The sequence below is a fragment of the Haliotis cracherodii genome, unplaced genomic scaffold (genome assembly GCF_022045235.1).
Source record: "Haliotis cracherodii isolate W230 unplaced genomic scaffold, xgHalCrac1.p SCAF_2, whole genome shotgun sequence".
Lineage (NCBI taxonomy): Eukaryota > Metazoa > Mollusca > Gastropoda > Lepetellida > Haliotidae > Haliotis > Haliotis cracherodii.
In genome coordinates, this window is record NW_027266275.1 from 43,747,672 (window position 1) to 43,817,571 (window position 69,900).

The window sequence follows — 69,900 nt, forward strand, 5'->3', positions numbered from 1 at the left end:
GATAATGAAAGACCGTCGCACATATCCACCCGGCCCTATCTACCATCATACAGTGGCGTAGTGGCATTCTGCCTGTTGCCTCAGTCTGCTTGATGCCTCACAAACCCCAGGAAATAGACAGTTGTATATATATATCAAACACCAACTTTACTCTTATCAAGAGCACAATTTCCGACACAGTTATCTATCTATGTAGCCGTTACCACTCTCACAAATTTCCCACGTCAATGAATACTTCTTCTATTTGGTGGCAACCTGCGAAAACAAAGAAATGATGGGAATAATTACGCCATGTTATAAGAGTTTGTTGCCATGGTAACAACGTGCCTCTCAGCTACTTAGTTAAGCAAAAACGTGTACCTGCTAGAATGTCTGGTGGTGGAAAGAGGTGTTTCATAGTTTCCCAATAGGTCTTAACGCTCAGTAAGCACAAACGTGAAATGAGGAAATAGCTATGTTACTCCGCCCCCTTGGTTAGAAGCGGCAAGACGAGGTAAAGTTTGAGGCGACTGAAAACGTCGCAGTGTTAGCTATCAAGGGGAAAGTGCGGTGAAGGAGCATACCTCAGACGAAGTCGGACCAGTCCCCAGGCCGGTGAGTCGTATTTCTGGTTCTCTGTGTATCATTCTTGTAAAAGACATCGTTGTACTTTATATGCCTTCTGGCACTTGCGCTGGGAATTTAGTCTATTTACTTTAACTTCTACGATTGAATTTAAACATGTCCCGACATCTGTATAACAGTAGGTCTGTTCTCCGCCATATCTGCTGTTCTGTGTACTGTTCATTGTAAACCTGTGTATTAACATCTTGAATGGTAGATACTATCAAGTATAAAGTACGTTAGTCTAGTTTGGTACCGACATTGTCCAATTGTGTTGCTCGGAAATGCTTATGTGCAGATGGTGGAACAATATCTAATGCTATATCGGGTAACACTTGATTTGAAGAATCCCAAGATATTCACGAATTTGTGTCATGAGCTTTATATTTGTCCATCGTCTTGGTGGGAGTTAAGTGATTGTCAGTATATATAATGATGACATTTATATGATGACATTTTTACCCGCCATTCCAGTCTTCACTATTGCTAAAAGAACAAAAACTAACTGAAATAGACTCGTTGAAAAAAGGAACAGTGCACAAACCGTCCACCAAAAGTTAAAGTTGGTCGGTGGAGAGTGTGTCGTTCTGAATTAATCGGATTCTGTTTTTTCACATTACGTTTGTATCCCTGGGCGAATGACTTTATATTAAAATTTCTTACCTTTATAAATATATTTTCGTATTGCTGGTCGCTTGTGGGAAATAAGTAATCAATATAAATTCTACCATAAATGGACACTTATCTGTGCAATTGTCATGACAAAAAAACGTCTCCTGACACTGATACTACCAAATACCCAAAAGATCACCCCAGAGTTTCTCGTCATCACATATCTATGTGTCCAAACATAGCTCCTGTAATCGCAGGGGGGGGGGGGGGGGGGGGGGGGTCTCTTTAACAACGACACACAATCGTGAGAGGACACACACAAGAATAAATGACTTCTCAGTAATTCTCAAGAATATCAAGATATTTAATGTTGGTATGGTTGTGTCAGATGTGGGTGTTATTATTATCATGGTCGTTAAATGAACAAAATTTGGTGATATGTAAAAACATGCACTTTGCAGTTTTAATCATTCCCGATAGTCATTAACTAGTAAACTTGAGCTATTGATTTGTGACGTAATAATGCAAAGAAAGCCCAATTGCTAGAAAGAAAATGAAGAAAGATATCAACATATACGTACGTATTCTAAAGCCTATTAAGGATATTTATATTGTGACGGATTATTTTCCAATGTTGTATTTTGGGGAAGAAGTGTCGACACAGTGCTGCCAATACAGAGAAGATCGACATTCACCTAACTAAATCTGGCTGAGTAGTCGCGGATACAGTATTGCAATCTGGTTATGTCGGTCAGGTTTGTCTGGCATTGTTTGAATCCGGGCGTGGAAATTTCCACCACCGTCTGCCGGGGAGCGGTCCATGTGCTTCACATTGAAGTTCCACTGCGGATCTGGCAAACTGCAAGTTATACTTTACACACACACATACACACACACACACACACACACACACACACACACACACACACACACACACACACACACACACACACACACACACACACACATGTATATATATACATACATAATTTTATTCATAGCAACTGGTGATGTCTGACCAGAATGGGTTTAATTTATGAGTCACCCGTGAGTCAAGTTGTTGATGTAATCCTGAAAGGAAAATGAAGTGCATTAAGCAAGTTAGAGTTCTAACAATACGTTTCCCAAAACTGGAACTGACATCTTCAGATCAGAAGTTGGAATAACTTTCTAAGCTAGATAGATATGGTTTTGTGTTAAGGATAAAACACAACGCCGAGGTTTTGGTTGAAAATGTGAAATCGCGCGCGAGGTTTTCCATTTTCAACCAAAACCAAGTAGGAGTATTTTATCCGACTTATGAACCGAAAGAATAAGAAAACATCTGGATACCTCATAGTGAAAGCATACAATGTGTCGCCGTAAAAAAAGGAATTCGATGCAGCATGTACACAACTTAAGACATGACATGTGATTTTGAACAACCACTCCCTGCCCCTATGGATTCGTGGGAAAAAGTGGGTTACAAAATCTTCACAATTCTAGCACAATTCAGCAGACATGGGAGAGAGAGAGAAACTATGAATACGTCGAAACGTATTAGAGTACTAAATAAAACGTGTCATGTTTAAAAACTAACTCCTTTTGAAACTACCACATGACAAAACAATAATGAAGATAGACCTTTTATTTCACATTCACGCGGCATAGTAAATCATACAAAATAAGTGTCAATTGGGCCTAGCGGAAAGGGTGGTATCAGAACATATGAAATCCTGGATGATTTGTCATTGTTTTCTTTTTTTTTATTTAATGCAGTGCACGGCAATATTCCACGTATATGACGGCGGTCTGTAAATAATCGAGTCTGAACCAGACAGTCTAGTGATTAATTTCATGAGCATTGATTAACGCAATTGGGATGCAATCAACCAAGTCACCGAACCTGACCACCCGATCCATTTTGTCGCCTCTTACGATAAACATTGGTTGCTGGAGACCTTCATTTTTACCCGGAATCCACAGTCTGAATAAAGAAAAAACATATCTCCCAGCAGGCACAACAATGTTTTATCAATATCGTGCTTCAACGTTGATATTTCAGTGATGTTTTGTTTGATCTAAAAGTTATGATGATGTGGAAATGTCGACATCAACATCAGATGTCAATGTTGAAACAACATCGTGTTTCAACGTTAAAATGGCATTCTACTATGACTACGTGAAATACTCGAATTTGATTGGACAATCAATAAAATTAGACATCATCAATTCGGATCGAAAAATGCGTCTGATTTTATGACCGTTTCACTGCGCAATTACACAAATAATTTGTCGTCGAATCAGATGATGTTGGGATAGAGTTTATCACAATAACCCAATCCACCAAAAGCCATCCAGGGGGTTGGCAACATTGGAGTCGGGCAAAACGCCTCCCTTGTGCCCCGTTGCATCATTCAAAATACACATGTCAAAACTGAACCACCAGAATTTTACCATCTTCCCTGCGAAACTGTCACTGCTGGTGATCCATGTTGGTACACTTTAAAACCGCTTGGCCACAATCCTCTGTCCCAAATGATGAAAACAATCCAAAATCCAAGGAATCCAAAGTTAGTTGCATTTACACAAATCATTGCGTTAGGGCCACCAATGTCACTCGCATGCCAGGATAGAGGCACGTGCAATCATCCAACTCACTGGTCATACAAATGAAGAGTCCTTATTGAGTTACAACACTGACTCGTCGGCCGATCAGAAAAAGAACTATTCTTCGATTCTGCAGGGTTCAGATTCGACAGTCAGTCAAGTATCATCCACTGTCATTTCAATCTTGCACAAAATGTAAAAACTGGCGCGTCCGCCTCTGTCTAAATTTCAGACTGGGTAACTGTCAACAACAACTTCCCAGAAAATAAGTAGGTCAGGCCAGTGTTGGGTACAGTAAGCTGGTTTCTATCGTGTTTGGGGGGTTTAGATAACCAAGCTGTTACTTATTTACAACGTACAAAATTGTTGCATTGAACAAACAGTTGTTTGTTTTCCTTTGACGAATATCTTTTTAGGTTACATTGTTAAAAAAACACAACGAAAGACGCTTACCTAAGTCAATTCCCCTCTCGTTCCATGCCAGATTACGCACTGTCTTCCGCGGAACGAAAAAGTTCGATTTTAAATCGGTCATGGTAGAATGGAGATAAATGTACTGTGTTTGAAAATAAGATTAATATTAGACCGAATTGATAATCTCTAAATTTCATTTGAAACCGAACGCTTAAAAATAACTCTCCACCAACATTCCAATCAAATTGAAACCGCTCGAGTAGCGGATTTTCTAATCGACTGTCCTTTCAGAACAATAAGCGTTAAGTGCGATTACAACACCTTGGGTGACTTTCAAATGAAGAACGGAAAAATAGACGAAAATGGTACTATTTGGAATCATCATGGTGTTCTGGTTCGGGACATAGCGGATTACCTTGTATGGGAGACATTGTTACTGATATCCCGAAAATGGACTTATCACCCTTGGAGTGTGGGAGATGGTCTGTAAGCTGTTGGGGGTTGCCACAGATACTTATGTTGTGGATGGAACAACCTGGTTGGAGGTTTCTGAACCAATTCGCTTACCCCGAAGAACCTGAAATCCCGAAGAAGGCTATGAGGACGAATATGCCTGTGATAGATAGTTGGTGACCTCACAAAGCAGATCTATTGTGACTGGGTTTCTGCTGCCTGACGGGCAAGCAGATTTGAAAAAATCCTGCTGACAGCTTATCATCTACAAAATGTACAGTCGCAGTTGGACATTTTTGTTTACTAATTGCTTGCCCCAAAGCTGGATGGCCAGTGCGACGGGAAACAGCTCCGGGAGGGTCACATTACGTGTTGTTCCATCCTCAACCTACTGGTCCAGGCATCTGCCACTGAAAGCATTTGCCCTGCAGGTAGGCCCAAAAGCCAGCCCCTCCGACAGCATCTGTACAATGCTGCCTTTGTGAGTGACGTCACCTTTAGTCCTCAGTGTCTAGTTGTAGAGGTGGCCGTGGTGGTTCTTACAGGCTCTTGAGGTAAGCATATGAATCTGACCTGTGCTCTATTAGTGATACGTGGTCGACCGGATCTGGGAAGGTCACGTGTTGCCCCGTGTGTCTGATAACGGTTCCACAGTCTTGTAATGATGCCTGATGCTACGCGGAAAAACCTGGCTACCGCCTAAGATGATTCTCCTGTTTGCAGACGGCCGATGGAGTTGCTGCGTTGGGCTTTCGTCAGTCGTGGCATGTTTTCGCTGTTCACTTGCTGTAAGATTGTGATGGCATGCAAATGAAAACCCAACTGTTTTATAGCCCAACAAGTGATGATGTTGCACGTGCATGCCATCTTTTCACCAAATTTCTGCAGTGCCTCATTCTTTCCACACAAATCAATCCCACTCCATGTAAAAATGGCCAATTCATTTTTGGTATTAATTTAATGTATGGGTTCGGCAACACCCTGTCAAATATTTACTACTTTTGCGTGTCTTTTTTATGCAGAGTATATTATTAAAACTACATGATCGGGCTCATCATTTATGTTCCATGAGTTGGGGATATTTTGAATACTGATCTTCATTTTACCTCTGCACTTTTATTTTCACAGAATAAGTTGCACCAAATTACCATGCTTTAGATAGGTTTAGATAGCTTAATGTTAATGTCACCACTTCCTATCTTATGACATGAAACTGTTTACTGTCCGTATTATTCACAAGAAGTTTCGATTTTCTTTTTAAACAGTTTCATGTCATAAGATAGGAAGTGGTGACATTAACATTAAGCTATCTAAACCTATCTAAAGCATGGTAATACTTCCCACACTAATGATTTTACCATCAAGCTTAGTGTATCACTTGACTAGGATGCTGCCGTGGTATAACAATCTTGGTCCGGATTACTCAAACTTTACAGTTCAGGTTATAAAAACGTAGTTTATGTATCATCGCCAGTTGATATTCTGTTGCATGTGTCTACAGTGTTTACAGAGAGAAGAATTTGTACAAAAGTTTCATAAAACTCGTTTCATGACACTTGCATGGAATTTGATTAGTTGATGCTTGGCCCTTCCGGAACTACTTTGATTGACTAATTCGTTTAGGGTTTTATCGAAAAACATACTTTGTCCCCGAAAATTATGCTTCAGTCTGGTGAAAAAAAAAGAATTTGCCTGCCACAAAAATTATATGTTTGCACGTGTGTGTTTCTTTAAAAGATTCGAGCTTATATATTTAAATAAAAAAAAACATTTCGTTTTGTAGCTGTAGCTGAAAGAAATGTCTAATCTCCTTTTTTGATGTAATGGGATGTATGCGGTGAGTGATGTTTATATTTTACATATTTTGTACTAAAGAGTGCTCACGTAATTCCAAATTCGATTTTAAACATGGTAACCGAATGGTAACTAAATAATGTCCATTTCTCAGCCATTCCTGCATGTATCATCATTACATTTGGTATTGGTATGTGGTTTCCAGTTAAACATGTTTTGTACACATTTTGTTACTTTTCGATATCTCGTCTGAAACTCAATGACCATGAACGTGAATGGCCTTTTTTTCTTGTGTTTCTAAGACCTGCTTACAAGATTTTGATCCGATGTTAAACATGGCTACCACAGCAGCAATTTTAAGAAACCCAGTATATTTTTTCTCAAAATGTATTGAAATTTGGTATAGGTGTAGTTGGATGTGGGGGACATATTTGTTCCATTTTTGGCGATATTACAGAATAATAGTTTGTGTCATCAAAGAGGAAATGTTGTCATCAAAGTAGGTGCAAAAGACCATGTTAGACCCTTCTGAACAGCTTCCTGCCACCGTGTTTTATCACAATATCTGCCTACTAATGGGAGCACTGGCATAGAAACGGTTTTCCCATATAGTTGTCATAGAAACCCAGCTTGACTTTGAAAAGAAATGGTTCGAGTAACATTAGTAAAGGCTATCGGTAGGATGATCAAGGAATCGTTTTACAATGGTGAAATGATAGTGAAACAAATTCAAGTTGACCCAAACTGAACACGGGCGGAGGGCAAGTGCATTTGCCGCTTTAACTATAGTGCTATCCTCCATTTGGCTAGTCAAAACCGGAACAGTGGAGGCAAGGGCCGGGGACCTGCAGCATGTCAAAGAGGGTTTTCTTTCTTGTGACAGATTACTTAAAGGTACATGTCCCTGTGACACCGAGTAGTAAAGACACTTACACTTACCATGCTCCTTGGCATCTACGTGTCGTCTTAGGAAAACATCTTACCTTCTTCAAATCAATTAGATTTTATCGCAAAGTCTTTTGTTAAAAGTATTTTTAAAAATCAAATGTTCAAAACCACAGAGCACGTGGCATGTGCACATGGTGATGACTGTGAGAAGCATCACCATTGGCACTTGACATCGAAGTCGGAAACCCTTGCATTTTCTGCACCAATTCTTGTTCAAATAACGAGAGATCTTTGTAGCAAATTAACGTTGAAGTGCCATAAAGAGTAAAGTTCCTTATACTTTTTCTCAGAATCAGTTGGTTGAACTATTCCTATACCTTATGTGGATGTTTGTCATAAGTGTATGGCTTAGTTTCATGAAGGGTGTTAAATTTGAACACGATATTGTATTTATAGAGATAGTATTACACGTACACGTACACGTTTTACCAGACATTTACAGGGGTATAAAATGATTGGGAAAAGAGTATCACATGGCCTAACCCATACTGTTCACGCACTTCCTCAGCGATGGCTCCCTCATGTTCAATCAACAGAAAGAAAAACTAATGTAATGTTTTATGATTTTGAGAGCAAAACAAAAGGATTGGTCATATTGCAAAGCAATTGGAATTAGTCAACGGTTCAGAGATATAAAGAAAGCAATAATCTAAGAGATTGTACGCGAATTTCAACACGGATAAAATGTTGGGGAACTGGCATAGTTTTTGTTCAATTGATAGTGATGTTACATTGCTTTTTCCCAATAAGACACATATTACTGCTTAATATAATTACTACAGTAATAGGTCTATTAACATAACGTTTAACACCACGCCTAACTACGCTCAAAGCTCTTTGAAATCTTCGTAGAAAGAGCATGCTCGATTGTTTCTCAAAAGTTGCGAAATGTAAACACCAAAGGCTTGAGCTGCTGGAATATTGCTCCACATGAAGTGAAAGTTGACTATTGGAAAGTTGAAGTTATCCCTCTTGTCATGCAGTCTTGTGGAGAGGGTTTTGTCACTCTCTATGGATAGACTTAAATATGAAACAGATGAGGCGGTCTGACTGATGTCCTTTATTTCTAATTCATGTGGGTAAATCAGTGGAAGGGAATTGGCTATTTGATTGTTATTGAACGATATCAGATCATCGATATACCTGAAGCTTAAGTTAAACTTCTTGGCCAAATTATCTTGTTTTGACTTTGCCAATCCGAACAGAAATGTACACACCAAAGGCTGGCGCTGCAGCAATATTGCTCGACATAAAGGGAAAGGCAACTATTGGAAAGTTGAAGGTCTGATGCTGCATCACAAAGAGACAAGTATTGTGGTTGATGACTCACTGTTTTACTGTTATAGGTACAATGAGACGCTTATTGTTGGTCGCCCTGCTTGCTGTTATATTCTCTGCTGTCTTTGCAAAGGTGAGAAGAACAGTCATTTAGTAACACATGGTGATCATTTCACACGTACGTATTCAATGATTACAAGATTCAGTGATTCATTTCGAGTATATTTACATAGAGCAAAAGAAAAAAGACTGTTTGTGCCTATGGATATACTGACTTGAAGTTTGTTTGCTATGTGTTTACTATGTGTTTATAATGTATATAACTATGATTTACAGGGAGGCAGGCGACAACAGAGACAGGATGTACAAAGCGATATAGCTGATGATGTGAGTTCAACTCTACAACCTATATGGTTGTACTGATAACTAGAATGAAAACTACAGGATCCTGGGCCGTAGAAGATACTTTAAATGTAGCTGACATGTGGGCTGTGGTATGTAGATGTCAGGCTGTTGGCTGTGGTATGTAAATGGGAGATTGTTGGCTGTAGGTCGTGGGCTGTGGTATGTAGATGGGAGACTGTTGGCTGTAGGTCGTGGGCTGTGGTATGTAGATGGAAGGCTGTTGGCTGTGGTATGTAGATTGAAGGCTTTTGGCAGTGGTATGTAGATGGCAGGCTGTGAGCTCTGGTATGTAAATGGGAGGCTGTGGGCTGTAGGTCGTGGGCTGTGGTGTGTAAATGGGAGGCTGTGGGCTGTAGGTCGTGGGCTGTGGTATGTAGATGGCAGGCTGTTGGTTTTTGTATGTAGATGACAGGCTGTGGGATGGGGTATATACATGACAGGCTGTAGGCTGTGGTATGTAAATGGCAGGCTGTGGGCTGTGGTATGTAGATGGGAGGCCTTTAGCTGGGGTATGTACATGGGAGGTTGTGGGCTGTAGGTCGTGGGCTGTGGTATGTAGATTGGAGGCTGTGGGCTGTGGTATGTAGATGGGAGATTGTGGGCCGTAGGTCGTGGGCTGTGGTATGTAAATGGGAGGCTGTGGGCTGTAGGTCGTGGGCTGTGGTATGTAGATGGCAGGCTGTTGGTTTTTGTATGTAGATGACAGGCTGTGGGATGGGGTATATACATGACAGGCTGTAGGCTGTGGTATGTACATGGGAGGCTGTGGGCTGTGGTATGTAGATGGGAGGCCTTTAGCTGGGGTATGTACATGGGAGGTTGTGGGCTGTAGGTCGTGGGCTGTGGTATGTAGATTGGAGGCTGTGGGCTGTGGTATGTAGATGGGAGATTGTGGGCCGTAGGTCGTGGGGTGTGGTATAAAGATGGGAGGCTGTTGGCTGTGGTATGTAGATGGGAGGCTTTTAGCTGTGGTATGTACATGGGAGGCTGTAGGCTGTAGGTCGTGGGCTGTGGTATAAAGATGGGAGGCTGTGGGCTGTGGCATGTATATGGAAGGCTGTAGGCAGTGGTATGTAGATGGGAGGCTATGGGTTGAAGGTCTTGGCCTGTGGCATGTAGATGGAGGCTGTGGCCTGTGGCATGTAGATGGGAGGCTGTTGGCTGTGGTATGTAGATGGGAGGCTGTTGGCTGTAGGTCGTGGGCTGTGATATGCAGATTGGAGGCCGTTGGCTATGGTATGAAGATGGGATGCTGTGGTTTGTAGGTCGTGGGCTGTGGTATGTAGATGGGAGGCTGTGGGCTGTGGTATGTAGATGGGAGGCTGGCTGTGGGCAGTAGGTCGCGGGCTGTGGTATGCAGATTGGAGGCCGTTGGCTATGGTATGTAGATAGGAGGCTGTGGGCCGTTTTATTGAACAAAATGGCAGCATTGTGTATACAAATGACTCTTCATTTTACCCATATGACGATAGAAACTAATAATAATCACACAAAATTAAAGTACATATTTAGCAATGGTTAGTTCATAGTTTATACTGAAATATTTCTTCTTAATCTGTCGTTCCTTATATTCTTTACTTCCTCATTTATTTGTTGTAACTATATTGTTTGTTAACGTATTTTTCAGAGGGGTTTCTAACCTGTGATAACTTTTGACCGATTCTTTTCACTGTTTTTTTTAAAATATGACGTGTTTAAACTGAATTGCTTAAATGCGTCCAGTTCAAATATGTATATTGGGTTATGTTGGATAACGGTGGAAATGTTTCCTTTGTTGGTGGTTATTGGTGACAGGAAATTGTGCTTACAGATGGTGTGTAATGCACTGTAATTTTGTACACCATGGAGTTTTTCTGCAGGTAGAAGAAGGTGGTGAGGAGGAGAGCGACGAGGATGAAGAAGTTGATGTATATGCCGAAGAAAAGAGGCTGCGAATGAGAATTGGTGAGTGTTGACAATAACATGTCAAAGTCAACATGGTGCCTATGCACATGTGTCAAACGTCATTGCCCATAAATCACACGTCTTTACTAACACCCGTAACTGTATCAGACACTACTACCTGGAGCCCTAAGGTTCTCATCTACATACCACAGCCCACTACCTACAGCCCACAGCCTCCCATCTACATACCACTACCTGGATTTGTCATCAGACGTTATCCATACATCACTCCTCTCTGTCCATACATTTTATATTTCTGTCCATACATCACACATCTTTGTCCATACATAACATATTTCTGTCCATACATCACGCGCCTCTGTCCATACAGCATATATCTCAGTTCATACATCACACGTCTCTGTCCATACATCACACCTCTCTGTTCATACATCACACGTCTCTGTCCACGTCTCATTTTATACATCACACGTCTCTGTCCATACATCACACGTCTCTGTCCATACATCACACATCACTCCCTTTACATCACACGTCTCTGTCCATACATCACACCTCTCTGTTCATACATCACACATCGTTGTCGATACAACACAAATCTCTGTCCATACATCACACGTCTCTGTCCATACATTACACGTCTCTGTCCATACATCACACACCACTCCCTTTACATCAAACGTCTCTGTCCATACATCACACCTCTCTGTTCATACATCACACATCGTTGTCGATACATCACAAATCTCTGTCCATACATCACACGTCTCTGTCCATACATCACAAGTCTCTGTCCATAAATCATATATCTCTGTCCATACGTCACACATCTCTATCCACGACTCTGTCCATACATCAAACGTCTCTGCCTTCATGTATCACGTTTCTGTCCATACATCACACGTCTCTGTCCATACATCACACGTCTCTGTCCATACATCACATGTCTCTGTCCATAAATCATATATCTCTGTCCATACGTCACACATCTCTATCCACGACTCTGTCCATACATCAAACGTCTCTGCCTTCATGTATCACGTTTCTGTCCATACATCACACGTCTCTGTCCATATATCACACGTATATGTCTATACGTCACACGTCTCTGTCCATACATCACACGTCTATGTCTTAACGTCACACGTCTCTGTCCATACATCACACGTCTCTGTCCATACGTCACACGTCTATGTCTAAACATCACAGGACTCTGCCTTCATGTCACACGTCTCTGTCCATACGTCACACGTCTCTGTCCATACATCGCACGTCTCTGTCCATACATCACACGTCTCTGTCCATACATCACATGTCTCTGCCCATACGTCACACGTCTCTGTCCATACATCGCACGTCTCTGTACATACATCACACGTCTGTGTCCATACATCACACGTCTCTGTCCATACATCACACGTCTCTGTCCATACAACACACGCCTCTGCCTTCACGTCACATGTCTCTGCCTTTACGTCACACGTCTCTGTCTTTACATCACACGTCTCTGTCCATACATCACACGTCTCTGTCCATACATCACACGTCTCTGTCCATACGTCACATGTCTCTGCCTTCATGTCACATGTCTCTGCCTTTACGTCACACGCCTCTGTCCATACATCACACGTCTCTGTCCATACATCGCACGTCTCTGTCCATACATCACACGTCTCTGTCTTTACATCACACGTCTCTGTCCATACATCACACGTCTCTGTCCATACATCACACGTCTCTGTCCATACGTCACATGTCTCTGCCTTCATGTCACATGTCTCTGCCTTTACGTCACTCGTCTCTGTCTTTACATCACACGTCTCTGTCCATACATCACACGCCTGTGTCCATACATCACATGTCTCTGTCCATACATCACACGTCTCTGTCCATACATCACACGTCTCTGTCCATACGTCACATGTCTCTGCCTTCATGTCACATGTCTCTGCCTTTACGTCACACGTCTCTGTCTTTACGTCACACGTCTCTGTCCATACATCACACGCCTCTGTCCATACATCACATGTCTCTGTCCATACATCACACGTCTCTGTCCATACATCACACGTCTCTGTCCATACATCACACGTCTCTGCCTTTATGTCACACGTCTCTGTCCATACATCACACCTCTCTGTCCATACATCACACGTCTCTGTCTTTACGTCACACGTCTCTGTCCATACATCACACGTCTCTGTCCATACATCACACGTCTCTGTCCATACATCACACGCCTCTGTCCATACGTCACACGTCTCTGTCCATACATCGCACGTCTCTGTCCATACATCACACGTCTCTGTCCATACATCACATGTCTCTGTCCATACATCACACGTCTCTGTCCATACATCACATGTCTCTGCCTTCATGTCACATGTCTCTGCCTTTACGTCACACGTCTCTGTCTTTACGTCACACGTCTCTGTCCATACATCACACGTCTCTGTCCATACATCACACGTCTCTGCCTTTACATCACACGTCTCTGTCCATACATCACATGTCTCTGCCTTCATGTCACATGTCTCTGCCTTTACGTCACACGTCTCTGTCTTTACGTCACACGTCTCTGTCCATACATCGCACGTCTTTGTCCATACATCACACGTCTCTGTCCATACATCACACGTCTCTGCCTTTATGTCACACGTCTTTGTCCATACATCGCACGTCTCTGTCCATACATCACACGTCTCTGCCTTTATGTCACACGTCTCTGTCCATACATCACACCTCTCTGTCCATACATCACACGTCTCTGTCTTTACGTCACACGTCTCTGTCCATACATCACACGTCTCTGTCCATACATCGCACGTCTCTGTCCATACATCGCACGTCTCTGTCCATACGTCACACGTCTCTGTCCATACATCACACGTCTCTGTCTTCACGTCACACGTCTCTGTCCTAACGTCACACGTCTCTGTCCATACATCAAACGTCTCTGTCCATACATCACACGTCTCTGTCCATACATCGCACGTCTCTGTCCATACATCAAACGTCTCTGTCCATACATCACACGTCTCTGTCCATACGTCACACGCCTCTGTCCATACATCGCACGTCTCTGTCCATATATCACACGTCTCTGCCTTCACGTCACACGTCTCTGTCTTTACGTCACAAGTCTCTGTCCATACATCACACGTCTCTGTCCATACGTCGCACGTCTTTGTCCATACATCACACGTCTCTGTCTTCACGTCACACGTCTCTGTCTTTACGTCACACCTTTCTGCCTTCATGTCACACGTCTCTGTCTTTACGTCACACGTCTCTGTCCATACACCGCACGTCTCTGTCCATACGTCACACGTCTCTGTCCATACGTCACACGTCTCTGTCTTTACGTCACACCTTTCTGCCTTCATGTCACACGTCTCTGTCCATACATCACACGTCTCTGCCTTCATGTCACACGTCTCTGTCCATACATCGCACGTCTCTGTCCATACATCGCACTTCTCTGCCCATACATCACGCGTCTCTGTCCATACATCGCACTTCTCTGTCCATACATCGCACGTCTCTGTCCATACATCACACGTCTCTGCCTTCACGTCACACGTCTCTGTCCACGTCTCTGTCCATACATCACACGTCTCTGTCATTAGATCACATTTCACTACCATATTTTCAGATCTGTGCAAAAAGAAGAAATGTTACCGTGGTGAAGTGTGTCGCCTAGACAACCGGCAGCAGGCTGAGTGTGTGTGCCTTCACGAGTGCGAGCCGGAGGTTGATCCTCGCTATCACGTAAGTCAACTGTACATCTGTACATTGTAAAAATGTTTTTAGATTCTAAACACAAACATGTTTAGAATTATGTTAAACAGTTAAACGTGTATAAGGTCTCCATGTGGGAAAGACCCATATCCAGTGATACCTTGATACGTTTACCTTTATTTTAGGTAATTTTAAAAGGGGAGCTTTCTATGTTTTTTAGCATTTAATGAGGATACAGAAGTGTGGAGGTGGGGAGCGGGATAAACTGAAACATTAAGGGTCTATAGTAGAAATGACATATACTTCAGATAGATAGATTGCCAAAGGGACGCTTCTCTACACAGAAAAAAGTGCTATCGTATATATACTAGCCACATAAAGAAACTGCACGGAGAAAATATAGATAAGGGCACACCGTCCATATATGAAATATAGGTTTGAACACAGCAATTATTAGAGACATTTAAACGCTCATGCACATGCCATGCGATATGACGTCATTGATGGGGGCCTATGGACGTGCAATGTGTTACTGCACGTGCATCCTGTGCAGCTGTACACAGCATGTGCAACTCAAAATTCGCTGTCACTTTGGAAAGCATGATCTGTGGTCATTCAAAAATTCAAAACTTCTCAGGAGCAGACACAAGCATATCACAAGCAAATCATGCCAAGATAGACAGCTGCACAGCGTCATGAAGCCATTGGAATGATCCGAGCGGGTATGAGGCAACAACAGGTGGCAACACATTTCCAATGCCATCGTAACACGATATCGGCATTGGTGAGGCGTTATCAGAACACAAATGACGTTGCCGACCACCTACGTTCAGGACGTCCCCGAGTAACGACGTCAGGACAGGACAAATGGATTCGAGTTACACATCTCCGACACAGGTTCCAAACGGCAGTAACGACATCCCAGACAATTCCTTGACTGCGCCGTATCCATCCCAACACTGTCAGGAATCGTTTACGTCAGTACGGGATTCGACCACGACGCCCTGCCATACGTCCCATCCTGACACACCGTCATCGAGTCAACCGTCTAAGATGGTGTCGAAATCATGTTCGCCAACCTCGAATATGGTGGAGAAATGTTGTCTTTACAGATGAATAGAGGTTCAACATTTCCCACAGTGACGGGCGCCAACGTGTCTTCCGGCGTTTCGGAGAACGTTATGCACGCAACTGTATTGTGGAGAGGAATCGTTTTGGAGGTGGCTCTGTGATGATTTCGGGTGGGATAACAGCACGACACCGAACCCCTTTGGTGGTTGTTCAGGGCAATCTCACCGGTGTTGGCTACAGAGATCAGATTCTGAGGGCTGTGGTCATTCCTTTCCTGCAACGCCATGGCCCGGGATTGACATTTCAACAGGACAACGCTCGTCCTCACACGGCTAGGGTCGCAGTGGATTTCCTTCACCATAACAATGTCATGTTACTGCCATGGCCTGCAATTTCTTCAGATCTCTCCCCAAAAGAGCATGTGTGGGATGAAATGGAGCGCCGTCTGCGTCGTCTTCCACATCCTCCAGATAACGTCCGTGACTTGGCACAGGATTTGAGGAGGATACGGCCGGCCATTCCCCAGGCCGTCCATGCCCATTTGGTGGACTCCATGCGTCGACGATGCACTGCTGTGATTCACGCACAGGGTGGTCATACCCGTTATTGACTTTGTGACTTTGTCGTTTGACCCCCTACTCCATTTTGATCTTCTGACGTCATCGTAACAGATGTTGTTCAGGTCCCGTTGACATTTTCTTATGGTCCGATCATTCAGCTGCTACAGCGTCTGCATCATTTTGTTCTTGCTGTGTTGTATTTCAATCCAGAATATATTTTCTCCGTGCACAGTTTCTTTATGTGGCTAGTATATAATGACAGAAAGAGGATATTAAATGGTGGGTGCCAAATGTCGGTTTGGTCTATGAATTGCACATCTAAACCAATACAAGTGGCCTAAAACTTAGAGCAGTTGATATCCCAACTCTCGAAAGTGACGACTTGAATTTATCTTTACAATATATATGATTAAAAAGAATATTCGAATTGGGTACAGAGTATTCTTCTTCCTAGAACAGAACAGAACAGCACTTTATTTCTCTCAGGCCGAGTATATCGGCATATGAGGTACAACCAGTATTTTACATTGCCGTGGACAGAGGTTAACCGGGACCTTTTACAATTTTCATTATAATGTTCATACATGTACACAGTTTATTTTGAACAGACATCTTTTGGCATTTAAAAAAAATTGTTTCAAAACAATTTAGTGATTTCTGATGGTCTTTACGCAAGGAAAAAATGCTGTAAATTGTCCCCTTGGTTAACTGTCCCCTTATGTTATAAACCAAAGGACACATGTGCAGCACTTACCAAAACATTGTTAACATTGTCAACAATATCTGATAAACATTCTTGTTAAGATGAGAACCACACATATTCAGTTTGTCAAATATTGTATTCACGTCGTCAGTGTTGCTCGCGTCTTGAAATTGACATGTTTTTCTGCTGCCCTACTGACGGTAGTCGCACGAAGAGTCCGTGCGCCTGTCAGTAGCAGGCGTTGATTGACAGGCAGTGTCGTCTTGACAAAGTGTTTATGTTTAGATGTAAAGCACTATACACAGGATCAAAGTCTTGTACATAAACATTAATTACATCTTTAAGTCTAACTGCAGTTGCTATAGTATAGTCGATTAAACTAACACCTTTACATGTATTTCTTCCCATGTGTTAATCTTCTCCAAATCTTCAATTGATGGTGGACAAGTTATTGTTTTCACCATTCTAAAATAATATATCCATGATTATTAGCTCTTCCATTATCTTGTAAGTGTCTTGCGTTGTCTATACCTAATGATGTAATGTCTTCTGTAGCATTTAATTCTTCTTTTATGTCTTCTGGGATATTTAAGCGTGCAGATAGTGTATATTCTATACAAGTAATGTACATTTTTCATAAAATCTCCTAACATAACAATATCAAAATCAGAATCATATTCACATATCTCAGATTCAATATCATTGAAACACACATGGCTATAGTAACGTGATCCCTCAGGCGGGATGTAGAAATCACGAGTACTAAATCACACTCAGACTCATCAGTGGTTGGGACATTAGTAGTATAGGTAATGATGGTTCTGGACCATTTCCACTGGAGCAAGATTTATATACCTATACCACTACTACGGGGGGAATTTGTTATGTGTAAATGATGATGAGATTCAACGATAGTCATGAAATTCAGTTAAATTGACTCTAGCTCACAACCACCTGGAGTCTATGATATAATTTTTTATAGGTAATGATTGTTCTTGACCACTTCCACTGGAGCCGGATTTATATACCTATACCCACTACAGGGGGAATTTTTATGCCAAAATGATGATGCGATTCAACGATAGTCATGAGATTAAGTTAAATTGACTCCAGCTCACCACCACCTGGAGCCAATCATTAGTTCAGATGAGCCTAAATGGTAATGAAAATATTCTTTATTATTTCTATCAATAAAGCGATATTCAACATTTTTATTAAGTTCTTCGTTCATTTTACTAGGAGACCAGACAATATAATTACACTCTTCTTGTAAATTGATAAGAAACAATTGATAACCGTATTTGGTTGGTTTGACATCACTGATATAATAAAAACCTTGTGGTAATTCTCTCCATTTAATAGCTTTTTCGATTGTTTGGTTGTAATTCTCCATTATTATATATTTATGTAAGCATTTGTCTAAATGTGATCTAACGATAGTAAGCAATCTATTTTTAATCTCCAACCAGTTCTTTGGTTTTGGCACGGAATAATTGACGCGCTTGTTGCCTCCCCTGTTCTATGAACTTTTTTTTCTCGTCTTCGCTAATACCACTGGTCTTATGAGATTTTGATCGAATCTCATGCTTCATTACGTTGTATTTGGTGAGTTCTGACAGCACTAAACGAAACTCCTCCTCGGATATCTTACAATCGGCCATTGCTGTCGAAATATGATCCTCAATGCTGTTCAACTTTGCTTCGGCGAGTATCCGAATCTTATCGTGTTTTAATGCTTTCTTTTGCAACCTACGAGAAATGAATTTTATCGTTATTCCTGCCAGTCCCGAGACTCCAGCCGCTATTTCCATGCTGAGCACGATAGGCGCGGCAATTATAGTTGATAATAAACTGACACCTGCAAAGCCGAGTCCCATGCCAGCTGCTACAAGCGCGGTGTCAACTCTGTCCAGAGCATCCACGGCTCTGCGATACTTTTTATACAATCCAAGTCTCAACTCCCTATCCTTCTCCATTCGATGTTTTATGTCGCTTATTTGATGTAATCGAAATCCATCAACAGTATCCATCTTTTCAAATGCTTCATCGAGCGCTGGATATAAACCCACAGTGTATATTACGGTCATATAATAGTCTTTAATTGGTCTTGCTTCAATGTTTTGAGAGTATACATCAACCTTATCAAATGTATATTATACGGCAAGAATATCTAAGAAAGAGAAATGCTGTCACTTTTAATAATTTGGACCCCCTTGAGGGTTGCAACGGGAGATGCTCCAATATGAATAATACTGCAACGTCGACGCTCGTGTTTCTTGAGCCATTTAATCGATAGACCTGGTAATATTTCGGAGGCATCTTCCGGTGCATCTCCAAACGAGACTTCAATAATAAGCGTAGAAAGATTAGGTATTGCACTCAAGTTAACTTTAATTTCATTGAATTCAGTAACCAAATTTAAACTAACATTTTGGATTGCCGGACGACTATATAACTTATGACCTGGGTTTTCTGGCAGGGGAGAGACTAACACACTTTTTCGTTTTGATGGGATATAAGCCGCAAGTACGATGCCAGTATTTATTATCATGTGCCTTACCCTTACCCGTTCCAGGGCCTGATGAATCAACCATTATTTATAATATGGAGTGTTACACTTAAGTATCCTATATGTACAGGTTGGTGTTTTACATCTAATACAGAAATTTTGAGGTCTGAAATAATACCACGCTTTAATTTTTTATATTGTAATGTTGAGAAAGATTCCGTTCTACCACTATTATATTTTTCATCTTTCACTGGAACAGATTTGAGTAGAGTTGAAGGACTTTCGAGTTGAATATTATTCGTCGTGCTTATTTGATCAAGATGGATGCACAACTCTTTATAGGGAACTAAATCGGGCACTATTTTTTTTGGTATTAATACTACTAACCATGCAAATCCAAATGTAACTGCTAAGTCCTCGTAAAAAGTTACACCTTTTTCTCCAGATTCGAATTTCAACATCCCATTCGATTCATTTTATGTGAAACTAGCTCCATTAGGCTTAAAAAAATCATCATTGAGTGAGCATACGCTGTAATACCCATCAGGTATAATAATGAGGGTTTTTTCACTTGATATCCATAACTTATTATTACCTCTTGCAGCATTTATATTGGTCCACAGCAGGTAATACGTTACGTCACAGATAGCGACTTCGAGTTGTCCAGCCGAGTTATGGATAGTACGAAGCAGTTGAATAGACTGACCATTTGTTATTCCCGGGAGTGTAACATACATATTAAATATACAATGATACTATATCATAACTTAAATATGAATCGAGATACATTACTAATCAGTCGATTATAGTAACTGCCTCTGATGCTGAATTTTTCGTTAAATTCCCTGATATCTTTGAAAAGTACAGAGTCACAGCAACTAGCGATAAAATGGTGCACGACTGGTTTCACAATCCGATGCAATTTTGGCAGAATCAGTTAAACTTTGCCATATGGTGTGCCACAACAGGATGTGGCGTATCTCTTTATTCCCCAGGATTTGAACTAAATAAGTCTGTTATATCATTTCACGTGTACTATCAGATTAGACGTATACTTAAAGAAATTAATGCTCCATTACCGCAGGATCGAGCGTGGAATTCCACAAATAATCCGTACAATAGGCTCGCGTATGAGCTTATTTGTCAGGAATTTGATATTTCTACAAGTAAAGATTGGTGTATTAAAGGAGCAAACCATGGTCTAGGTGTTCTTTACACAGGGGAAATAACCGTCAAAGAAGAAAGCGATGATTTAGTTAAAGAAGTTAATAAAAAAGGTCCATTTAACGCATTTATGTTGTTACATACCAGCAAACTTTACTCAAGAATGTTTGATTATTTTTAAAAAAAACATCATTGGTGTCATGGCTGGGAACTTTCGAGTAACGATTGGAGAGGGGATAGTATGAGTTTTAAGAGTGGGTTAATTTATATTGTTACAAAATTTATACAACTGAACGATATACAACTTGGAATGAATTTCTTAATGATAAAACGGAAAATAATTTTACTAACCCAGGATTTGTAAGAGTTAATGAATCGATAAGAACTTATGTATGGGCAATTCTCGGTGCACAATCGCAAACACGAACGTCCATTATCGGTTCTGGGACGGCGCTCGATGCGCAAAAACAGTTTGTCGCAAACGTGGAGGAATATTAATTCACCAGTTGATATACCATCGTCTATAAAACGTTTTCAAGATGTATTACAGTACGCTCAATCCAAAGTGGACTACGTTTATGCGCCGGGACTGTACATGTCTCCGAGTAATATGGAACTTAAGATCGGTCAAGTGATCGGTTATGATAATAAAATTGTTATTGCTACCGATCAACAAAAAACAGGTATAAATTCAGATATTAACGTTGAATTAATAACGCAAACAATCACAGGTGAAACGGGAATAGTCAAGCCACAGACACAACATGTTTCACAAACATCTACTGACGCACAACCAGAAGTACCACCGCATATTGCAGCTAAAAATCAACAACACATCGATGAAAAAACAGCGCTTGTATTAGGTGGAGTCGCAGCTGGTTTACTCATAATTTTGTTAAATAGTCTTTAGCGGATACGTACAACAGCCCTTGAATTGCTACGATCAGTGCCCACAAGTTTTGACTAAGCCAAGTGGTGGTCTTAGCTAATAAATTCAATAGCCAGGAAACTATACTCACTATTATACCAGGAAGTGCGGCCGCGGCTTTCTCAGCGAGCTTTCCCAGTGCTGAACCTAATGCTTTTAAATGCTTTTTTATCCACTCTTTTATACCATCCGACGTAGGCGGTGATCCACCGCTACCACCTGTACCACCTGTAACACCTGTACCACCAGTTAACGCGAGAGTCAAAGTCGATATAATAAATCCCAACGTGGTTAAAATACTGGCAATTGTTATTCCCTGTTCTCTGAACAATGTTTTAACTTTATCGGTCAGTGTAGTGTCATTGTTGAGGACTTGATCGATAGTTTCTCGAATTCGACTGATTTGCGAACGAAGTGCCTTTCTATGAGTGGAAGCTGCTTCGATGCGGGCCGATCTTTCGTCTTCTAAGTTACGTAATCTTTCCACTGTGTCTGCTCAATTCATCACCCGCCTGTTCAAGTTTTGTTTTCTCGTAAGCTATATTCTTGTCGATTTCGGATAGCTTGGCTATATTATTGATGAGTTCTCCACGCATTGTTCGTAATACCTTGTCAAGACCTCGTAATTCTCTCTCACTGAACTCTGAGTATGGTACCTGTAACACCGAATATGGTGATACACTGACCGTGGAATTATCGTAGTAGGAACCCAAGATTTCTCCGAATCTGTCCAAGGCCACCATCGAGGAAGCTTCCAAATTATCTATGTTATCGAGTTCATTATGCACAGTCCTAAGAACCTTAGTAGTCTTCTCAGAAAGTTTTGCTCGTCGTGAGTAGTCCACAAAACCTAATTCATCACGAACATTGCCGATGCCGTGTTTAGTGGCTATCGTAGACATGGCTAGGGGCTTACTAGTACGAGAATTCATAAGATCAATATGCGGAGCGTCACGCAGTCCCCATCACTATCTACCGTAAACTTTGAATACTCACGACCAATAGGACTAATATCTTTAAAGGAATTGTAATAATCATCAACGGATGATTGTAAAAGTTCATCCATAAGATTCGTGCCACTAAAGCTGGTTTCATCAGTACCTTCTTCGATTGTATTCGAGTTATCATAATTATCTAGATCAAAATCAGTCATTTTTATATTAAACATATGGTTATATAATTCCAATATAACAATGTCTTCTCAATACGGACGCAAGTTAAACCCACAACGTAGACTTCGAGATCCATTAGGGGTCAAAGCAATTCGTCAGTCTGTAACTATAACTAATAACCCTAGTACCATCGATCAGAATCAAATGCTTCTGGTTCGCTTTCCTAATCTCGGCGCACACGATGTGTTAGTTCCCAGAACGGTCCGACTAGCATTTACGATTATTTTGACTTCTACTGACGTTAACAGGGAGCCCGTTCAAAAAATAGGTCGTGCTATCGTCAAAAAAATCGCCATTAAAATTAGCGGTAATGAGGTTTTGAGTATCTACAATAGCGATGTATACTATTGTTACATGGATCTCTGGAGAACGAATAAAGAGCGGGAAAACTTACTGTACCAAGGTATTTGTAATTGGAACACATTGAGACTGCGTGTGGGCGCTGAAAATGGTGATAGTTCCGCCGTAAAAGATCAGGCCGTTGCCGACGCATTAAGTAACCGATTCTATATTCCCCTAGACTTTGAATTACTAGATTCCCACATGCCTTTTTATCAAGCATCCCTAGGCGATAGGTTAGAATACGAACTCACTTTTAATGACTACGGCAGAGTAATCAAAACCGGTGGTGAAGATGCTAGCTATTCCATTGACAATATCTCGCTGGAGTACGATATGATAACAGATCCCGAATGAGCCAGACAAATTCGTAACCAGTATACAGGAAGTTTAGCCATTTTGTACGATCGCGTGCTTCGACACTGAAAGATCACGAGGGACAAAAAAGATACGATGTGGAATATCAATCTAAACGTTCCCACGAGATCGTTGAAGGGTATTTTAATGTTTTTCGAGGACCCCTCCGATGCATTTAAAAGAAATACCGAGAAGTTCTACAATCCCAAGATTACAAAAGTAGAATTGACTATCGAGGGCGTTCCTAATCAACTATATAGCCAAGGAATGCTAGTCTATCAACAGTGGGATGAGATTAAAAAACTTCCTTCTATAAAACGAAGCCCGGAAGTTAACGCGGTCGTGAAAGATCTGTCTCTCGTGGGTATATCGATGGGTGAATACCTCACCACGAAGTACGCGCTATGGCTTGACATGCGAACAACGGACGATGACCAACTACACGGTAGTGGGAGGAGAATAGAAAATGCTAGTGAGGGTGTCACTATACAGATAATGAAGCTCCAGGAAACGGCTGGTAAATTAAACATATATTTGTACATGATTATGGATGCGCAACTTAATATACAGAATGGACGATTCATGCAAGCAATCTATTAATAATCTTTTACCTAAAGATCCGCACTGCACTATCATATGCGGGCAAACGGGCTGTGGAAAAACAGCTTTTATTCTAGATATTTTACAAAGTCATTATCGGGACGTTTTCGATCATATTATTATTCTGTGCCCGACTATAAGCGTTAATAAACGAGGTAAAGTCAGAAAACTGTTATCGGCACCGTAGCACTGTAAACTCGTATTAAAAACCAATCAACCAGCTGCTTATGCAATTGCTTAGCAAAATGTAGCAAAATTATCATCCTCATTCTTTCGCAACAGTTCATTATTACGGGATGTATTGGATATGTCATATTATATTATGTTAGACTTAAATATCTCCTTAGGTATTACATTATGGAATGCGACGAACTCATCGAACAAATGCTCAAAGAATCTGATGTTGATCAACGTGTAGATAAATCTTTAGATAAACATAGAGAAAGACTTGCGGCTTCGGTAGCCGGTGGAAAATGTTCCCAATATTTGGGGGAAAATTATACCATCGAAAAAATTGATAACATGACCGACGAAGAGATTAAAAAACTGTACGCGCGTAACGAGTCTAGACTGGGAGCTACCATGACTAAAACGATAGGGTTGGCTATATTACTACTATACACAGTCGTAGCTAGTACGTTTCTCCCTATCCCGGCAGAAAATCGCATCTATTTATGCGAATCTCTCGAGAAAGACCCATTCATCGAACACGCTATAAGCTCAGTGAGCTGTGAGTTTTATCATAGATACGGAATGTTCTTAGTTCCATTCACCACAGCTTTAATAATGGCTAGGTATTGTCAATTTAAACACACGTGCCCACTTAATAATAATGTAGACTCAAGTGACACCACAACAAATTGTGAACGAGGAAATAACTGCACAATCACAACAGATTGCGGAACAACGAGTGAATGAGGAACCACCACAAACACAGATTGCACCACAGATTGCACAACATGTGAATGAGAAAATACTAAAACCCAGAGTTACTAAGAACCCCCCCAAAATAGCCGCAGGAAGAATGGGAGGACTCGCGAGGAAAGCGAAATTAATAAATAATTCAAATATTGATCCGATTAAAACATGGGCACTAGTAGGAGTTGCTGGTATAGCGGCTGTATGGTTGTTTTATAAGACTGGAGAAGAGAAAACGTCACCCCCGATGCCACAACAACAAGTTCAATTAGAGGTTAGCCCCCATATAATGCTATAAGAAGCATGACTACTCCAGTTACAGATGGTAAAATGTTGGTAAAAGCAACGTATCATTCAGCGGTGGTCACCGGCTTGGCCATTGGCTATGCCCGTATAGCTAAAATGATTACTAAAGACACACCTGCCAAGCTAGATTTTAATGGATATGATATCGGTATGATGATTCTGGATATTGGATTATCAATGGCAACGAAAGATATGCTCATCAAACAAGGGCTTATCCCGGAAGACATAATGAAGTAATTAATTAAACATTTGAATATTTTATATTATTAAACATTTGAATATTTTATATGGCAACAATTGCGATGATGGTCGGTGGAGCTATTGTTAATGCTCTAGCTTTTTGGGGAGTAATTTTTTATTTTCTAGTATGAGGGAATCAAACACTAAAGAAGTTGAAGAGGAGCGTAAACAACATAACAAAGCATTAGAACAACTTGAAAAAGCTCAGTCACAATGGGCGCGGCAGAGAATGAATAGATTAGACTTTATTCATGAAGAACTACATAAGGAAGGACATTCAATTCAAACGTTTAAGGATGTCGAATCTGCCATGCATGAATACTTCCTCGTTTATGGGAAAAAACTTGACCCAATACTGAGACCAACAATGAGTCAGTTTTATACACCGTCAGAGGCTCAGAAAAACCGCGAGGTCGCATTTGTGATAATTTGGTTATCAGCTGTTGCAATTTTCAGCTATACCATGACCTAGTTAGAGCGACAGCTAATCTATAAATAGCGTTGGCTGACTGCCTAATCACTAGTGTAGATGTGATTTGCATTTAGACAAATGATATGATAGATGTACAAACCATGAATCAGTGCAGATTTACACTCATGGGGAAAAAAACTCTATGTAACCGAAGCTGTGTTGATATTTACTGCGGCATACACAATTATTACATCAGGCGCGGAAACATAAACTATACGTGTTCTGTATGTGGGATAGGGGTCAAAGGTCGTTATTGTTTATGGAAGAAACACGGTGCTGATAGGGTAAGGAACCAGATTATTTATGCTAGGAAGAGAGATTACATCAATGAGAGGAATAGGTTTGGGAGAATACGTATTTAGATATATGAAAAACAACCAATTAGACATTTGACTCATTGTGCATATACCATTCAACCACAATGGTTTTTGTCAGAGAGTTGAAGGCTATGGCAAAGCAACGTGGTCTACGTGGATATTCTCGAATGAGAAAAGCTGAATTGATTGATTTACTCGGTTTGGAATACAACAAACCCCAGACTGTTAGAGAACTCAAAGCTCAAGCGAGAAACAGTGGTCTGAGAGGTAATTCTCGAATGAGAAGAGCTGAATTGATCGCTTTACTAGATAATAATGATGATGTTGATAATAATCAACAAGAACATGACGATGTTGATAATAAACAACAAGAATTAATATTTGTACCCACATCCGCCGTCGTTGGTAAATATCTAAGAGGTTGGAAGATGGATATTAATTCCAACATGGATGTTAACGATATTAAGCCCATCATATCGAGTAAAATTAACGAGGAGTTAGATGATTTACATAGTATAAAATAACAGCTGACGATTAAAATGTTATTGAGTAAAAGTAACGCAGACAATAGCACCGAATATAACGAACCATATTTCCGTAGCAATCAAGAAGTTATAACCGAATCCGATACTATAAACGCATCATTAGATACATCAATTCAGAGGATACAGGAAACTTTAGAACGCCCGACTAATAGAGGCTCTGATTGGGGTGTGGATAAAATCGATAGTTTATATTTAGATAAAGCAAATTATATGCCCTTCAAAGGTGGATCTTATATAGATTTACCCCCGTATTATAAGAAGAAAAAAGCCATAATTAACGTAAAAAATAAATCCGATGACTGTTTAAGAATGATGATAAGATCTGCATTGTTCCCCGTAGACAAGCATCCGGATAGACCTTCTAGCTATCCCCAAAACGATGGACTCAACTTCGATGGTATAGACAAACCTACACCAATATCACAAATTGATAAGGTGGAAAAGCAAAATAATTTAGCTATAAATGTTTTCGGACATTCTAAAGGAATTGTTGTACACAGAATAAGCTCCGCTCCGGAACATATCCCCAGAATCAATTCATTTCTGATCGAAAAAGATGGAAAATATCATTATACATGGTTAAAGAGTTTAAACAGGCTATTATACGATCAAACAAAACATAAGGAAAAGAAATATTTCCGCGAAAGATGCCTACATGGGTACAGCAGACAAGATCTATTAAAAGCGCATAAAGAAGACTGTAGAGGTGTTGGACAGACCGCTATCAGGATCGCTATGCCTAAACAGGGAAAAAATATATTAAAATTTGAACATTATTGTAATCAAATGCCAGTACCGTACATAATTTACACGCCGACTTCGAAGCACTTATCAAACCCATAGAAAATAATCAAGATAGTAGTTTTACGTACAAAACTCAAGAACATATTCCTTGTGGGTTTGGATATATAGTTGTAAGGTATGACGGGAAAACAAACCAGCCCGTGATTTACAGAGGTCCCGATGCAGCGGGAAAGTTCCTAGAATATTTACAAAACGAAGAGAGAATAATCAGGGAAAATTTATCGTGTAAGAAACCCATGTGTATGACGAGGGATAATTGGAGGGCCTATAAGCAGTCAATGAGTTGTCATATTTGTAACAAACCCCTGAATGGGGATTCCGTAAGAGATCATTGCCACGTCACGGGTAATTATCGGGGAGCTGCTCATAACGAGTGTAACTTGAAAGTAAAAATGAATTCTCAAACAATACCCATCCCCGTTGTGTTTCACAACCTTAGGGGATACGATTCAAATCTCATTATGCAAGGTATCTCAAAGACTGACAGCGGTTTAACATGCATTCCTAATAATATGGAAAAATACATATTGCTCTCGTTGACTAAACCTATACATTATAGGGACAAGGATGGGAAATCTAGAATAAAGCAAAGTAATGGGCTTAGATTCATAGACTCCGTACAGTTTCTGTTATCTTCTCTGGACAATTTAGCTAATGCGAACAATCCCGATGACTTTGCGATAACAAATCAATATACCGATAAGATAACTCGTCATTTGTTGCTGAGAAAAGGTGTATATCCTTACGAATATATGGATGATTGGTCTAGATTCGAAGAAACTGAATTACCACCCCTTATATCATTCTATAGTAACTTAACAGAATCTAAAATAACAGATGCCGATTATGAACACGCTCTGACGGTCTGGGATAAATTAGGTTGTAAGAATTTAGGCGATTATAACGATCTGTACTTAAAAACCGATGTACAGTTACTCGCCGATATATTCGAGATATTTAGAAAGACATGTTTAAAACAATACGGCTTGGACCCGGCATGGTAATATTCCAGTCCCGGACTATCGTGGGATGCATTGTTGAAGAAGACCGGCGTAGAACTAAAACTACTCACAGATTACGATATGCATGTGTTTATTGAGAAAGGATTAAGAGGTGGTATATCGATGGTAGCGAAAAGGTATTCTAAGGCTAATAATAAATTAGTGGAAGGATACGATCCGAGTAAACCCGACACGCATATATTATATCTGGACGCCAACAATTTGTATGGGCTATGAGTCAACCTTTACCCATGGGTGGTTTTGAGTGGGTCGATGAGAATGATATCCATAATAATGATGCGAATAAAGGGTACATACTAGAAGTTGACTTGGAATATCCAAGTTCGTTACATAAAGATCATAACAGTTATCCGCTAGCTCCCGAAAGATTAATGGTTAATAAAGATTGGATGTCGGAATATCAACGCTCCTTGATCGGTAATAGTAGGTTAGCTAACGTAGAAAAACTCGTACCAAATTTGATGGATAAGACAAAATATATAGTTCACTACAGAAATCTCCAGTTGTATCTATCGTTAGGAATGAAACTTAAGAAAATACACAGAGTTCTAAAGTTTGATCAAAGCCCTTGGATGGAGCCCTATATAAGGTTGAACACAAATTTAAGAAAGATAGCTACCAGTGATTTCGAAAAGAATCTGTATAAGCTCATGAATAACTCAGTATTTGGTAAAACTATGGAGAATCTAAGGAAGCGTGTTGATGTTAAATTAGTCAGATCTAATGAGGAAGAAAGACTCTTAGAGCCAGTCCGGCTTTTAACAGAAGCAAGATATTCGATAACGACTTAGCCGCGTTGCATTTGCAGAAGAGTAATATAAAATTCAACAGACCGGTGTACGTCGGTATGAGTATTCTCGACTTGTCAAAACACTTAATGTATGACTTTTATTACAACGAACTTAAGAAGCAATACGGCGATAGATGCGAGGTGTTATATACCGACACAGATTTTTTGTTGATGGAAATACAAACCGAGGATGTGTATAAAGATATGGCAGAAAAAAACAGATATGTACGACACGAGCGATTACCCAAAAGATAATCCACTGCACAGCGTAGTAAATAAAAAGGTGTTAGGTAAGATGAAGGATGAATGTGCTGGGACTCCTATACCGGAGTATGTCGGATTTAGACCTAAGATGTATTCTATAAAGAAGTCCAATAATGGGGAGATAAGAAAAGCTAAGGGCGTTAAGAAGTATGTTGTAAAAAAGCATATCAAACACGAACAGTATAAAGAAGCATTATTCAACGGTAGAACGTTCAAACACAAGATGAACTCTTTAAGAAGTTACAATCATAGGATAGATGGATTAAGAATAAACAAGACATCATTATCCCCCTTAGATACAAAGAGATGGATTGATAATGATGGTGTAACTACCTATGCTTATGGTTATGGTGGTAATACCGTACCGTTGGGAATTATGAACAAATGCCCTACCCGGTCCATCTTGAAGATAATAAAGAATAGGCTCTCCTTCTTTCGTAAACAATCAACTAATGTTATATGTCTTAAGGGACCATGGGACAGGTTGCGTGACGTAGGCCTCCTTCGAATTCACCGGCCTGGTATAAATATCTTACCCTTATTCTATCCAGAGGTTTTCTTTCTTTGCCTCTCCTCGGTGCTGAAGATTCAGAAGTCACGGATTTCATTTTAATAGCATCGGATGGTTTCTTCCCTATTAATCTCGTTACTTCATTATTCAGCGCATACAACAGCTGATAATCATGTCAACCGTTCGGTTGATCTCAATCGCTCGGATTTCATTTCGATCCCATATTGATAGCCAAACAAACGTTCCGCTAATGTCCTGTTAAATCTTTCGACAATAGCTTGACTGCAGTGGGCCTCTCTTTCACCAAGCCTGATTTCGACATCGTGCTTTGTTAACAGTTTAGTTATCGATCCCATAAACTCGCGACCGGGATCTACTTGAAATAGCTTAGGTCATTTTAGTGGTCCGCGTTTATATATGCGTCTCAGTGCATTAGCTACTTCTGTTGAATCTTTCGAGGTTAATGGCTCAGCCTCTTTGTATCGACTAGCCACATCCACTACAGTTAAAGCGTATTTATACGTTTTGCCTTTTACCTTATCGTGGGGAAGAAACAAGAGGTCAGCCTGATGAACTTCATTCGTTGTAAAAATATCAAACTTCTTCCTCGGTATATAACGCGGTGCCGGTAAATATATTTGCCACATCGCTTGTTTCTTTAACCAATCCTTGGCCACATCTTTAGATACCTTAGCCGCGGTGGCTAATTTTTTTATTGCTCCTACACCTTTCCAATATCCTCGTGGGCTATAGTAAATTTTATTCATTATTAATTAATATTGATGTTTCTTTTAATACGACTTATGACTATCGTTGAATCAAATCATCATTTTTATACTAATAGAAGCATTGATTGGCTCCAGGTGGTGGTGAGCTGGAGTCAATTTAACTTAATCTCATGACTATCGTTGAATCACATAGTCATTTTGGCATAAAAAATCCCCCCTGTAGTGGTGGTATAGGTATATAAATCCGGCTCCAGTGGAAGTGGTCCAGAACAATCATTACCTATAAAAATTTATATCATAGACTCCAGGTGGTGGTGAGCTAGAGTCAATTTAACTTAATTTCATGACTATCGTTGAATCTCATCATCATTTTCACATAAAAATTCCCCCCGTAGTAGTGGTATAGGTATATAAATCTTGCTCCAGTGGAAGTGGTCAAGAACCATCATTACCTATACTACTACATTTAACTTCCTTGACCACCCAGTGTGGCTGTTCCTTGGCCACTGTACTCGGTGTTCTGTGGCTGTCTGTTAGGGCTGGTGGGGGTCAGGCTTCTAAGGTTGTCTGTTAGGGCTGGTGGGGGGCAGGCTTCTGTAGTTATCTGTTAGGGCTGGTGGGGGGCAGGCTTCTGTAGTTATCTGTTAGGGCTGGTAGGGGTCAGGCTTCTGTAGTTATCTGTTAGGGGTGGTGGGGGTCAGGCTTCTCAGGTTGTCTGTTAGGGCTGGTTGGGGTCAGGCTTCTGTAGTTATCTGTTAGGGCTGGTGGGGGGCAGGCTTCTGTAGTTATCTGTTAGGGCTGGTGGGGGTCAGGCTTCTCAGGTTGTCTGTTAGGGCTGGTTGGGGGCAGGCTTCTGTAGTTGTCTGTTAGGGCTGGTTGGGGCCAGTCTTCTGTAGTTGTCTGCTAGGGCTGGTGGTTGCCAGGCTTCTGTGTCTCTCTGTTAGGGCTGGTGGGGGTCAAGCTTCTGTAGTAGTCTGTAGTTGCCTGTTAGGGTTGGTGGGGTCTGTCTTCTGTAGTTGTCTGTTAGGTCTGGTGGGGGTCAAGCTTCTGTAGTTGCCTGTTAGATCTGGTGGGGGTCAGGTGTCTGTAGTTGTCTGTTAGTGCTGGTGGGTACAGGCTTCTGTAGTTGTCTGTTAGCGCTGGTGGGTAAAGGCTTCTGTAGTTGTCTGTTAGTGCTGGTTGGGGCCAGACTTCTGTGGCTGTCTTTGAGGGGTGGTGGGGGTCAAGCTTCTGTAGTTGTCTGTTAGGGCTGGTGGGTAAAGGCTTCTGTAGTTGTCTGTTAGTGCTGGTTGGGGCCAGACTTCTGTGGCTGTCTTTGAGGGGTGGTGGGGGTCAAGCTTCTGTAGTTGTCTGTTAGGGCTGGTGGGTACAGGCTTCTGTAGTTGTCTGTTAGCGCTGGTGGGTAAAGGCTTCTGTAGTTGTCTGTTAGTGCTGGTTGGGGCCAGACTTCTGTGGCTGTCTTTGAGTGGTGGTGGGGGTCAAGGTCCTGTAGTTGTCTGTTAGGGCTGGTGGGTACAGGCTTCTGTAGTTGTCTGTTAGGGCTGCTGGGGGTTAGGTTTCTGTAGTTGTCTGTTAGGGCTGCTGGGGGTTAGGTTTCTGTAGTTGTCTGTTAGGGTTGGTTGGGGCCAGTCTTCTGTATTTGTCTGTTAGGGCTGGTTGGGGCCAGTCTTCTATAGTTGTCTGTTAGGCCTGGTGGGGGCCAGGCTTCTGTGGCCTCTATAACCATGTACTATCTCGATGTTCACGTGATACTGAAGTACAATGGTTCCAGTTTTAAACGGTGCACCACATTCCACAAACCTGGAAACTGCAACAAAAGTATAAAAAAATATTTATAAAATGGTTTATCTGTATTTGGCACAGATAGAGGATTTATATCAGTGATAGATGTGACTTCCTCACTGACAATTATATAATAACTAGATAACGCGACATATATGTATGACATGATGCATAGTTATAATGAGGTATACGATAAAACATAGCAAGGTGATAAACCTCTAAGTACAATGTATCTTGAATCTTGACATCATTTCTGGAGATTCGAACTTGATGACGTAATTTTGACATTATTTTTGAGAGGGAACTGTCTAGCGTGTTGATCCCCATAGATGTAGCTGGATAAACGCAATGGCCAAACGATCGCACCCTAAAGTGGGAGAGATATGACAATCGGTATTTGGAGAAACGGTACAGATAATCGTCAAAATACCCCCTTTACGCTGTTCATAAAATGGACTTGTCCGACATTGCCGAGTTCGGATGGTATTCAGGGAGTTATTTTTATTTAAATATGGGGAAATTATTTTGAAACTTAAAGAGTCTTTGTGCATAATGTCGATATCTCATATAAGAATTAAACGACTCGTGGTCGTTGTTTTTCGTACAATACAACACTGCAGGATAATAAACCACCATTGTTTATTCTCCCTATGGTGATTTATTGTACCATAAACACCGACCATGAGTCGTTTATTTCTTAAAATGAATATATGATCGATATGTGAATATAAACTGAAGTACAAAAGAAAGTACACACCCCTAAAATATCATATATTACGCATATGGTTGAAAAAGTTGTTACATTTTTGGCGCTATCGTAATGTAATGAACAAAACCATTGAGAGCATATCGCAGAAACGTAACCTTGACATTATGATAGGCAACAAAAGCACACATTGTGAAAATGGCAATTTTCTCCATTTGCACGTGCAATGTGCGTAGAAACAGTATAAAAGGCAGTGGATTCTATCGTTCATTACACATTCAACGAAATAAACACAAGACAAATGCCACGTTTAACAGCAGCGGAGCGAGAGAGAGCCGTGGGAATGTCCCAAGTGGGGGCGTCGAACAGTCACATCGCAAGGACCCTTGGCTGCTCCAGGCAAACCATTATCAGACTCCTTCGTCGTGTCAACCAGACTGGCCAGACCTCCGACCGCCCAAGAAGAGGAAGACCGAGAGTGACGACCCCTGCAGAAGACCGGTACATACGCACATTACACCTGCGCAACAGGTTCCTCACCATGGCATCAACAGCGTCGACAGCGTTAGGTCACCACATCAGCAGGAACACAGTCATGAGACGACTACGAGCTGCCGGTATCCGGGCTTATCGACCATTCCGTGGGATGACCTTGACCGCTCAACACCGTATCAGCCGTCTTCGCTGGGCAAGAAGAGTCAGACGCTGGCAACGTCGTGACTGGTCACGAGTCCTCTTTACCGATGAAAGTCGATTCAACCTCTACCATGCTGACGGTAGAGTGAGAGTCTACCGACGTAGAGGCGAGCGACTGGCTGGAGCATGTGTCCAACAAGTTCATCCTTTTGGCGAGGCAGCGTTATGGTTTGGGGAGGCATTTGCGGCGAACGGAAGACGGATTTGGTCATTCTCCACCAGACCCTGACAGCCCAGAGGTACAGGGACCAAGTGTTACAGCCGGTGGTGATCCCCTTCATGCAGAGGCAAAGGCAGGGGTTTCTTTTTCAGCAAGATAACGCCCGACCACACACCGCTAGACTCACTATGGACTTCCTGAACCGTCAGAACATTCAGCTTTTGCCTTGGCCGTCACGCTCTCCGGACTTGTCACCCATTGAACACCTGTGGGACCATCTCGGTAGACAGTTGCGACGACGTGCACAGCCACCAACCACCATACCACAGCTGGAACAGGCTTTGCGAGAAGAGTGGCAGCGGATCCCTAATGACGTCATCCGACGGTTGACCTTTTCCATGAGAAGGCGTGTCCTGGCTTGCATTAACTCAAATGGGGGTCATACGAGGTACTGAGACCACTCGCATGGCCTTCATACCTGGGACTGTCATCATTTCTACAAGTTTGATTTTTGATGAGTGACCGCCTATGGACGTTATTGTCAACTGAAAAGTTTTATGTGGCCACAAATCTTTAAATCCATTCCAAACATGTTTGAAAATGACTCAACAATGACATTAAACATTACAATCACAATAAAGTTTGCCCTGTCTTCTTTTACTGTCAGAATAGTGGGGTGTGTACTTTCTTTTGTACTTCAGTTTATATGGATAACGGGACATGAAAAAAATATATGGAAAAAACAGAGCTCCCGATAACTTTTTGAGCAATTGAGTTTTTACTATTTTAATTGGGTTATTACATTTTTCATTGGGTAACCAATGTTTTTTCACTCATCTATTCATCACTCTATTGGGTATGTCCCAAAATTAGTGAACATTTTAAGATTTTTAAAACATGTAATATTGTTTCAGATGTATATAACTGTCTCGGAAAGTAAATTAGCTCGTAAGTGTGTTTCGGAAATTAGCTCCATTGAATCCATGCTGAAAAAGCTTGTTTTGGTATTTACGCGAACTGTTTTTAAACATTTGAGTTTTTCATTTATTGCATGCGTTTCTGAACGCAAGTTTATTGAAAGTAATTGGGTTTTGGATATGTTGGGGTGTATTTTACGGAAATACGCTGCTTACCTGTAGCTCTGCAAAATTAACCAGATGTGGATATTATAAGATGCATTTGTTCATGTGTTGATATAACGATGTACATTTTGCATGACAAAAATAACATGTACTTAGTTTATGCCATCAAACGATGACAAGTAATGTATATAAATTTAGTTAATGAAATGAAAGATAACGAGTGAAAAATGAAGAAAATCAAGCAAAATTGAATTCTGTTCATACTTTATGCCTTGGAATGATAACGAGTCACGGACATGGAAAATATAACCAGACAGGGAGACAAGACATGCGGTATAAATAACAATATATGGATATGTTACTGTGAAATCCGACTTCATGAAATTACTAAATATTTAGTTAGTGTAATGACTAACCATGCTAACCCAACTAGTCATTTCACTCATTTCACAGTCTGACTGCAACGTATACATGATTTGGTGTACAAAGATAACGAGAATTCGTATCAGAATGATCTGACACCTAGAAATAACGATATCTACTGTATACGCCTTGGCCGCATCCGTGGTCTAGTGGTAGATCGTTCGCCCCGGGAGCAGAAGGTCCAGGTTCGAATCCCGGTCGCGTCAAACCAAAACACGTTGAAAGATGGTACATTTTGTTACCCTGCCTGGCACTCGGCATTTACAAGGACTGGTCGGCTCGGGGTCAGTATACTGTCTGAGTGTCATGTTAAACTGAAGCATGGTATCTTAGTGGGCTAGCACTATAAAATCGGAATTGGTCCAGACTAGTACAAGCAACCACATACACACGTGCATGCACGTCTGTATGTAAGTGCATTAATCTTGGACGGGACATTAAACCCAATTTCACCTCACCTCACCAGTATACGACTAAAGGAATACAGAAACATGTATACTCGATACAATATACAACTATAACGAGAAATACATAGCTTATATGATATATTAAATTAAGAAGACTTCTCATCTTCTAGTTATTCAGCACATGCTGTCATTGCAGGTATGCAGCACGAAAAACCAGACCTACGAAAGCGAGTGTGAGCTAGATCGCGATCACTGTCTGTGTAAGACCAAACAGCCCGGTTGCAGCAACGCCAGACTCAACAAAATACAGCTTGATTACTTTGGGGGCTGTCGAAGTAGGTTTGGCTACATATAATCATGACAGCAATAGAGAAACAAAACATATAAGTATGCTACTTTATGGAGTCCTGAATACTGAAATTTGTACCATCTGAATTAGGGTCAGTGTGCGTTTCTAATAGATTATAAGATTATAAGATTGTGTAAAGATGCGTTCTTGAGGTGAGTGTATTTCATTATATTGCAGAACTGACAAAGTGTCCCGACGATGAATTTGAGGAATTCCCTATAAGGATGAAGGAATGGTTGTTCCTCGTCATGAAACAGCTGGTGAGACAACTTGTAGAAATGTACTGGTTGATTTGTTCATTTTTAGAAGGCATCCTAGGTATAGTTTCTCGAACATTTATGCAACCTGCGCCATCTCCCTGTCAATAGAAATAGCATTTTCTAATCCATGAACTAAACTACGTATATTTATGTTCAAGGCTTCTCGAGATGAACTTGGCGAGTATATAGACCTCCTGGACAAGGCCAGGAACGATGCCAACCACACAGAGGCCGTGCTATGGAAGTTCTGTGACCTTGACTCCAGTCCACAAGACAGGTTAGAACATACTGGACGTGATACAGGGAAAAAAGTGTTTTGTACAGTAAAACAGCATCATGGGATAATATCCTTGTAAAACACTGGCTATCCAAAATCCTATTTATCGTCAGAATGAATGAAACGATTAACCATATGTAAGTAGATACAGCATTACTTGTGGCACATGAGGACATGATAAGCCACCCTCCTAGTTCCTCTGCAAGATCCATTGTAAGTTCAATGTTTTTGTTCACTCTGATCAATTCCTGCTTCAGACAAGTGTCCCGGAGAGAACTGCAATACATTGTTCAGTCTTTGAAGGCGTGGGAGCACTGCCTTGTTCCCTTCCTGTCCATGTGCGATCAAGACAGCAATCGCAAGATCACACTTACAGAATGGGGAGCCTGCCTCGGCGTTAACTCAAGTAAGAGAAATATTTATACCTTAGAGACACATGCAGACATGCCATGTGTCCGTGGTTCAAGTACTTAAAGGTCTATTCCATCAATAATATTCCATCCGCACCATGTAACCTTTTTGCATAATTCTATCTTTATTGGTTTGTGTGTGTACGTTTCAGTGCCATTTGGAGATAATGTATTATTTGAACCGTCGATTGTGAGCAGATTAACAGATATAGATTGTGCTTTCAGAGAAAATCTCGGACAAATGCATTGACATCCGGGCCCGGGCCAAAAGACACTAGAAGGAATGAGTCCTAACTGACCAGGCCAACGCATCACAGGGACATCAAGAACATCTTGTAACTGAAGAAAGCTATACCGATAAAGAAACTAGATTTTAAAAAAATAATGTCTGTAACACCAATTCAATACACATTATCAAAAAGAACCAAAGACGAAATGGACGGGAAGAAAATCACAGAAAGTTATACATGATAATAGTTAAATGTTTACAATTAACATTGCATCGGCGTTTATCTCAGGTATATGGAGATATGATATTTATTTTACTTCATACAGAACATGTTTAACATTTATATCAAATCAAATTCAATTCAGAACCTGTCATGTTTCGAAGTTATATTTATGAAACTGGTATAATATTAATCAAGAGGTTAATATCCCTAATTTGGTATTCAAATATGTGACATAGCGTTGTTTGCTTTCTAGTTAACACTGGTTCTACTTTCAAGAGAACTGTAATCACTGCCAAACACCTTTTATTGATACACAATAAATCACAAGATTGATAAACAGTGATACATGTGTTTAATGGTTTTTGGATCAATCGTCTTTGACCTGACAGGAGAGTGTATGTAGGAATGTCAAAGGAAAATCCATGTGTAATATGTTTCAACGTGAAGCCACAACATCAGCATCACAGGGCGTTATTCTTACGAAAGCCTAATGGTGCTACTTTGGTAGCATAATATTATTAACCGAAATCTGAAATTCCATCTTCCTGAGCCAAGAGCGTTAACTGACTTTTAAAGTCCAGTTTCCAACCGTGCCGAACTACGCTGGAATTCCTGGGCTCGTAGCGCCGCCAGTGGCTATTACGAGTTATGTCCCTTCTAAGCCTCTCCTATGGACCAATCAGATTCCACCCCTAGTATCACTTGCATTTGCTTCAAACAAAATGGCGACGCCCAGTCAAGACGATCTGATCGATAATCAAGATATATATTGTGATAAAACGGACCTTACATCGCGAAGTGCATCAAATCACGTGAGCGACTTGAAACAGTAAAAGATTTGGAAAATACCTGTTCACGCCGAGTTGGCGGTGCACATGCTTTGCATATTCTGCAATCGACCGAAATCAACGAACAGTTTACGAACCGGATTTTGATTTCATTGCGCGAGTTTGATTGGACTATGCATAGACTCGTTAGTCCAGCCAAAATCTAACTTTATAATACCAGCCTAGTTCGGTAAGGGTGGACACTGGACTTTTATAGTCAGTTAACGCTCTTGCCTCGGGAAGATGAGTAATTCTTGCAAATATAGACCGTATATTTCAACAAACGTTGTGTGTGTGCTACTGGAAACAACAGAGTTGTCACGCTCTACTATATCTTCAGTATAGTGAAGATTGGGGTTATATATACACCTGAAGAAGATATATATCATTTTACTTACCTGAGAAACAAGTAGTTGCCAGGTAGGTATTTTTTGTTTGAGGTTGATATGGCGATACATCTTCTTCCTATGAAGTGTGGTAATTCCACGGTCGGCGTTGATCCACACAAGCTTTGCTGGAAGTGCATACCTAGGAGACAGAGTTAGTAGGTGTACTCGGTAATGCTCTCTTTCCCTGGAGTCGCTCGCCAAGGTGGTGGATTCTTAGAGGAGAGAGTGAGTGAATATTTGTTACGCCAGCCATGGTCGATCCCATGTCCACCGCATGGTGACTAGGGTAGTCGGGTTTTTAACAATTACCCATCATGGACACCGCCATCATGGAACCGCAGCCAAGTTGAACTGGGACTGACAGCAGTTTCCGGCCACGAACAAGACGACCAGCATGCTGCTTACTGACGGTATTACCAGCCTCGTTACAGCTCTCGGGTCAGACCTAGTAATAAAGAATTAGAGTGAAGAGAACTAAAGAGTCCGATGTATCTCTTAGAGCAGATTGCAATCTGATATTCCCTTACAGAAATTATTGGAAGAGATTTACCATTTGATGCCCACCTTAAACCTCAAATGGTTAGAGTACCCAGGTTGCCATCTTAACTAATAGACGTTTCTCTCTGCTCTACGGAACTAATGTCTACAACCAGGCCAACGACAGCATTAAGAAGTTGAGGATTAAGGAAAAACTCCCTCTTTCACAACAAAAGCATCATACTTAGCAGACTCGTGATTGCCCCACCAGATCATCTAAGTACGTGTGAATGGTGAGTTCTTCAAGCAAGTTACTTTTCCAAATACTAAGGTGTTTTAATCGATGTCCATTGAAGACATGCGATGGATATTGGGGCATATATGAACTGGTTTGCAGCAGGTGTTGAATTACACCACCTTTACAGGAACCATTTTGAAGGTGTATCAAGAGATACAGTGAGTTTCAACCCAGACTGACCAAGTCGGCCTGATTCACCGCCTACTTGATCACAGCATCATCAGTATGAAAGATGAACATATAATTTCACAGATGTGGATGTCGAGTCAGTTCAATTGCTTGCAGAGGCAACATCTCCTTTCTCAAGTTAGCACCATAGGTGTATCAGCTCAGGCTAGGAAGTTGGAAGCGCCCTTCCTGTTCAATAATAAGCTCAACAAGGTTTTAGATGGAGTGTGTAAGGACACCACCAATGAATTCCACAAATTCTAGAAATAATCTGTCAGCAGGATTCTTCCAGGGGCCATGGTTTTTGTGATGCTCCTAAGAGGAATTTTATACCCTCCAGAAAAAAAGAGTCCAATAGTTGTAGCAGGAACACTCATACACCCTTATGGAAGCACGAGAAAGCAGTCGCCAGTTTGAGCAAGGCGATGAGGATTTGGTCACAGAGGACGCAAGCCTGGCGGAAGAGGGGATCGATGATAGCGACTGTTTGGCAACTCTCATCCTTTGGACTAGTAACTTGTCCTAGGACTAAAATTTGGAAGCAAATCACATCCGACCTCTGGGTTTAAAAGTTTTACATCTGCAACCAGTCTTTGTCTCCAGACCTGAGGGATGCTGATTCGTTCTAACAGGTCACAAGTTAACAGCAGCTTTCGATGGGTATTGAGGCTCTATTCGTGAACATTACAGATCACAATCAAGCTATGTTGGGACAAAGGCAGGAAAACTCCAAAAACTGGAAGCAAATTTCATTTGACCGCTGGTTTTTAAAAGTCGTAGTGTATGCGTACACTTACTGTTGATTGACATGTCGTGTTTGCTCTTAATAAAAATCAGAAGCAGCATAAATAAACCTAAATATAATCAAGACTTTCGAGTAGTTTGCGTTTCTTTTACTCCCAGTTTTATAATCATTTCGATCGTAGTAATTACAGCAATGGTAACTGTCAGTAGTTAGTAGCATCGTTCTGGAACCGCTCCTGGCTTCTGATTGGTCGGTTGGGTCACGTGACCTCTGATGACGTCACTTCCAGTTTCGGTTGGTGCAGGGCATTGTTGGTCATCCGTGCGCATCCAAGATGGTGGCACATCCGTTTCCGGTGGTGCGCGCCTCCAAGATGGCGGCACATCCGTTTCCGGTGGCGTGCGCTACTCCAAAAGGGCGGCACATCCGTTTCTTGGGAAGAGGGGCAAACCCAAAGAAGCGCTCGTACAATGTGAAAAGATCGACATTGAAAGAAGCGCGTATAAAATCTTGGATGTACCGTTTTTTTTGTTTTTTTTTCTCTAAAAATAGAAGAAGCGGTGGTGGTGGTGGTGGTGGAGGGAGGTAGTGGTGGTTGTGGGTGGGTGAGTAAGTGGGTGGTGGTGGTGGTGCTGGGTTCTTTGTTTGGGTTTGGTGGCTGGGTGGCGATGGCATGTGAAAATGATAGATCACTGAGACGACTTTATCATACACAGTCGACGACTCTGCCACTTTGTTGCTAGGTTGACGTTATATCGGCGAAGGATCTTGTAACAACATTCCACAAATCATGTCATCGAGTATGGTGATGCGATTGTAAACTTTGAGGTGTAAGGTTTCGTTCCACAAGGCGATCGTGTATTGTAGCCCACTATGACAGTCGTTCGTCTAAGTTACAGTGGGTGAGTGGCGATCACCTTAGCGCTACGATCATGGTGTGGAATTCTAAAGGTGTTGCCTGAATTCTAAAGGTGAATTGACAGGCACAGACATGAACGTGATGTAGGTATATGCCTACGTGATGTATTTTGTGTCTCCCCCATGCAAACATGGTGCCACACGTGACGACAAACACACATTTATCCATAGGATGATGACGTTGTCACTCGTTTATCTATACCGAGGAGTTGGCTCTCGTGTAGGTCTACATACGTACTGTCATGCGTTTCTCCGTGCACACGTCATGTACTTCGTGTTGCCATGCAAACGTGGTGCCACGCGTGACTACAAACACACGTTTATCCATAGGATGATGACGTTGTCATTCGTTCACCCACGCCGAGGAGTAGACACTCGTGTAGGTTGACATGCGTACTGTCATTCGTGTCTCCATTTAAACGTCATGTACTTCGTGTGTTTCCATGCCAAACGTGATGTACTTCAAGTTGCCATGCAAACGTGATGTCATGCGTGAGAGAGAGAGAGAGAGAGAGAGAGAGAGAGAGAGAGACATACGTGGTGTTTGACTCGTGTCTCCAGGCACACGTGATGCCACTCGTGTACACCACCATACATACCAACATACATACATACATATTTTGAAACATGGTGTCACGCGTAGGCGTGGTGGAGATTGTGGGTTCTTTTGGATTGTTGTTGTTTGTGTTGGCAAAGCAAGCAGGGTGGGTGTCGATGGTGTGTGGAGATGATAGATCACTGAGACCAGCTTATCAAAGTTATCATACACAGGCAATAACCCAACCACTTTGTTGCTAGGTTGACACCACATCGGCGAAAGATCTTGCTACAACATTTCACAAATTACGTCATCGACTATGATGACGTGATTGTAAACTTTGAGGTGCAAGGTTTTGTTCCACAAGGCGATCGTATTGTAGCACAAGGACAATCGTTCGTTTAAGTAACAGTGGGTGAGTGGCGATCACCTTAGCGCTACGATTATGGTGTGGAATTCTAAATGTGTTTCCTGAATTTCTAAAGGTGAATGGACAGGCACAGACTTGTAGGAATGCAGGGAGCGATCGAAATGGCCCCTGTTTTGATGGGTCCAACACGGTGCGCGCTGATTAGTCCGTTCAGGCGCCTGACTTTCACCCAGGTTTTCCAAACTAGCCCGACCCTTGTGTTTCTTTTCCATTGGAAAAGTGATGACCAGAGAGTGTCTATCCTATTTAAGACACTGTCACCCTGTTTCCTGATTGGACGACAACCCAAACTTCTGATGGGTAATCTTTTTTTATCCTGTTTTTCTCCCTGGGGTGAGCATGCTGATTTCTCAATCCTAAAAACACAACACAATTCATTTTTTCAACTTTAGAGCGGATCGAAAGGGCCCCTGTTCTGATGGCTCCAAAACGTGACACGCTGATGGATCCGTTTCGATGCCTGGACTGAGCCCCACATTGGTCCGACCGTTGTGTTTGGGTTTTTTTCATAGGAAAAAAATGTATTTTCCATGGGAGAGAAAGCACAACTCGGCTCGGGTCTTCTGATTGGTCGGTGCTGACTTCTGATTGGTCAGATTTTCGACCAATCAGATACCTTCTATAAATAGATCGTCTTGTTTGTGTATATAAAGGAAGGGCTGATGTTCATCAGGCACTCATCGCCACCATGACGGACAAGCAGAGTACACCTTATCGTTTGGAGAGGAAAGACACCACACGCTCCAGGCGGTTAAGAACTGCTAACCATACCTATCGTTTGACTTTTAACTCAGACTACTTGGACACCGTACCACCGGACTGCGTTCCCATTGAACTGCCGGCTTTATTTGACTTTTATCAACAGATGTCAGGCCAGAAGGCAGATCGTATTGGTCTAGGTATCGATCATCCCGCTTTGAACACACCCATACGGATTCCCTTTCGTCGCTTTGACGATCTCCATGGGTTAGATATTTTGCATGCCGTGGAAAAAGTCCAATAGTCCAACAAAGCCCTGAAGATTGAGGCCACCATGGTTGTAACTTTAGTACACGTAGCAGATCCCGACAGGCTAGGATCAGGATCAGGATCAGGTGACCGTCTGAAAAACGTGATTGGACTTGAAGCCTTTTTAAAACGTGAAAAGGGCATTGTACGGATCAAGAACGAAGATCAATGCTGTTTGGCATGGGCCCTGGTGGTGGCACAGCATTATGCCCAGAAGCCCAACCCTCTGACCCCAGAATGGACCAACCAGTGAATGAGACTGACGAGAACGGATCTAGTCGACGTTCAAGGCATACGGGCACGGGACTTGTTTCGGCGTCTTGGCCTGCTGAAGGTCCCTGTCAGGGCCTGGACGACCTAGCATGCGTGTGACGCGCCTTGGCCCACATGAATTATCAACTGAAAGTCTACAGTGGAGAGGTGGACTTGTTGTACAAGTGTGATGAGGCTCCACCCAACGCCACCGTGCTGCATTTATACCATCATGATCAGCACTACGATGTGATCACTTCCATGTCAGCTTTTTATGCGTCTAACTATTACTGCGAACGCCGCAACCACCGTTACGACCATCCTGAAAACCATCCCTGCACCAAGCAATACCACTGCCACCGCTGCCTCCACTCTAGCTATTGTGGACCCAAGGAAGAGCACGGGATCCCTTGCTTGACATGTCAACGCTGGTTCCCAAATCAACACTGTTACACTCAACATCTTCAGTCACCGTCAGAGGGAAAACCTAGCGCCTGTCAATCGATTCACAGGTGCCCGACCTGTTTTCAGCTGGTCCACGTCTTGGAGACCCCCATGGCTCACCACGAGTGCTCAGATGAAGAACATCCCTGCTTACCTCCGTGAAGCCCACGAGGAAGAGGAGGGGGAAGAAGATGGGGAAGAGGAGGAAGAGGAACAACATTAAATACGAGACAATGTCAAATATGTGTTCTATTATTTGAATGCATGCAAGACACGGGGGAGCACATTCCAAATTTGTGCGTGGTGCAGTTAGGATGTGTGGTTGACAATGCTGGCTGAAAAACCCAAGAAGAAGAACCAAGAGGAAGAGGAGGACTGCACACGCAAGTGGACAACAGCACGCATTGGGAAAAGAAAACGGGATGAAAGCACTCTTCAAAACGTCAACGACATTCATCACCCCAGGAGGAGGAGGCGGAGGTGGAGGGGGAGGATGCCACGGAAGTCGACGCGCCCACCCCGTTGGAGGAGGAAAAGGGGAAGGAGAAGACAAAGAACAAGAACACCACCACCACTACGGTCCAGAAGGAGGACCGCATTTATGTGATGGCACACAATGCACGATCCTATGATTTGCACTTGATCCTGAAGGGCCTGTACCCCCTTCTGGTGAAACTCCCCACCAAGATTCGAAATGGACAACAGATTTTGCAGGTGACCCTGGGACGCATGTGTTTCGAAGACATTTTAAATTTCATACCCTACACACTGAAAGCATTTCCAAAGAGCTTTTGGCCGAAAGAACTGAAGAAAGGGTATTTTCCACACTTTTTCAATACCGAAGCCAACCAGACCTACAGAGGCCCCTATCCACCAGCCATCATGTACGATCCCGATGGCATGTCTCCCGCGGAACACACAGCCTTGCTCCAGTGGCACACCCAAAAAGTGCAAGGAGGAGCCTTGTTTGACTTGCAAGGAGAACTTTTAGCCTACTGCCAGAGCAATGTGGACATTTTGAGATGGGGATGCGCTGATTTCCCACAGAACGCCATCAGGTCGGTTCGCATGGATCCCTTTGTAGAGGTGATGACAGCTGCTGCGTTCACCATGAAATCCTTCCGAAAACACAATCTGAAACCCAATACCATTGCCATTCTTCCACCTCAAGGCTACCAACCCAAGAGAAACTATTCCCAGGCCTGTATGCACTGGTTAAATTATCTGATGGAGACGGACCCCAATCTGCACCTCCAGCACGCTAGGAATGGAGGTGAAAAAGAGTTCACGTGTGGAGAGGACCAACATCAGTAGAGTGTGGATGGCTACGATACAGCAACAGGCACCATCTACGAATTCCTGGGGTGTTTCTGGCATGGGTGTCAAGCCTGTCACAAGACCCAACGTGGAGAACCTCATCCCGTCCTGGTCACATCGTTGGGAGCACGTTACACAAACAACCGCTACCACCTGAGTCTCTGGAGTCAACACCCTGAGGTGAAACGGATCATCACCCTGTGGGAGCATGAGTTTACAAAAATGCAACAGCAGAACTCTATTCTGCGTGCTTTCTTGCAGGGACCCCACTGTATCCACGTCCCTGGACCGCTCAACCCTCGCAACGCCTTCTATGGAGGATGCACCAATGCCACGCGATTATGCTATGAAGCCCAAGAAGGTGAAACCATCAAGTACATCAATATTTGTTCCCTTTATCCTTACATTTGTAAGACCGGAGCATTTCCCATGGGACACTCGACCCATCTCCATCAACCACCTGTGGACACGTTGTTTGAGCTGAAAGGACTTATCCAATGTCGTGTCTTACCCCTGAAACGACTCTATCATCCGCTACTGCCCTACAGATCGGGTGGCAAACTGCTCTGCCCTTTGTGCCGTACGTGTGCTGATACCCGGTCAGACTCCCCCTGCAATCACACGGACAAAGAGGGGTCATGGGTGGGTATGCACGCCACCATAGAACTCCATGAAGCCGTGAAGAAGTATGACTACCAGGTGCTTCAGATCTACGATGTTTGGCATTTTGACACCTTTGCACAGCATGACCCTGACACCCAGCAAGTAGGACTCTTTGACACTTATATCGATCGTCATTTCAAGGAGAAGCTCGAAGCCAGCGGATACCCAGAGGGATGTACGGATCATGGCCTCTTACATCCAGGAGATCTATGACAAAGAAGGCATTGGGTTGGACAAGGCCCGCATCGAAAAAAACCCAGGACTTCGCATGATTGCCAAGATGCAACTGAATTCGCTCTGGGGCAAGTTTAGACAACGGTTAGACTACAGTCAGAACATCTATATGAACGATTCTGTACAGTACTTTGCCATGTGGAGGAATGAACGCAATACCATTGAGGATGTCACCGTTGTCAACGAACACATGGTGGAAGTGACCTATACCCACAAGAAAGAATTCCAAACCCCTCATTCTCATTTCAATGTTGCCATCACTGCTTGGGTTACTGCCCAAGCACGTCTGTACGAGACCCAAGCTGTACGAGACCCTTGCCCTGGTGGGTCGCAGGGTCTTGTACTTTGACACAGACAGTGTCATTTAAAATTCATCGACCCCATGACACGAATCCAGAGCTGGGCCATTCGTTGGGTGAGTTTACAGATGAACTGGACGGAAACACCATCAACACGTTTGTGTCAGGAGGCCCCAAAAACTATGGCTATGAGTTAATAAACCCCAGACCCGATGGAACGCGCACGACCTGCAAAGTGCGAGGGTTCACTTTGAATTACAGAAACGAACAACTCAACTTTGACACCATGAAAGGACTGATACTGGGACAACGGCCTGGTAAGGAGGGCGAGAAAATCAGCTTGTATTACCCTCATCAAATCATTCGAAAAGGACCTCGGCATGGAAACGCTCTTGTGAACCGACCCACCCGAAAAAACTATCGTACCATGTACGACAAGCGACGTCTCGTCTACGACGAAACCACAGGGCTACCTGTAGACACGCTCCCCTTTGGGTACAGAGACGACTAAATCATTTTGTTTATTTCATCACAACGGATCGAAACTGAATCAACATGGACACCTACAGAAAAAACGTATCGAAATCTGGCCAATCAGAAGCTTGGGTTGTTGGCCCATCAGAGGCCATGCTCGGGCCATGCTGGGCTCTAACTTGTCGAAATGAGGTTGTGCTTTCTCTCTCACGCTACAAGCCTGACCCTATGGAAAAGAAACACAAGGGTCGGTCCAGTTTGGAAAAATTGACTCAGACCAGGCACCGGAACCGACAATCAGAAAGTAGGGTGTTAGTGCCTTTTAATACGACCAACGTTCCCTGGCCATTACTTTTCACTGAACGGTCCAAGCAACAACACCATCATGTTTCCAGCTACTACTACCGTATGACAACAATGGCTACTACCGCATCAACATCAAACAGAAAAAGAAGGAGAAGGGGGACAAGGGCGAGGACGTTCTCAATGGCGACCATTTCCGTCGTGCAATGGCAGACATCCTGGGGGAGTGGCTAGTTCTACATTGGGAGATGATGAGAATAAGTGCCTTGTACAAAGCTTCCAATGACTGCATGCATGAGAAGTTAAAGAGTGTTGTGGACACATTTCTGCCTCCGGGGTATGGCATCCGCATCCCCAGCATGGAACTTTACGTGGAAAAGTCAACCCCAACACCTGAAGCAGCAGCACTCACAGCATCCATACTCAAAGCAGCCAAAAAAGCAGCACCACCACACGTCGCAGCACTCACCGCAGTGGTAGCAGAGGGAACGTTAAAAGAAACACACGTACTCTTCTCAGCACTCATCGCAGCATCAGCAGTGGCAGAAGCAGCACCCATACTAACAACAACACCCTCAGAAGCAGTGAAAGCAACACAACTCGACTCAGTACTAAGGACATCGATACTAGCAGCCGCCGCAGCAACACCTGCAGCCATAGAAGCAGCAGTAGCACTCGTTGAAATAGTAACCTTACATGCACCCTTGCTGCAGCAGTACTCATCGCAGACAACACCAACAACAACACCCGTAGCAGCAGCAGAAGCAGCCACCACACAGGCAGAAGAAGATGCAGCTGCAGACGCAGCAACAACACCCTCACTTAAAGTATTCATCAATGCATCAGCATCCACACCAAAACCAGTGGCACCAGCAATGGCAGCCACCACCCCCACAGCAATAGAAGCACCAGTAGCAACACCCTCACTAACACCCACACCCTCCCCCTCGTCCTCTTGGAGGCACACGCCTACGCGTGACACCATGTTTCAAAATATGTATGTATGTATGTTGGTATGTATGGTGGTGTACACGAGTGGCATCACGTGTGCCTGGAGACACGAGTCAAACACCATGTCTCTCTCTCTCTCTCTCTCTCTCTCTCTCTCTCTCTCTCCCCCTCTCTCTCTCTCTCTCACTCTCTCCTTATAAAATACTAAATATGATAAATAATCCTGTGGATCAACGTGTGTTTGAAGACACGCATGACATCACGTTTACATGGCAACTTGAAGTACATCACGTTTGCATGGAAACACACGAAGTATATGACGTTTAAATGGAGACACGAATGACAGTACGCATGTCAACCTACACGAGTGTCGACTCCTCGGCGTGGGTGAACGATTGACAACGTCATCATCCTATGGATAAACGTGTGTTTGTAGTCACGCGTGGCACCACGTTTGCATGGCAACACGAAGTACATGACGTGTGCATGGAGACACGCATGACAGTACGTATGTAGACCTACACGAGAGCCAACTCCTCGGTATAAATAAACGAGTGACAACGTCATCATCCTATGGATAAACGTGTGTTTGTCGTCACGCGTGGCACCATGTTTGCATGGGGGAGACACGAAATACATCACGTAGGCATATACCTACATCACGTTCATGTCTGTGCCTGTCCATTCACCTTTAGAATTCAGGCAACACCTTTCGAATTCCACACCATGATCGTAGCGCTAAGGTGATCGCCACTCACCCACTGTAACTTAGACGAACGTCTGTCATAGTGGGCTACAATACACGATCGCCTTGTGGAACGAAACCTTTCACCTCAAAGTTTACAATCGCATCACCATACTCGATGACATGATTTGTGAAATGTTGTTACAAGATCCTTCGCCGATATGACGTCAACCTAGCAACAAAGTGGCAGAGTCGTCTCAGTGATCTATCATTTTCACATGCCATCACCACCCACCCACCAAACCCAAACAAAGAACCCACCACCACCACCACCCACTTACTCACCCACTCACCTCCCTCCACCACCACCGCCTCTTCTATTTTTAGAAAGAAAAAAACCCCAAAAAATCTGGTATACATGCAGGATTTTATATGCGCTTCTTTCAATGTCGATCTTTTCACATTGTAAGAGCGCTTCTTTGGGTTTCCCCCTCCTCCCAAGAAACGGATGTGCCGCCCTTTCGGAGGTGTGCACGCCACCGGAAACGGATGTGCCGCCATCTTGGAGGTGCGTGTCACCGGAAACGGACATTCCGCCATCTTTGATGCGCACGCATGACCCACAATGCCCTGCGCAAACCGAAACCGGAAATGACGTCATCAGAGGTCACGTGACCCCACCGACCAATCAGAAGCCAGGAGCGGTTCGAGAACGATGCTACCAACTACTACTGTCACTTACGATTAATGTGTGCACTTTTATTCGAACAACAGTCCACACAGTGTACAGCTTCCAACGCATATTTGTGTCCATGGAACCCAGAGTGAAAGGACGCCCGCGACCCAAGGTGTACTGACCCCATCAAGTCGCGGAAAGTTCCGAAAAACGTATTGCAGTGGAATGTCTGCGGCAGCTCAGAAGAGAGGAAAAGCTATAAAACGCAAAACAGGAGAGAAAATAGTCCCTTACAAGTAGGTGGGTTGCGTGAGTAAAAGAAAGACGACTTCTCGACAGCTCAACAATACACAACCTACGGTCCCTGTGGTCGCAAGTGTCAGTCCACTTCCAAGGACAACATATGAGGTCCAGTAATGGAGGTTATCCTTACAAAGCTATCATGAAAACTCTTCTCAAGTATGGAGCAGATTCGAAATGTTCACAGCTTCAGTCACAACTGTCCTGACTAGGGAACATCACTAGCTGATCTGGTTTCCAAAGATCTGATTGGCGGAAGGAATGATGATCTCATCAATCGAGCCTTTATTGCCCATTAGTCCAGGCAAAATAAGGTTTCACTTGGAACAAATTTCAACAGAATTTATTTTACCACAATGCATTTTTACAAGGTCCCAAAAACAACATACTAAAAGTCCCAGTTTGGGAAATATGTCTAATTTGCATAATCCAATATGGCCACCAATTATCAATATATCTTGCATATGTCAGATGAGGGTCAATGCTTTGATGAAAAAAAAACATGTGTTGTATTGCAAAATATCCATATTATGTTTCTAAAAAGATATTCACAACAAATGAACATTTTCGACAATTGACAAATCTGCAAAAATTCAAGATGGCCGCCAATTTCAAGATGGCCGCCAAGTTTCCTAAATGTGTGTTTACACTGTTGAATCGTTTATCCCTAAAACAGTGTGCTACGACTTATATGCATATAACTTGGCACACTAACTTATTGACTTACTTACTTACTTACTTTGGAGATTTAACGTGCGCTTTCCGACTGATGCGTATTTCGCACACGGGCCCGGCCAGGCCATTTAATGTGTTTCCGAAAGGGGCGAAAGTGGTGTGTGCAACCCAAGAGGGGGCTTTAGGGGTTGCTTATATAGCATTTTGGAATTTTGAGATTTGGAATAGATGCCGATGGGGTTGGGGAGGAGAACTAAGGGAGCTGGGTATGGTGGATGTTTGTTTGTTTGTGTAATTTTTGATTTGGTAGGTTATTGTGTTTTTAGATGCGTTTTATTAGTTCCGTTTTTATTAAGAATACGCCTAAGGCCTTGAAGTTTTCTAGTTTATTTTGTGGGTTTAGTATTGCTTCTAGAGTGAGAGCCTTGTTTAGATTGAGGGTGGTTTGTAATGCGGTTCGATGTGCTAGGTAGTGTGTGCAGTGGATGAGTGCGTGTTCTGGGGTTTCTAGTTGTTTGCAGTGTGGGCAGTTACCTGTAGTGTGTTTTTTTATTTTTTTTAGGTGGTTATTTAGGTTGGTGTGTCCTGTTTGGAGTTTAGTGATTACTCTGTCGATTTTTTTTGATGGATGGAGAATTATTGGTTTGGTTAGTGGTTTGCTGAGTACTTTTTTGATTTGGCTATTTGAGTTTAGATATAGGTTATGCCATTTTTTGGTGATTTTTTGCTTGTTTACACTTTTAATTTCTGATTTTGAGATGGGTAAGTTTAAGCTTATTTCTGGGATTTTGAGGGATAGTTTAGCTGCTTTATCGGCGTTTTCATTACCGTATATTCCTACGTGGGCGGGTATCCACAAGAAGGTTATTTGTTTGCCTGCCTTAGTTAGGTCGTTGGAGCTTTTAAGTATTTGATTTATTAATTTAGGTCGGTTTGGGGTATTTTTGTTTTGGAGGGCTTGCAGTTCACTTAGGGAGTCGGTAAGTATTAGGATTCTTTTTGTGGTTTTTGGATTCTTGATTATGGAGGGCTGAGGCCATGCCCATTAGTTCTGCCGTGAATATTGATTTGTGTGGTTTTAGATGGTTGTGTGGTATGGACTCCGAAACCTGTGTGTTTGGAGGTCGGATCTGAGGATCCGTCCGTGTAAATGTGACACCAATTTGGCCAATTTTTGTGTATGTATGCTAGTGTGGTAGTTTTAGCTATGTTTGGGTCGGTTTGTTTATTTATTTGGCTAGCTAGTGTTGTATCTATTTTGGGTATTTTAAGTTTAGGGGTGAAGATATTTGATTGTTTGCAGTTTTGTTTAAGATTTTTAATTTGGTGTTCATTTAGGTAGTTTGTTATTCTTTGGGATATTGGGGTAAGTAAGGGGTGTTTACGAGCTAGAGCGTGGTTTTTTGGGCTGATGTTTTGGTTTATTAAGTTTTGGATGAGAGGGTTTGATTGGGACGCGGCCCAGAAATTTAAGCTTAGCTGTTCCCTGCGTAGGCTTAGTGGCATTTCTCCTGTTAAGGCCTGAAGTGAGGTGTAGGAAGTGCCATGTTGGGTGCGTGTAATTAGTTTGAGAGCCTGATATTGTATTGAGTCAAGTTTTTTAGATAGAGAGTTGTTTAGGGTGTTGTATATGGCGCATCCGCAGTCTAGTTTTGATCTAATTAGTGATATGTAGAGAGAGAGGAGGGTATCTTTGGAGGCTCCCCAGTTAGAGCCAGTTAGGCATCTTAACTTATTGAAGTATAGTTAACACTTTTAGATAAGAAATTTTGTCACCAGAGCCCCCTGGTGGCCCAACATTCCAAGATGGCCGCCAAGAGTTTGATGGCTAGACATAGAATATAAAGACACTATTGGTCTCTGATGACATATTTGAGTGATTTGAACTTCTACATTGGGGTAAACAGACCCAATGATGTATGTAGAATACTCAATCATTTGAATGAATCCAATATAACCACCAAATATCAATATTTATCTCTTAAATGACATGTTTTGGCGAGTTTAGATATCAATGTTGATTGTTATTGTCTGAATCTACTTATTAACATGACGGGGGCACGGGTGGCCCAGTAGTCTAAGGCGCCGCGATTCGCTGTGCAGAGTTGTGTCCCTTGGGCACGCCAGAAACCTATGATTGTGGGTTCGAATCCCGGTTCGCCCCGATTATGTTTCTAGGTTTGTCAGCACCATACCCGTGCTCGTGGGTTTCACCGAAGTGGTAAACGTCTGAGGCCTGCATCACTTTGGGATTTCCTCCCACATTAAGCTGACACGCCGCGATATTACTGGAATACTGTTAAAAGCGGCGTTAAACCAAACTCACTCACTCACTATTAACATGACAATAAAGGCTATAACAAGTTTCGTTTTCATTCCTGGAAATACTTGTTGGAAACAAGGAAGACCTATTTGAGGTCCTCTCAGAATTTACCCCAAACCAGTTGTTTCACTAGAATCGATGAGTTATCTCCCTTGTAGTTCATCTGTGGAAATCCATTGCAGCCACCAAATACCAATATTTGAATATAAATCTGAAAACGTTTGATCCACTGCTCTTTCCGTTACATGATTGTGTGATTCATGAACATCATCAGCTTGTACAATGGCATTCCCCGCACACAACACTTAAATGAGGCCATATTTCTGGTAAGTGCTTGTTCTTCTTTTACAGGGGGGCACGGGTGGCCCAGTCGTCTGAGGCGCCGCGATTCGCTGTGCAGAGTTGCGTCCTTTGGTCGTGCCAGAAACCTATGATTGTGGGTTCGAATCCCGGTTCGCCCCGATTATGTTTCTAGGTTTGTCAGCACGATACCTGTACTCAAGTGGTAAACGTCTAAGACCTGCATCACTTTGGGCATTCCTCCCACATTAAGCTGACATACCGCGACATAACTGGAATACTGTTAAAAGCGGCGTTAAACCCAACTCACTCACTCTTGTTTTACAGTCCCATTTGCAATGACAGCAGATGATGCCCAGGACTGCTGATAGTGTTGCAGGCTGATCTGTCTGTATTAGTAAGCAACGTCCATCTATCCTGTGTCATCCCCACCCTGATGGATTCATATTGAATCCTTTCCATTCCATTATCTGGTAGTGGACATGATGGGCTGTGGCTACAGAGGTTGCAATGGCGGCAGTGTTGGTGACTTACATGTGGTAGGTTCTTTGTCACCTTCTCACAAAATCACTTGTGCCTTAAGCTGTCCAGTCCTTCCTCCTAACATCACATAAAGGCACAAGTTAATGTTCGCCTGTTTTGTATGTACAGAAGTGCACCAGATATATCCAGTTAGTCACCCAGACGTGCAATAAAGTGCTGTTTGTTTTTTGTGTTGTTCATGAATGCTTCCTTTTCGATCGAATGACCATTTCCTATGAAATAAACTGTCACTCCACTACAGTACTGTTCTTACTTGAACTACCAGCACTGTTCAAGTAAGAACTCTGTAGTCACCCGCCAGCATTGTTTGAATTATCTGCAGGCCAGGAAGGCAACCCTTGCTGATGCTATCTGGAAAACCCTCTAAGTTAAACAACAAGAACCTGGAAATGTCCAGTACATTCTTGATGCTAGTGCTATACTTCATGGGCTACCCCGACCAAGAGGTTCTACGTTATATCATGTATTTGAACTACAGTGTATATACCATCTATATGTTGTGCAGAAATATGCTGCTAACATTGTCTTGTATGGCCAATGGCTTCATGGCTTTCAACGAATGATGCCACACACATGAGAAGAACAGGGGCCTGTTCTGGTAAGACAGACTATTTCACGGGGGAAATGGTCATTCGATCGTAGGAGGAATTATTGAACAAAGCAAAAATCAAACAGCGTTTTATTGCCTATCTGGGTGACAAACTGGAGAAACTGGCTAAACAAGACGCTGTCACATCTGCAAGAAAAACAGACACTGTCCTGGTGGGAGATGACACAGATTTGCTTATCCTCCTTCCTCATCATGTTGAAAAGGAAGCATATAACGTTTCTGGCACCAGAACCCTAGCAAGCTTCAAGAAAGAACAGGATTTGGTGCATGATCAATCAAAGCGGCTGTTGGGCAGTGATGTATGTGAGCATGTGCTCTTTTTACATGCAATTCTTGGCAACACTTCTCGACTGTGTGGCTTAGGAAAGGGTCTAGCAGTGAAGAAAATCATGAATGATGCCTTGTTCTGCCATCAGGCTAAACATTTCAGCCAAACAGGGAAACTGGGGATGAAAAAGTCATCACCGAAGCAGGTGAACATATGTCTTTATATGGCGGATATAAGGTGGAAGGACTGCATAGCTTATCATACAAGCGATTTTTGGGAGAGTAATTGGGATTTTTGGGCGAGTAAATGATCACATGCAGAGCCATAAACTCTGCCAGCAACCTCTGCAGTCGCAAGATACCACAGTCCCCATGTCAACTACCTGATAAAGGAGTGGAAAGGGTTCAATGTGAATCCATTTAAGCGGGGATGGCAGAGGACAGATGGACGTTGCTTATCAAAACAGTCAGATCAGACTGCAGCACCTTCAGCGCTCCTTGATATTATCTGCTGTAATTTCAAAGAAAGACTGTAACACGCGAAGATGCACTTGTCGGAAATATGGTCTCACTTGCAATGTTGTGTGCAGGGAATGCCATGGTACAAGCCGTACCAATAAAAAGTTACCAGACTTTCGAGGTACATGTATATAATGACCCTGCAACGTCAAGCTGCAGCATTCACTGTGACATTTTTTTTCGCTGTTCATCACGTAATAATGTTCATGGATCACACAATCATGTGACGGAATGCGCAGTGGATATGAAGTTTCAGATTTATATTCAAATATTGGTATTTGGTGGTTATATTGAATTTCAGCAAATGAACTACAAGGGAGATAACTCATCGACTTGTGAAACAATTGGTTTGGGATAAATTCTGAGAGGACCTCATATAGGTCTTCCTTGTTTCCAACAAGTATTTACAGGAATGAAAAACAAACTTGTTATAGCCTTTATTGTCATGTTAATAAGTAGATTCAGACAATAACAATCAACATTGAGATCTAAACTCGCCAAAACATGTCATTTAGGAGATACATATTGATATTTGGTGGTCATATTGGATTTATTCAAATGATTGAGTATTCTACATATATCCTTGGGTATGTTTACCCCAATGTAGAACTTCAAATCACTCAAATATGTCATCAGAGACCAACAGTGTCTTGACATTCTATGTCTAGCCATTAAACTCTTGGCGGCCATCTTGGAATGTTGGGCCACCAGGGGGCTCTGGTGACGGAATTTCTTATCTAAAAGTGTTAACTATACTTTAGTGAGTTATTGTGCCAAGTTATATGCATATAAGTCGTAGCACACTGTTTTAGAGATGAACGATTCAACAGTGTAAACACACATTTAGGAAACTTGGCGGCCATCTTGGAATTGGCGGCCATATTGAATTTTTGCAGATTTGTCAATAATCGAAAACGTTCAGGAGTTATGAATACCTTTTTTAGAAACATAATATGGATATTTCACAAGACAACACATGCATTTTTTCATCAAAACATTGACCCTCATCTGACATATGCAAGATATATTGATAATTGGTGGCCATTTTGGATTATGCAAATTAGACATATTTCCCAAACTGGGATTGCTTGGGACTTTTAGTATGTTGTTTTCGGGACCTTGTAGAAATGCATTGTGGTAAAATAAATTCTGTTGCAATTTGTTCCAAGTTTAGCGAAAAAATGGCCTAGATTGCCAGGACTACATACCCCTCACCCCATGTGGACCCATCCTAGAAAATGCCTTTAATCTCAGGTGAAAACTGAAATGACATTGGAATCAAGATGTTTGGATACAGTACATCCATTTTCCTTATGTCCGATGTCAGGAGTATACCATCAATCTACAAGATGTGTATCTAAAAGTATGTAAACTGATAGTAAAAACTGCTGTTAAATGTTAAAAGTTAGTTTGTAAATATAGACGCGATCTCGCGAGAGAAACCCTCCATACAAGATGGTGGCGCCAAGCGAGTGATCACGTTCGATGCCGAAGGGGTAACTTGTTACTAACAAGTAATAGTTTGTGTGTTAGTATATATGACGTACGTAACCAAGGCAGGTTGCTGGAGAATGACGGTTAATAAGACGCTAGCCGTTGTGTCATCACTTGGCACTGTTCTGATCTAACACTCCTCTAATTCAACGCGTTTTCCTTCTCGTACCAAAAGTGGCCTTTAAAAGTGGAATCATGGAATCGACTAGCTTTCAACCGTTCACTACCCCAACAACCAATTTCGGTGATTGGTGGGAACTGCAGTGGTAAAACCTATCTGGCTACACAAATCCGAATGCTCACGCTCTCTCACCATCTCGCTATGTCCGTACTTAATCTCCAACAAGCGGCTAAATATTTCATTGAATCTCAACAGAGATGCTGTCGACGCCAAGAAATATAATTATCTTGCAATCTACACTTCTCCTTATGTTATAACTGAGTGCGGTCACTTATGCTCAGGAATTCTACTTGGTATACTTGGTACCAACTATCAACCCAGGCATTTAGAAGTGAGCCTGATAAATATCAAATCCCGTACAACTTCGAATTTAAGTTAATCTGTGTGAAACTGCGATACGGGACACGTGTACCTCTTGAAATGGACGCTATAGTTCCCAACAATGTCTCACTCACAGCGCCCTCGTTTACTTCTGAACAAACTCTTGATTTAGATTTGCTGAACAGTTTGGGGGTTCCTATGTTGTACACCGAACAGATGTCATTATCATCTACTCAGTGTACAACTACATTCCAATGATAATGACATCTACTCAGTGTACAAGTACATGCTAATGATAATGACATCCACTCGGTATACAACTTCATGCCAAAATGATAATGACATCTACTCGGTGTACAACTACATGCTAATGATAATGACATCTACTCAGTGTACAACTACATGCTAATGATAATGACATCCACTCGGTATACAACTTCATGCCAAAATGATAATGACATCTACTCGGTGTACAACTACATGCCAATGATAATGACATCTACTCGGTGTACAACTACATGCTAATGATATTGACATGTAGTCAGTGTACAACAACATACCAATGATAATCACATCTAGTCAGTGTACAACAACATGCTTATGATAATGACATTCAGTAAGTGTACAAATACATGCCAATCATAATGACATCTACTCGGTGTACAACTACATGCAAATGATAATGACATTTACTCAGTGTACAACTACAAGCTAATGATAATGACATCTGTTCGGTGTACAACAACATGCCAATGATAATGACATCTACTCAGTGTACAACTGCATGCTGATGATAATGACATCTGTTCGGTGTACAACTACATGCTAATGAAAATGACATCTACTCAGTGTACAACAACATGCCAATGATAATGACATCTACTTGGTGTACAACTACATGCTAATGATAATGACATCTAGTCAAATTACAACAACATGCCAATGATAATGATTTGTACTCAGTGTACAACAACATGCCAATGATAATGACATCTTGTCAGAGTACAACTACATGCTCATGATAATGACATCTGTTCGGTGTACAAGAACATCCCAATGATAAGGACATTTACTCGGTGTACAACTACATGCTAATGATAATGACATCTACTCGGTGTACAACAACATGCTAATGATAATGACATCTGTTCGGTGTACAACATGCCAATTATAATGACACCTGTTCGGTGTACAACTACATGCCAATGATAATGACACCTACTCGGTTTACAACAACATGCCAATGATAATGACATCTAGTCAGTGTACAACTACATTCCATTCATAATGACAGCTGTTTGGTGTCCAACGACATGCCAATGATAATGACATCTCCTTTGTGTACAACTAGATGCTAATGATAATGACATCTAGTCAGTGTACAACAACATGCCTATGATAGTGAAATTTAGGAAGTGTACAACTACGTGCTAATGAAACTGACATCTACTCGGTGTACAAGTACATGCCAATGATAATGACATCTACTCTGTGTACAACTACATGCCAATGATAATGCCATCTACTCGGTGCACAACTACATGCCAATAATAATGGCATCTACTCTATGTACAACTACATGCTAATGATAATGACATCTGTTCGGTGTACAACTACATTTTAATGAAAATGACATCTACTCTGTGTACAACTACATGGTAATGAAAATGACATCTACTTGGTGTACAACTACATGCCAATAATAATGGCATCTACTCTATGTACAACTACATGCTAATGATAATGACATCTGTTCGGTGTACAACAACATGTCAATGATAATGACATCTACTCAGTGTACAACTACATGCCAATGATAATGACATCTGTTCGGTGTACAACAACATGCTAATGAAAATGACATCTACTCGGTGTACAACTACATGCCAATGATAATGACATCTACTCAGTGTACAACTACATGCCAATGATAATGACATATGTTCGGTGTACAACAACATACCAATGATAATGACATCTAGTCAGTGTACAACTACATTCCATTCATAATGACATCTGTTCGGTGTACAACAACATGCCAAAGATAATGACATCTCCTTTGAGTACAACTAGATGCTAATGATAATGACATCTAGTCAGTGTACAACAACATGCCTATGATAGTGACATTTAGGAAGTGTACAACTACATGCCAATGATAATGACATCTGTTCGCTGTACAACTACGTGCTAATGATAATGACATCTGTTCGGTGTACAACTACATGCCAATGATAATGACATCTACTCAGTGTACAACTACATGCCAATGATAATGACATCTGTTCGGTGTACAACTACATGCTAATGAAAATGACATCTACTCGGTGTACAACTACATGCCAATCATAATGGCATCTACTCTGTGTACAACTACATGCCAATGATATTGACATCTGTTCGGTGTACAACAACATGCCAATGATAATGACACCTGTTCGGTGTACAATTACATGCCAATGATAATGACATCTACTCTGTGTAAAACAACATACCTATGATAATGAGACCTGTTCGGTGTACAACTACATGCTAATGATGATGATATCTACTCGGTGTACAACAACATGCCAATGATAATGACATCTAGTCGGTGTACAACTACATTCCATTCATAATGTCATCTTTTCGGTGTACAACTACATGCTAATGATAATGACATCTACTCGGTGTACAACAACATGCCAATGATAATGACATCTGCTCGGTTTTTTTAACTACATGCCAATGATAATGACATCTGTTCGGTGTACAACTACATGCTAATGAAAATGACATCTGTTCGGTGTACAACTACATGCTAATGAAAATGACATCTACTCGGTGTACAACTACATTCCAATAATAATGACATCTACTCTGTGTACAACTACATGCTAATGATAATGACATCTGTTCGGTGTACAACAACATGCCAAAGTAATAAAGGTAATGGGGGTTCTGCCGCAACTCCACTGGAGCTGGAATTATATACCTATACTGCTACTACAGGGAAAATTTTTTATGCCAAAATGATTTAAATTGACCCCAGCTCACCACCACCCGGAGTCAATCAATGCTTCTATTAGTATAAAAATGACGATGTGATTCAACGAAAGTCGTTTTAAAAGAAATATCAATATTAATTAATAATGAATAAAATTTACTATAGCCCACGAGGATATTGGAAAGGTATAGGAGCAATAAAAAATTAGCCACCGCGGCTAAGGTATCTAAAGATGTAGCCAAGGATTGGTTAAAGAAACAAGCGATGTGGCAAATATATTTACCGGCACCGCGTTATATACCGAAGAAGAAGTTTGATATTTTTACAACGAATGAAGTTCATCAGGCTGACCTCTTGTTTCTTACCCACGATAAGGTAAAACGCAAAACGTATAAATACGCTTTAACCGTAGTGGATGTGGCTAGTCGATACAAAGAGGCTGAGCCATTTACCTCGAAAGATTCAACAGAAGTAGCTAATGCACTGAGCCGCATATATAAATGCGGACCGCTAAAATGGCCTAAGCTATTTCAAGTAGATCCCGGTCGCGAGTTTATGGGATCGATAACTAAACTGTTAACAAAGCATGATGTCGAAATCAGGCGTGGTGAAAGAGAGGCCCACCGTAGTCAAGCTATCGTCGAAAGATTTAACAGTACATTAGCGGAACGTTTGTTTGGCTATCAGTATGGGAACGAAATGAAATCCGAGCGATTGAGATCAACCGAATGGGTGACACGATTATCAGCTGTTGTATGCGCTGAATAATGAAGTAACAAGATTAAATCGGGAAGAAACCATCCGATGCGATTAAAATAAAATCCGTGACTTCCGAATCTTCAGCACCTACGAGAGGCAAAGAATGAAAACTTCGGGATAGAGTAAGGGTAAGATATGTATACCAGCCCGGTGAACTCGAAGGAGGCCTATGTCGCGCAACCGATCCCATATGGTCCCTTAAGACGTATAACATTAGTCGATTGGTTACGAAAGAAGGAGAGCCTATTCTTTATTATCTTCAAGATGGACTGGGTAGGGCATTTGTACGATAAGAGTTGTTCATAGTTCCCGACGGTACAGTATTACCACCATCACCATAGGTATAGGTAGTTACACCATCATTATCAATCCATCTCTTTGTATCTAAGGGGGATAATGATGTCTTGTTCATTCTTAATCCATATATCCTATGATTGTAACTTCTGAAAGAGTTCATCTCGTGTTTGAACGTTCTACCATTGAATAATGCTTCTTTATACTGTTCGTGTTTGAACTTCTTAACGCCCTTAGCTTTTCTTATCTCTTCATTATCCGTCTTCTTTATAGAATACATCTTAGGTGTTAATCCTACATACTCCGGTATAGGAGTCCCAGCACATTCATCCTTCATCTTACCTAACACCTTTTTATTTACTACGCTGTGCAGTGGATTATCTTTAGGGTAATCGCTCGTGTCGTACATATATATTTTTTCTGCCATATCTTTATACACATCCTCGGTTTGTATTTCCATCAACAAAGAATCTGTGTCGGTATATAACACCTCGCATCTATCGCCGTATTGCTTCTTAAGTTCGTTGTAATAAAAGTCATACATTAAGTGTTTTGACAAGTCGAGAATACTCATACCGACGTACACCGGTCTGTTGAATTTTATATTACTTTTCTGCATATGCAACGCGGCTAAGTCGTTATCGAATATCTTGCTTCTGTTAAAAGCCGGACTGGCTCTAAGAGTCTTTCTTCCTCATTAGATCTGACTAATTTAACATCAACACGCTTCCTTAGATTCTCCATAGTTTTACCAAATACTGAGTTATTCATGAGCTTATATAGATTCTTTTCGAAATCGCTGGTAGCTATCTTTCTTAAATCTGTGTTCAGCCTTATATAGGGCTCCATCAAAGGGCTTTGATCAAACTTCCGGTCTTCTTCAACAATGCATCCCACGATAGTCCGGGACTGGAATAGTACCATGACGGGTCCAAGCCGTATTGTTTTAAACACGTCTTTCTAAATATCTCGAATATATCGGCGAGTAACAGTACATCGGTTTTTAAGTACAGATCATGATAATCACCTAAATTCTTACAACCTAATTTATCCCAGACCGTCAGAGCATGTTCATAATCGGCATCTGTTATTTTAGATTCTGTTAAGTTACTATAGAATGATTTGAGGGGTGGTAATTCAGTTTCTTCGAATCTAGACCAATCATCCATATATTCGTAAGGATATACACCTTTTCTCAGCAACAAATGATGAGTTATCTTATCAGGATATTGATTTGTTATCGCACAGTCATCGGGATTGTTCGCATTAGCTAAATTGTCCAGGGAAGATAACAGAAACTGTACGGAGTCTTTGAATCTAAGCCCATTACTTTGCTTTATTCTAGATTTCCCATCCTTATCCCTTTAATGTATAGGTTTAGTCAACGAGAACGATATGTATTTTTCCATATTATTAGGAATGCACGTTAAACCGCTGTCGGTCTTTGAGATAGTTTGCATAATGAGATGTGAATCGTATCCCCTAAGGTTGTGAAACACAGCGGGGATGGGTATTGTTTGAGAATTCATTTTTAGTTTCAAGTTACACTCGTTATGCGCGGCTCCCCGATAGTTACCCGTGACGTGACAATGATCTCTTACGGAATCCCCATCCAGGGGTTTATTACAAACATGACAACTCGTTGACTTCTTATAGGCCCTCCAATCATCCCTCGTCATACACATAGGTTTCTTACACGATAATTTTTCCCTGATTATTCTCTCTTCGTTTTGTAGATATTCTAGGAACTTTCCCGCTGCATCGTGACCTCTGTAAATCAAGGGCGTGTTTGTTTTCCCATCATACCTTACAACTATATATCCAAACCCACAAGGAATATGTTCTTGAGTTTTGTACGTAAAACTACTATCTTGATTATTGCGTTCGGTATTTTCTATGGGTTTGATAAGCACTTCGAAGTCGGCGTATATTACGTACGGTACTGGCATTTGATTACAATAATGTTCAATTTTTAATATATTTTTTCCCTCTTTAGGCATATTGATCCTGATTGTAGTCTGTCCAACACCACTACAGTCTTCTTTATGCGCTTCTAATAGATCTTGTCTGCTGTACCCATGTAGGCATCTTTCACAGAAATATTTCTTTTCCTTATGTTTTGTTTGATCGTTTAATAGCCTGTTTAAACTCTTTATCCACGTATAATGATATTTTCCATCTTTTTCGATCAGAAATGAATTGATTCTGGGGATATGTTCCGGAGCGGAGCTTATCCTGTGTACAACAATTCCTTTAGAATGTCCGAAAACATTTATAGCTAAATTATTTTGCTTTTCCACCTTATCAATTTGTGATATTGGTGTAGGTTCGTCTATACCATCGAAGTTGAGTCCATCGTTTTGGGGATAGCTAGAAGGTCTATTTGCAATTTTAGAATCTACGGGGAACAATGCAGATCTTATCATCATTCTTAAACAGTCATCGGATTTATTTTTTATGTTAATTATGGCTTTTTTCTTCTTATAATACGGGGGTAAAACTATATAAGATCCACCTTTGAAGGGCATATAATTTGCTATATCTAAATATAAACTATCAATATCGATTTTATCCACACCCCAAACAGAACCCCTATTAGTCCAACGTTCTAAAGTTTCCTGTATCCTCCGAATTGATGTATCTAATGATGCGTTTATAGTATCGGATTCGGTATAACTTCTTGATTGCTACGGAAATATCATGGTTAACATTTATACTAAGTTATCTTATAATAATTAGATCTACATCAAGTGCTTTTATGAGTTATCATGGTGTAATATTTATACATCATTTCATATAATTATAGTTTAGCAAGTAATAATCATCATAAGGTAAAATGCATATATGAAATATAAGTAGTTTCAGTTATAGTGTTTTAGATAGTTGCTAGCCTAAGGTAATGGGAGCACATCTTCTAGACATAATATTCAATAAAACAAGAGTTACGTCTACATAGTTAGTTGATTTGAAGCTTTTAGATAAGTGCTAGCCTAAGGTGTCAAGATTCCATCTCCCAGACAAAGGATATGTCTACATAGTCTTATAGATTACCTGGAACTATTTTATTTAAGTATATCTGTCATCACTTACCGGGGTATATTAGAATAACATTACTTCAATGAAGACTCATTAAGGATTAGCCCCCATACAAGCTCGTCTATAGTGCATTAAGGATTAGCCCCCACACAAGCTCATCTATAGTGACACCATAATCTCTTTCAAAGCATCCAGTAAATATGTCAACAAGATTAGTGCCAGTCCAACAGGATTAACAGGGTTTAGTATTCCTCTCTGTGTAGCCATCCATTTAGCATAGGACACAACCAATCGTGTATCAACCAATCACATTCCTTTTTATTGTTCACATTTTTGTTAAATACATACTGTAGCCAAGTTTTAGCAGAGAAGGGGTTTGACTCTCTTACCAAGCAGACCTCTCTCCCACAGCCAAGAGTGTGTACCAACTCTCTGTGGCACCCTCAGTTATTATCTAAGTATATTGTAAATTGTTAATTGTTCTTGTAAATAAAATTGTAATTAGTCTCCTGTGACTCTGGCTCTTTCCTGACTAATTCCCCAAGAAAACCAGCACGCCATTTTGAAGGTATTGTTCACCCAGAACAGTTCCATGATAGAAATATGGTTCGGTATATTCGGTGCTATCGTCTGCGCTACTTTTACTCAATGACATTTTAATCGTGAGCTGGTTTTTTATACTATGTAAATCATCTAACTCCTCGTTAATTTTACTCGATATTATGGGCTTAACATCCATGTTGGAATTAATATCCATCTTCCAACCTCTTAGATATTTACCAACGACGGCGAAAGTGGGTACAAATATTAATTCTTGTTGTTTATTCTCAACATTATTATCAATATCATCAACATCAACATTATTATCAATATCTAGTAAAGCGATCAATTCAGCTCTTCTCATTCGAGAATAACCTCTCAGACCACTGTTTCTCGCTTGAGCTTTGAGTTCTCTAACAGTCTGGGGTTTGTTGTATTCCAAACCTAGTAAATCGATCAATTCAGCTTTTCTCATTCGAGAATATCCACGTAGACCACTTTGCTTTGCCATAGCCTTCAACTCTCTGACAAAAACCATTGTGGTTGAATGGTATATGCAAAATGAGTCAAATGTCTAATTGGTTGTTTTTCATATATCTAAATACGTATTCTCTCAAACCTATTCCTCTCATTGATGTAATCTCTCTTCCTAGCACAAATAATCTGGTTCCTGACCCTATCAGCACCGTGTTCCTTACATAAACAATAACGACCTTTGACCCCTATCCTGCATACAGAACACGTATAGTTAATGTTTCCGCGCCTGATGTAATAATTGTGTATGCCGCGGTAAAAATCAACACAGCGTCGGTTACATAGAGTTTTTTTCCCCATGAGTGTAAATCTGCAATTATTAATGGTTTATACATCTATCATATATATCATTTGTCTAAATGCAAATCACATCTACACTATTGATTAGGCAGTCAGCCAATGCTATTTATAGATTAGCTGTCACTCTAACTAGGTCATGGTATAGCTGAAAATCAATACAGCAGATAACCCAATTATCACAAATGCGACCTCGCTGTCTTTCTGAGCCTCTGACGGTGTATAAAACTGACTCATTGTTGGTCTCGGTATTGGGTCAAGTTTTTTCCCTTAATTGAGGAAGTATTCGTGCATGGCAGATTCGACATCCTTAAACGTTTGAATTGAATATCCTTCCTTACGCATTTCTTCATGAATAAAGTCTAATCTCTTCATTCTCTGCCAGGTCCATTGTGACTGAGCTGCTTCGAGTTGTTCTAAAGCTTTGTTATGTCGTTTACGCTCCTCTTCAACTTCTTTAGCGTTTGATTCCCTCACACTAGAAAATAAAAAATTACTCTCCGAAAAAGCTAGAGCATTAACAATAGCTCCACCGCTTCGCAATTGTTGCCTTGGTTTAATAATATAAAATATTCAAATGTTTAATTAATTACTTCATTATGTCTTCCGGGATAAGTACTTGTTTGATGAGCATATCTTTTGTAGCCATAGATAATCCAATATCCAGAATCATCATACCAATGTCATATCCATTTAAATCTAGCTTGGGAGGTGTGGCTTTAGTAATCATTTTAGCTATATGGGCATAGCCAATGGCCAAGCCGGTGACCACCGCTGAATGATATGTTGCGTTTACCAACATTTTACCATCTGTAACTGGAGTAGTCATGCTTCTTATAGCGTTATATGGGGGCTAACCTCTAATTGAACTTCTTGTTGTGGCATCGGGGGTGACGTTTTCTCTTCTCCGGTCTTATAAAAGAACCATACAGCCACTATACCAGCAACTCCTAATAGTGACCATGTTTTAATCGGATTAATATTTGAATTATTTATTAATTTCGCTTTCCTCGCGAGTCCTCCCTTTCTTCCTGCGGCAATTTTCAAAGGATTCTTTGTCACTCTGGCTTTTAGTATTTTCTCATTCACATGTGGTGGTTCCTCATTCACTATCTGTTGTTCCGCAATCTGTTGTGCAGTTATTTCCTCGTTCACAATCTGTTGTGGTGTCACTTGAGTCTCCATTATTATTAATTGGGCACGTATGTTTAAATTGACAATACCTAGCCGTTATTAAAGCTGTGGTGAACGGAGCTAAGAACATTCCGTATCTATGATAAAACTCACAGCTCACTGAGCTTATAGCGTGTTCGATGAATGGGTCTTTCTCGAGAGATTCGCATAAATAGATGCGATTTTCTGCCGGGATAGGGAGAAACGTACTAGCTACGACTGTGTATAGTTGTAATATAGCCGACCCTATCGTTTTAGTCATGGTAGCTCCCAGTCTAGACTTGTAACGCGCGTACAGTTTTTTAATTTCTTCGTCGGTCATGTTATCAATCTTTTCGATGGTATAATTTTCCCCAAAATATTGAGAACATTTTCCACTGGCTACCGAAGCCGCGAGTCTTTCTCTTTGTTTATCTAAAGATTTATCAACATGTTGATCTGCATCAGATTCTTTGAGCATTTGTTCGATGAGATTGTCGCATTCCATAATGTAATACCTAAGGAGATATTTAAGTCTAACATAATATAATATGACATATCCAATACATCCCGTAATAATGAACTGTTGCGAAAGAATGATGATTCCGAGCCAAATTTTATGTCATATTAACCGCTAATGTTCAATTTATCGTATTTTTGCTATAATTTTGCTATATTTGCTATAATTTTCCTATAATTTTGCTACATTTTGCTACATTTTGCCACATTTTGCTATATTTTGCCACATTTTGCTAAGCAATTGCATAAGCAGCTGGTTGATCGGTTTTTGATATGAGTTTACAGTGCTTCGGTGCCGATAACAGTTTTCTGACTTTATCTTGTTCGAGCTTGGTATAAATAACATCATTTTCGCGTAAACATTCCTCAAACGAATCTCGATCTTTGCAATGAAACAGGGCTACCCATTTGGTCTGCTCTCTGAGATCTTTCAGGACAGAGTTGTATTTTTGAGTAAGTACCCAAACGCTATGCTGAGTATGCCGACCGGAGAAAGCTAAATACGAAAGCATATCTTTCTTTTTTTGTGAGTTCTTTACTCGCGCTGCAGTCGTCTATTACGAAAAGGGTTGATTCTCCTTTGTATTTTTCGTGACATACTCGTAAACAGTCTTGTAAACGATCGCCCCGATCGACTCTGTGTACCCCGTCGACAGTCATTACCCAGTCTCTCGATAAGTAAGTTTTATTAACGCTTATAGTCGGGCACAGAATAATAATATGATCGAAAACGTCCCGATAATGACTTTGTAAAATATCTAGAATAAAAGCTGTTTTTCCACAGCCCGTTTGCCCGCATATGATAGCGTAGTGCGGATCTTTAGGTAAAAGATTATTAATAGATTGCTTGCACGAATCTTCCATTCTGTATATTAAGTTGCGCATCCATAATCATGTACAAATATATGTTTAATTTACCAGCCGTTTCCTGGAGCTTCGTTATCTGTATAGTGACACCCTCATTAGCATTTTCTATTCTCCTCCCACTACCGTGTAATTGGTCATCGTCCGTTGTTCGCATGTCGAGCCATAGCGCGTACTTCGTGGTGAGGTATTCACCCATCGATACACTCCCGAGAGACAGATCTTTCACGACCGCGATAACTTCCGGGCTTCGTTTTATAGAAGGAAGATTTTTTAATCTCATCCCACTGGTGATACGCTAGCATTCCTTGGCTATATAGTTGATTAGGAACGCCCTCGATAGTCAATTCTACTTTTGTAATCTTGGGATTGTAGAACTTCTCGGTATTTCTTTTAAATGCATCGGAGGGGTCCTCGAACAACATTAAAATACCCTTCAACGACTTCGTGGGGACGTTTAGATTGATATTCCACATCGTATCTTTTTTGTCCCTTGTGATCTTTCGGTGTCGAAGCATGCGATCGTACAAAATGGCTAAACTTCCGGTATAATGGTTACGAATTTGTCTGGCTAATTCGGGATCCGTTATCATATCGTACTCCAGCGAGATATTGTCAATGGAATAGCTAGCATCTTCACCAGCTCTGATTACTCTACCGTAGTCATTAAAAGTGAGTTCGTATTCTAACCTATCGCTTAGGGATGCTTGATAAAAGGGCATGTGGGAATCTAGTAATTCAAAGTCTAGGGGTATATAGAATCGGTTACCTAATGCGTCGGCAACGTCCTTATCTTTTACGACGGTACTATCACCATTTTCAGCGCCTACGCGCAGTCTCAATGTGTTCCGATTACAAATACCTTGGTACTGTAAATTTTCCCGCTCTTTATCCGTTCTCCAGAGATCCATGTAACAATAGTATACATCGCTATCGTCGATACTCAAAACCTCATTACCGCTAATTTTAATGACGATTTTCTTAACGATAGCATGACCTATGTTCTGAACGGGCTCCCTGTTAACATCGGTAGAAGTCAAAATAATCGTAAATGCTAGTCGGACAGTTCCATGAACTAACACATCGTGTGCGCCAAGATTAGGAAAGCGAACCAGAAGCGTTTGATTCTGATCTATGGTACTAGGGTTATTAGTTATAGTTACAGACTGACGAATTGCTTTGACCCCTAATGGATCTCGAAGTCTACGTTGTGGGTTTAACTTG

The 69,900-nt window shown here is 41.5% G+C and overlaps 1 protein-coding gene across 3 annotated transcripts; it reads left to right on the plus strand.

Moving 5' to 3' along the window:
• Positions 1–363: 363 nt before the first annotated feature.
• Positions 364–38,409, plus strand: LOC139468137 (SPARC-like). 3 transcript variants are annotated; one of them, XM_071249909.1, is made up of 10 exons: positions 364–594; positions 8,760–8,824; positions 9,028–9,078; positions 10,956–11,040; positions 14,657–14,772; positions 36,515–36,653; positions 36,845–36,927; positions 37,086–37,204; positions 37,462–37,610; positions 37,840–38,409. In XM_071249909.1, exons 2-10 carry the CDS (start codon positions 8,765–8,767, stop codon positions 37,890–37,892), a joined length of 855 nt encoding a protein of 284 aa, XP_071106010.1. In that variant the 5' UTR covers positions 364–594; positions 8,760–8,764; the 3' UTR covers positions 37,893–38,409. The 3 variants fall into 3 exon arrangements, with proteins under 3 accessions (XP_071106010.1, XP_071106011.1, XP_071106009.1); XM_071249910.1 differs by lacking the exon at positions 364–594 and adding an exon at positions 5,201–5,225; XM_071249908.1 differs by lacking the exon at positions 364–594 and adding an exon at positions 5,390–5,459.
• Positions 38,410–69,900: the final 31,491 nt, after the last annotated feature.

Bases quoted from the DNA above. Each gene is read 5' to 3' on its own strand.
- LOC139468137 (XM_071249908.1), top strand. From the start codon at position 5,402: ATGGAGTTGCTGCGTTGGGCTTTCGTCAGTCGTGGCATGTTTTCGCTG. The intron at 8,825-9,027 runs GTGAGAAGAACA...TATGATTTACAG, and splicing joins TCTCTGCTGTCTTTGCAAAG to GGAGGCAGGCGACAACAGAG. The intron at 37,611-37,839 runs GTAAGAGAAATA...TTGTGCTTTCAG, and splicing joins CTGCCTCGGCGTTAACTCAA to AGAAAATCTCGGACAAATGC.